The sequence below is a fragment of the Castanea sativa genome, chromosome 1 (assembly GCF_040712315.1).
Source record: "Castanea sativa cultivar Marrone di Chiusa Pesio chromosome 1, ASM4071231v1".
Taxonomy (NCBI): Eukaryota; Viridiplantae; Streptophyta; class Magnoliopsida; order Fagales; family Fagaceae; genus Castanea; species Castanea sativa.
The window spans coordinates 77,287,569-77,359,657 of record NC_134013.1 but is presented as its reverse complement, the minus strand read 5'-3'; the positions used below and the strand labels follow the sequence as shown (position 1 = coordinate 77,359,657).

The window sequence follows — 72,089 nt, the reverse complement described above, 5'->3', positions numbered from 1 at the left end:
AAATTATCAAACTTCACCTCTGTCCCATTTCATTCTCACCCTTCTAAACAGGAGGGATGCTAATTGGCCTTTTTGAATAGAATGGAGGCAAGACCCGCACTCCAGCCAAACATTATTGAAGGTTCCAGCTTTTTGGGAATGAGAGAAGCCAAACCAGGTTGTTGGTGAACAGGTATAATCTCCAGTTTAGCACTTGTTTCCGAATATCTGAGAATAAAACCAACAAGTATATTACTGGATATTCCATTGCTCCTCCAAGAAAAGATTCTTTAACTGGGATCTGCATTAAATGATAGTATAGGAGCTCATTGGACAAACCTATCCAACTGGGTGGGCAGCTTCATTCCAACAAGCAAAGTGGGAAAGGCTTTTATATTATCATGTGCTTGTGTCTATATGTACATGTTGAAGAGGGACGGGTAGAAAACTTTAGATTTGGACTTTCTCAAAACCAAAAACCATTGAGAATAATTTGGTAAAAAAAATGACAAAAAAAAGTGGATACTGTCTACAACAATAACCAAATGTAGATAGGATTGTTCTGGTCTATGGAAAACACAAACACGCATGCCTCACGAAAAAATCAAGAAAAAGCAGAAAATTATTGTATCATGCATCCAGATCACCTTACAGCTCTTCCCCCCCTCCCCCCCCTCCCCCCCCTCTCTCTCAAAACAGGTCATTAGCTATCAGCTTAGATTTAATAGCATCAACAATAGATGTAAGTATTTAACACTGTCATGTCCTCTACATTTTAAGTAGGCACTAATCAATTAAAATTGCTCAAGGTCTCTCAAGTCTCCAAAAAAATAAAAGGGCCTCAACAAGAGATGGCTACCACAAAAGGGCCAAAGAACTGTTCCCAACCCTGTAGAGATATGGACTTGAAGATGACTTTTATGAGGGACTTTTTCTTTTTTTCTCCCCTCTCCTCTTTTTCAAGTATGGGCTTGAAAATGAGTTATCAAATTGTCATCAATAAAACATTAAAAAATTAGCCTTACCCATCATTCTGGATAAGTTAAGATGGCTACCAGCAAAACTGATGGGGGAATCAATGTCGTCAAAGCCTTTGGGACACCATTTTTATAAAGGGAAGGGACAGTCTAGAATCTAACTTATATTTAGTGATGCACATAATTCAAGCAATATCAAAGTATGAACCCATTGGTTGACCCATAAGTCATAACACGTGTAAAAATACACAGAATATTTAAGAAAATAATGGGAAAAGAATACATGAAGAAGCACATACATAGGAGGAGTTGGGCCTTCATATGCAAATGTTGACATCCCCTGACGTTGCTTATGCTTGGGATTGGCTGAACATATGACGTAAACTCGACCACGACGTTTAATCGTCTTACAGAACTCACACATCTTCTTCACAGATGATCGCACCTTCATGGCTTCTGCAGATCAAAAACACACTGTCCAGTTTTAATGCATAAATAAAACACTGAAGATTATTAATTTAGAGTTACAAATTAGTTTCAATTTCTATTATATACTAGCAAGCAATCAAACTATATTTCAAAAACTATGCTACTAAAGACCATCAAAGCATAAAAGCTCTTAATAGTACACAAGAGTAAGAAAGGGAGCATGGAAACAAATTCAAAAAAGTGGCCTTATATATACAAAGACCAAATAATGGGATTTTGAAACTTTTTAAGGGTCCTAGCCCGGACATGGTAGCTTTGCTTTGCCCCTGGCAGGCAGAGTACATTCATATCAACCATCTACATTGAAAAAAGCCTAGTCCAACAGGATGTCTAACAATGTCATTCTTTTCTTAAAACTTGAGTCCCTTTACTTACAGTGAAGAGGGGATAGTTCGAAACAGTCATTACACACATATAACACATATATTTAATAATCCTAAAATCATCAACATCCAAGGGGAAACATGCACCATCTACACGCCTAGCAACAACCAAACACGAGTCTGGTAAGCGTGCTGACTATCGTTCACAGAATGTGGTGTGGGATTTTTTTTTATGGAGGAAATAAAAATCGAAAAAAGCTTAATACATACAGGTAAACCTAGGTGCAATTCCTTAGGTGTTATTCATTAGGTTCTCCAGTTAAAACACATGGTTACATCGATGAATGAAGCATAAATAGTGTTAAATTTTTCAAGGACAATTAAATTCAATACAATTATGTGTATGAATTTAATTGGGGAGCCTAATGTACTGCCTGCATCTAAAGAATTATTTGAACTTTGAACCTAACTTTTACCCACTACCAAAATTTATTTCTTGCAGATAAACAAGCCCACCTTCATTAAGTTCTAAATCAAAAGAAATCACCTCCAAAGCATTCTCTTAAAATTATAAACATTCATTTCCCGCGCACACAAAAAAATGCATTATACTATATACGTTATAATTCTTGCACCAAAGTGATTAATTAAACCATAACTAAAACTCTCATTCAAGATTGAACTTACATAATAAGATACAGTGATAATAACAACAAATTACATACATCAGATCAGACCAAGCCCTTCAAAAACCCTAGAGTCATTAAAAAAAAAAAAAAAATTCCAGGGAATTTATAGTTTTCAAGTAATCGCACCTCTTTCAAAGCTAATCCCAGAAAATGAATTTCGTGAATTTGATTCTAACTACTAGTTTTAGAAATGAGTAGTCAGTACTGTAGTGAGCAGAGTACCTGTTTGGTGAGCGCGGCGTTTGGCAGAGAACAAAAAATAAATAAATAAATGACCTTCACTCTCTTCCTTCTCAGTGGTTATTTTTGTGATTCGCGATTCAGCTAAAGTGTATATAGAGCATGGACCTTGAATATCTTAGGCCCATTTAGTGCGATTGAAATGGGCCCATTTAGTAGGCCCTTGATTGAGATTGTGTTTGCTAATCACTTTCATTGCACTTTTCGGAGTCTCAGGATTTTCTCTATTTGCTTCGAAATAGAAAATATTGATTTCAGAATCAGATTTAGATTTTATAATTCACCAAATAAGGATTGATAACTGATTTTAAATGATGTGTCATTATAATCACTTTTAAATTTGTTAATTGCCAGTTCTTTGTTACGAAATGGTCATTCTCTATTTCAAAAAAAAAAAACAAAAAATAGGAAATTTTTTTTTTCTTATTTAACTTGAAAACGGAAATGAAATAAGAAGGAAAAGGCCTGGAATAGGGATAGCAATTTTTCCCCGCCCCGCTTAACCCGCTCCTCCCCCGCTTCGTCCAGCGCGGGTTTTCCCCGCCCCACAAAGGTGATGGGACGGGAATATGACAAGATTTTATCCCCGCACCATAGGGCGAGGTGAGAATGGGTTTAGACTTTTTAGACTCACCCTGCCCCGCCCTCGTCTAAATTGCTAAGGGTTATAATTGTAAATTTTTCATACCCTAAAACCCTACTATTTAAGTAACATATCAATATTAGCTTATTTTATTCTACCCAAGGTGGTTCTCTGTCTTTATTTTGTTGTGTTATACTATGAGTTTGTTTTTTTTTTTTTTTTTTGTGATTGTCTTGTTAAACGCTTGGATATATTATTCAATTTTTGTCTAAAAATTGATTTGATGGGATAAATTTAGTTGTAATTTCAAGCATATTTTTATTAATGAAATAGGTTTCATTAAAAAAATTGTACTAATTGTAGGGCAAATTAACAAAAAGTAGAGTTTTACGCAGTGGGGCGGGGCTTCGCGGGGCCCCCAGCGACAAGGATGGAGTGAGAAAGTTTTCCCCATCATGCAGGGCGGAGCGGGGATGGGGTAAGACAAAACCATGCGGTGCGGGGATGAAGATCCCATCCTTCGGCCCCACCCCGCCCCATTGCCATCCCTAGCGTGGAAAGTGGACAATATGTCTTTAGTATGGCATCAAAAAATAAATAAACAAATACACACACACACATATATATATATTAGACTATTAGTCCTGTTGGCAACCAATCACAAAAAGATTGAGTCTTGTTGAGTTCTTAATGTAAATTAATAAGTTCAAGATGAAAACCCCAGATTTGCTAAAGAAAACTGAGTTTATGTAAGTTCGACTGTTATTCAATTCCAAGTTCGGCTCCTGTTCAATTCCAAGTTCAAATGATCGAGAATTGCAAATTCAATTTTTTCAGATAACATGATTTATTAAGTTTGCTGTACACATGGATTTTTGTAACCCTAATAGAAAGTCTATATAAAAGTCCATTAAGCATGACTTATTAAGAGACTAGAGAGGTAGACTCCAAAAAAAATCAAAACATAAATATTATTCAATTAATATTAAAAATAAGAAAAATTCCCACTAAAAATTGCCACCTTAGACTCCAAAATGTGTTGTGCTGGTCCTAGATGAAGCCCTATTGTTACAAATGGCAAATTGGAGGTTTGAAATGAATAAATTTCAAGTTGAAAATTAAGGTATTTGACTGAAACGGCACCATTTACAATTTTTAAAATATATATGTTATATTTAAAATACTTTACGCTTATGAAAAATCCTCATAATGGCCATATTTTTCATGAAATGCATTTAACATGGCAATAACAGGGTTAATATTTCATGATTTTGGCATGATCATCATGGTATCTTCTTGGTATTAGTATAAAGAAATCAATTCTTTTTTTTTTTTTCTTTTTTTTTTGAGAGAGAGTTTCAATTGAGACAAAAGTTGTTAAAAACACTCAAATATAAAATTGACAACTTTGCAAAGAAGTGTTCAACAAGAACCATTGTTGGGATATTGGAAGAAACTAGTAATTTGCTCAAAATTAGTAAGGAATATTCAACAATCTCAATTACCTACATGAAATAATCAAGATTCAGTAAAGGTGGTCACCTTGTTTTAGAAGTCGTATTCAACAAATTAACCTTTTTATGTTTGATTATGGCAAAAACGGACATTTCAATTGCTCCTAGAGTGGTCATCATGAGTCCAATGGCCCACGCCTGTCTCCACGAATACGACTTCAATCTCGTTAGTATGCCACAAGTGAAGAAACGGAAAGTTGTGACTCCAAGAATTACCAAACCACACAAAACATTTTTTTTTTTTCCTTTAAAGTTGATACAACAAATGTTTATAGGATGCTGACAATTGTTACTAAGAGAAAAAGGAAGAGTTTAACAAACTCTTCCATTTGATTAAGCAATTGTAATATGTTTAGGATGTGAGGTATAGCTAAATTAAGGATTAGAGTGGTAATAAACCTGTGATCAATCAGAAATCATAATGTTGCATAGCCCAACTACTATAACTATCAAGATTATAACAACTGGTTTTTGGGAAAAAGAAGAAGACTAAAAAAGAAAAACAACCAACGTTCTAAAAATTAATAAGACAACAAAAAAACCATATAAAGCATACAATAAGATTAATGGTTTTTGTCTAAGATACATGACTATGCCTTTTATAAATCAATTTCAATAACCCAGTAAATGCATCAATTACCACCTCACTTACCAAGAATGAAAGAAAGAATGAATTGATAGAGAATGTCTGAGGAATAAGAAAAGAAATTGTTGAAAATGAAGAGATAAACGAATTGTTAGGGTCATCTTTTCTATGTAATTGGCTAATTGTTTGATAAAACGCACTTTACTTATAATTTGGTAGATTTAAGTTGGGTTTAATGTATTAAGAAATATGTTATTCAAACATATCAAGTGATTTCATTAAAGACATGAAGGTTGATCCAAGAGACAAGTGAAGAAAAACTGTTTTATTAAGTCTTGATACTAACTTGATAGATGCTACTATAGATAATTAATGGAGAAATTCTACACAAGCTTGATCTATCGAGATTTATGATTCCAGAATTTCCAGATCCGAAATTTGGCCCATGATGACTTGTTTGATTAGGGTTTCTTTTCTCATAACTCTGGTATATAAAGCTTATTTTAAAAGTCATCAAGTACGGAAAACAAAGACCTAGAACATATATTCTCTATGTGAAGCAACTGTGCTTGTGCACGTTAGGGTTTTGTAACCAAGTACTTCCTGATCTTCATTGTTTATGAAGTGAAAAAATTTGCAGACAACAACAATCATTCAAGTTACTAAAGTTAGTCACGTACTAGATCTGTGCAAAGGATTTAATCATAGATTGGAGATTTGTGCAACAAAGAAAAAAATGCTACTACAAGATCAAGTCCAATTAGGTATTAGAGTAAAGGTTCAACTATAAGTTGGTATTTTGGGAAAGGTCGGGATAATAGTAAGATTCCTCATACTTGTAACCACTTAATTATTGATTAGTGGATCCTTAAGAGTGGTGATCTTAAATTTACTTTGTGGGGTTTTCGCCTTACGAGAAGTTTTCCCCATTTGTCAACAAATCACTGTGACAATTTGATTTCCGCTGCATTTAATTTATTTGGTGATTTGTTGGTACCTCCATTTGCATGTAATTTGACTTAATTAATCAATTTTGGTAATTATATTAATTGACCGGGTCAATCTATCTTAACCTAACACGAATGTTATTAGTGATTATAAGACTAGTTGGTTTTCTAAGGAAAATAGTGTTTGATATACTTTTAAATATTTTCCAACCATTTGTTTTCTTCCCAACTTGGATTTCTTGAGAAAAATGCCAATCTGTAAGTCCAAAGTTCAAATCTTCACGGTTAATTGTAATTATTGAATTATCAATTACAATTTACATATTTATTGCAAAGCCAATGAACTTACATATGGAATTTTGGAAAGTATATTGTTAAAAAAAAAAAAAAAAAAACACAGGGCAGATACAAAATCAAGAAGAAAGATTTTTCTACTAGTAAACATTTGAATAGAAAGAATGAAAAAGTGAAAAGGTAGATAGTAATTATCAATTTCTTTTGTTTAGTAAAGAAAATTGATGAAAGGATGAAAATCCATTTCTCAACCGAAAAAGAAAAAGAAAAAGAAAGTGATGTGTATATCTATTCCACGTATTCATTGGTTTTTTTTTTAATTTTATATATATGGAAACTCAAATTTTAAATATTTTATCTTAATTAAATCTATATTATGATTTCTTTTATAAAAAAAATTCGTATTAAAACATCTCAATTTATTTGCCCATTACAAAAAATATATTGAGGCTCTCCCAATCATGCTCTCAATTGATTGATTTATTTATTCTTTAAGTTTTCTTGTTAAAAATCTCAATTTGTGCATTCATTTACCCATCCCATTTTTTTATTTTAAATTTTATATATATGAAAACTCATATTTCAAATATTGCATCTTAATTTGTGTTTTTCGTCCATCCTTGGATCAAAGAATTTTTGTAGGCATAGGAAAATTTTCTATACAACCTATTTTTCTCTCCTCAAGAACTTTTTTTTATTTCAATAATTTGATAGTTAAGTAAAAGGAATTTGAATTATAAACATCTAAGTTGAAAAAAATTTAGAAATAACAATTATACTACAAGGTTCTTGGCCTTTCCTCAACATTTCTATTCCACCAAACAATGGAAAAACTTCGATCCTTACTTTTCCATTGTTTTTGTTTTCTTTTCTACCAAGCATAGCAATAAAGTTATCTACTAATAATTTTACTATTTTATCCTTATACATAAACTATTTGATGACATTTATTAACTACAAGGCCATAAAAGTCATTTTACATATGAAATGGAAAATCGCCCTTTCCTTCCTTTCAGCCACCCAAATTGGACCAAAAGCACAAAAGTGAAATAAAATAAAATAAAAATAAAAAAGTGAGCCCCCATTGAAACCTCTTCCCATTACTCATTTCCCTTTTTTTTATTTCCATCTAATTAAACTAGAGAAAACATTTTCTTTTCATTCATTCATTTTGCTTTCCTCCCAACCAAACACAACCTAAATAATGTCTCTATTAATAATATACGATAAAAAATATTTAAGAACAATGTTAGAACCAAAACTATTTACACAACTTTGTTACAACTTGCATTGTAGTGAATTGTAGCAAAAATTGTGAACTTTTAATTGTCTTAACATTTTTTCAAAACTTAATACTTGAAACACAACAATTTTATTAATATCTTTTACCATGGTTAACGTTGCAAATTATGATTAAAATAACATCACTTTAACATCTACTTAAATTAACAACACTTTTATTAATTAGTACACTCAAAAAAATTTATACAAAAAAAATTGTGAAAAAAATTGTGATATACTTATATAGTAAAAAAAACATTAAAAAAAAAAAGTAGAGGAAATTTGTTTACATATATTTTGAAAGGACCGTTTGACTTAAGGTAACAGGCTAGTGACGTAGGAACGGTTTAGGACGAATGTGATGTACAAAGTTGATAAATTTGTTGGCGAATTAGAAACAAATGCGTCTCACTTTTGCAATATATGGTTAATTTTTGTTGCAAATAGTTATGTTTTTAATGTTACTTAATTGAAGCAAAAGGCACATCAACCAACGTCATTACCACTAATTAATTTAAGTACAAAGAATATCTTAATCAAAGCTTTAACCTTATCTTCAAACCGCCCTTTTTTTTATGGCAACGATTGGATAGAGGTGCATGCTTACCATGTTTAGATAGCAAGACAAAGACCCCCCAACACTAAACTCTCCCATCTAAGCTTCAATGTGAAGTATCTTTTACTGTAATTTAATGAAAGGAAAAGTTTTGCTACATACTCGTATACAATAATTGCTACATACAAGAGTATGTAACAGCAAAAAGAAAAAAGGTTATATGCAATACATATAATCAGGTGAAATTTAGATATTTGTCCTTTTTTTTTTTTTTTTTTTTTTTTTTTTTTTTTTTTTTTTTTTTTTTGTCACATGTCCTTATATGCAGCATTTGTTACATACAAGTATATTACAAAACCTTTCACTTTAATGATTACCCATTTCTTAAATTGGGCCAAACATGATTAGCAAGAAAAAACTATAAAAAAAATTGTTGCAATTTGATCAATTGGGTTTGTTGTATTATTAAATGTATATAGGCATATAGGCATGATGCCTAACAAGACTGAGGTAAGATGGGGAAACATTATTGGGTGACTTTCATTATTATAACTTGAAATGGTATAGTGAAGCAAAAGCATTGGCTCTTTCGTTGAAAGAGGCTACAGGCTACATAGATACCAAATTCAAAAGCTACGTTTATGGAAGCCCCTAGTTTTCTAAAACCCACTCTTGAATATTTATTACCTTTAAGATATGTTTATCAAAAAAGTTGCTGAGGTAATAGAGAAAGTGGTCCTGGAAGCATCTATGAGATTTCCAAACGTCATGCTCCTTTTGTAGTTGTGGTAATTTTTGACTGGTTCATTGTGATTTGTGAATGAACATGTCATGCTCACCAATCAAATTTTCTTTTGAGAATATAGGGAGATTTTATCGAAGTCACAACTCAACATGGGATTTGGTCCCCACCGTGCATTCCCACGTTTAATTTGGGAGAGAGAAGTTAAAAAGGGTTAAAAACAAAAAAAATTATAAGGTTGAATACTTTTCTGATTTAAATGTTGAGATTAAAATTTAAAAGTAAACTTTTTACACTTTTAATTTTAGCTAATAAATGATAATTGTGCGGTACGCATTTAATAAGAGTTTGGTTTGTCTCCCATATTTTTATATGGTACTAGAGGCAATATATGTTCTAAAAATATTATGACTTGTTAGTTTTTTATCCGTTCCATTACAAGTACTGGACAAAAAACTTAGCCGTCTAACAAAAGGATTAATCAAATATACTTTCATATTGTATCTCATCTCTTTCAATTAATAGATTTTTTTTTAGGATAAGCGGTATAGAGATATATGTTGTAGAGTTTGAAACGTGTTTCTAATCTATACTCCTCATTTAAAGTTAAATATTTTAGATTGATGACAAAATTCATCCTATCATACCATGGCTATTATTAAGTTACCAACATGACTTTTCAAATGTTACCAAGTTACAATATCATGTAAATTCATGTTTTACATATGAATTGACAAAAAATACCAAAAATACTCATTTTTGGTGCTATAACTTATAGGTATTTGAAAGGAGGTTGCATTGTGTGTGTACGTTGCATAGTGCAAGACATTCACAGCATGTGAATCCCACTGGATATATAGAAGTAAAGTGTAGTATTTGAAAAGTCATGGGGTAAAATGATAAAGACTCTAATAATAAATAAATGGAGGTATTTTGTCATTTACCCAACATTTTACCTAAACCTTAATCATTAAGAGAGAATTCCAATTGAGTTTTAAAATATTAATAAATGATTAAATTGCAAAATTTTAAAAATAACCTTAATTTTTGAGAGTAACTATAAGAAGATTATTATTATAAATAAATATGCATAACCCTATTTTTATACTTGATATCGTGCCTATTAGAACATCCTAAGTAAGATCAAGAACAAATAAAAATCCTCTATCCTAATTTTTGTAATATATGGAGGTTTACATCTTGTAATTAATCTCTTTTTTTTTTTCCTAAATAATTATCCTCAATGTTCCTTAAAAAGAAAAAAAAAATCCTCATTGTTTTATGCAAACAAATTCAGTAGGAAGATTCCGAGAACCTTCAAAGCTTTTGATAAGAGAAGAAGCTTCTGGATTCCACTTTGGACGGCTCATTTGTATTCACACGAATGTCATAAACTTACATGTACTATTATTCCTAGAGCTACCAGCTACCTATAATAATGCAAATTTTTTACCCGTTGAAGGCAATAATACAAGAGCATCTTTAGCTTTTTCAATCTTGAGGTGTAAAGTTCGCAAAAGCTATTTTTGGCACTTATTTTGTTACTTTTATTTTCTACTTTCCACAATGAAACAAGCAAAATCAAGGAAACTTCTTATATTCAATGAGCCTTGCGAGTTTGGCCAAAAGAATATGAGAAATATTATGCTTATAATATTTTTACAATAAATTTTAAATGGTAATAAGTTATTAGTTGTTACGAATAGATAAAAAAATAATTTTAGTGACAAGCCTAAATTAGAATCAATAATAATTTGTTATCTCATATTTATTGTGAAATTTTTTGGATGTAGTTGTAGACGACTAAATTTCAGCTTGTGATAGGTTGGGAATTTTCCCTCTCTACGGTAGTTTATATACATAATTTGGATAAAATTATTATTAACCTATAAATTTGCCAAAAAAATAGAACAAAACAAATTGTCAAAACAAAGTACTCAACATAAAAATCTTGTATTCGGTGCTTAAAGCTCCCACTTTTTTGTGGGGTATAAGAGAGGTCATTGTAGATAATCTTACCTCGATATGTATGTATACATCTTTTTAGAAATTTATTTTCGGACTCAAACCCATGATCATAAAAAAAAACAATTAAAATATAATAATAATAATTGGCTGCAAATAATTTTTTTGGTTTCTTGGAATTTCAATAAAAATGTGATGGTCGGAAATTGGAAAAATACAAATATATATAAAGAAAGCTACCAAATTGTTGGCACTTTTATGACTCTCATTCAAGATTAGATCAAAACGAAAGAACAATGATATTTTCCCTGTCAAATTTTGTGGAAAGATCAGGTTTAAGAAGTGATAACTTGCATCATTGCATACGCACAAGCATTTGGTTGTTAGATTTAAAGTTTACCAATTTTTCTTCTTCAACTCGCATAAGAAGGCTAACAAAATTGTTGGCACTTTTATGACTTTAATTCAGATTAGAAGATGTTAGTTGATGAACTACAAGATTCTAGCCAGGCGATTTAAAGTAAACTTCAATTCATTATTCACGAGTCATGACTCTTTTTTTTTTTTTTTTTTGTTAGATAAAGACTTTAAAGAGATTTAACTTTGGATGTATCGTAAAATGATGAGATTGATACTTATAAGACGTGTCGTAACATTATGGATGAACGTGTCAGTTAATCCAAAGGTCATTAACTATTCACATCACATTACCTTTTTTTTTTTTGATAAACACACATCACACATCACATGACCTTTGTCTATTACTTTCTATTCAAACTCATATCTTTACAAAAGTGTTCCTATGCTCACCGTGCCCCATATATTATGGTATTTAACTCATTTTACACGAAACTTACTTCTTTGAGTTCTCTTTTGCTCGAATAATTTGATCCCAAATTTCATTGTCTTTGACTGGAGACTAGAGGTTCTCGCCATACAGTTTTCTCTTCCATATAGGCTTGGGACCATTGTATCATTTGCATGCCTAAAACCAAGATGTACATGTAGTACCGCAATTTATTAATGTTAGGTAGAGAATTTCCAAATTTCAACTAGTTGGATGAATATATATAATTTTATATATGTATTGTCGTTGTTACTTGTTGCCTCTCTTTCACCATAACCAATGCGTGTGGGTAAAAGCAACAATCAAATCTGCTGAATTTCAAGTTGAAGTTGAAGGAAATTTTCAATATAATTCCACGAATGAATAATGTACTTTATCATGCTCCATAATAAGTCTTAGAAAAATGTCATATTAATAATTCCAATCTTGGTAATTTTGGTCTCCCTTCTTTTCTTTTCTCAATTCATCATTGCTCTTTGTGTCTCTCTCAGTCTCTATCCCTGCAACCATGATTGGCATTTCTCATTATCCAATCTCAATTCAAACATATTGGGATGAGGGAGAGAATGATAAGATAAAGAATTTTATCAAGTCCCAAATTTTTTTTAAAATCTTTTTTTTTTATATTGTCAGCCTTCTATTTTCCATTGGTTGGGGATGATTGGTCAATATTCAATACGTGTTTGTTGTGCAACCAAGTGAATTTTAGAACATGGAGCTGTCAGGCACACTAGGGACACATTAAAGTAAAATATACACATACATATTATATACATATAACATAATAAGAAACAAAAATGAGCCCCACAGACAACATAGTGATGCCCATAATCTCAGAAAATGGACGAAAAAAATGATAAAGAAGGTGATATAAAGATTTCAGTTCCAAAAATCAATGAAACCCCAACAAAATTTTCAGTTGCCAATTTTTTGTCTAGAGGTTTTGCTTGTTTAAACTGTCTCCAACACCTGCTTGCCATGTGTGATGTGTCCCCTTCAAAAGTTTTTGAGTTTTAAACCCAACTTTATATGTTTTTTTTTTCTTGGTCCTTCTTTATTTCATTTAAATAAATAATTATATAGCATACTGCATATATACATAAATTTTGAATTATAAAATAATTTAGGTGGCAAATGGCTTCCCAAGTAGGCTTTTTCAATAATTACCAAGCAAGGAGAGAAATAGTAAAAGGAAAATGCAATTAATTTTTTTGGACAGTTTTTTATATTTATTATAAAAGTGGTGTTAAAAACTTTTCTAATATAATTTATTAACAATTGTGCTAAGAACACCGGTTAACATAACCCATAAAATTCAATAATTTTCCATTTTCAATAAATCGCCCTCATGTTTACCAATTTTGTTACTTCAATAATTATAAAGTTTTGTACGGGTCAATGCAGTGGTCTTTCATTTGATTAGCCGGATAGTTGAAAGTTAAAAATATAGCTTTGTGTTGAGAAAGTAATGTATAAGACAAATGGCTATGTTCACACTTCACAGCAGGCATGATGTTCATTACTTTTTTTTTTTAGTTGTTGAATGTGATGTGCATTTAAATATAAGCCTGTGATGAGGTCTCTTATGTGAAAGGAGCACATGCCCTAAATAAGTCTTGAACTTGACATTCAACATTACTTTAATAAAATATGAAATTTAAAATTGATTTATTGGTTGGCACTTGACCTTCTTCAATGTTGGCTTGCATTTCCCTGATATTTACAAAGAAGAAAAATTGTAGCCATCGAATTGGTCAATTTTTTTGGCCTCTCTTTTTAAGGTTTTCTAAGGACTTGTTTGTTATAGATTTTTCCCCTAATTTATTCAGCTTATTTGACTTATATACAAAATTTTAATTTTTTTTTAATTATAACTATATTTTTATTCTTTTTTATATAAAAGACTGGAGAAATTCCTTTTTTTACTCATTAAACCAATAAAAATAAGCTACTTGAAACGAGTGCTAAGTAGGCATGGTCAATAATTACCCAATAGAAGTAAGTAATTTTAATTTTTAATAGTTCTCATGTATAGCAATTTTACTTACTTTTTTTTGGGGGGGGGGGGGGGGGGTAATAATAGATGATATATAAGAAACTAACAGAAAATATTACTCAATTTTGCTTACTTCAATTATTAAGGTTGTGTTCTATCCTTTTATTCCTTTTACTAAAAATAAATAAATTGTAAAGTTTTGTTGGGTCAATGCAGAGGTCTTTTCATTTATTATAGTTGGGTTGTTGAAACTTCTTCTTCTTATCTTTTGTTTCTTTTTCTTTTCTTTTTTTTTCTTTTTTTTCAGAATCAAAGGTTGTTTAAGCATAGCTTTGGGTTGAGACCAAATGGCTGTATTTCATGCACCATGCACAATGTGCATTGACATGAGCATGTGATGAGTTATGCATGTCGGAAGGAACACACAACATAAATAGGTCCACATGACATGAAAATTCTTTTCCATTTGTCACTAATAAACATCCACATGTTTACACATATGGCACATGAGTCCTTTTATGTACACACACATAAGAGAATGAGAGGAGAGAATATTTTAATAAAAGAACGATGAGAAAAAGAAAAATTAGAAAAATGCAAAAATTCATGTGCGGTCAAGTAGAACACAATATAATGGAAAATTATTAGGTGTACTATAAATGAGTACTCTCTCCTTTCACATAAATAGTGGGTCTCACCATAAATTTAATTAGTGGGACTTACCATTCATGTGAGATGGAGTAGTACGCATTTATGGTACTTTGGGAATACACAATAATTTCCCTAATATAATACTAAACATATTCCATTTCCACCCAAGAATTCTTTGCCCAAACACAACTTTTTTTTTTTTTAATATTTAGCTTTAAAAAAAATGTTTTTGGTTTTTTTCCCCCCCTAATTGCGCAGTATTTAACACCTAATCCGTCTAATATTTTAACTATTTTCATCCACTCACAGCAAAAAAAATTAGCCCAAGGAGAATAATTGAATGTTACATGAAGTGTGATTAGAGAAAAAGATATATGGGTGCGTGAGAGAACCAATTCCTAGGATGACCATAAAAATTAAAATTTATTGGATATTTATCAAACTACATTAAATCAAACGGATTTAGGTAATTTCCCCTCACCCTCACCCAAAAAAGATAAAAGTACATTTTTGGCACTTAAAATCTAAGGTTATTTCTATTTGGATCCTTTATGTTTTAAAATGTTTATTTTAACTTTTCATGTTTGATTTTGTTTTTATAATGATCATGTCATTTATTTTTATTTGTAATTTGATTGTTAAGGGTCAAATAAGTAGTATTCATTAAGCCAAGTCACCTATATAATATTAGGTGTTATCATATTATCAACATAAATGAAAAAGGACAATATAAAAATGGATTCAAATATAAAATGTCAAAACGAAAATTTGGAAACATAAAGGGGTGTGAAAGCACTGCAAATTTTAATGGTCAAAAGTATACCTCTCTCTCTTTAATAAACATTTCTTTCACTAGTGGATTATATCTTTATGTTTTTTAATCAATTATTTAGACGTAGCGTATAACATTTTTGAACATAACCTCATTGACACTAAATTATTTATTATTAGCATTAGAAGAAAGAAATGTTAATTTTCTTCTTTTCATTCTTTAGTCACTTTAGCTATTTCGATAAACAATCTTTATAAATATACATACATACATACATATAGATATACACACACACTATCAAATTGAAATTTCTAACATTGAACTAAAACTTCTTTTTCTATGTTAAACAAACAACCAAAAGCACATCCAATTTTGATCTTGAACCGTTTTCAATGACAATCCTTGATATTCCTTGAAAAAGGTGGTGGTAAAAAAAGGCTAAAAATCCTAATAGATTCTTAGATTAGTCAGAAAATTGATTCTCAATGATAAATGGACGAAACCAATGGCCCAACCGCTTAACACAACTTTTTCTTGGCTGAATAATCAACATAACTTGAAAACACAAATGTCTTCACCTATCAACATTCAACAACATTCAATTTAATGCTTCAAAAAAAAAAAAAAAAAAAAAAAAAAAAAAAAAATTCAATAATACAATCCCCGCGTAATGACACAGATGCTGTAAATTGAAATTACAGCATGTAGGACCAAAGAAAATTAGAAAGAGTACCATCAATGTTTGCCTTTTAAGCAGTCCCTGTATTTACATACATGTCAGACCAACCAAAAAGAAAAGCACCCATAAAATAATTATATAAAAAAAAAAGGGGAGAAAAGACTATGATTACATGATACTCTTTGAGCACATTTGTGAACTAGAGAACAAGAAATTTTACAGAAGGAAGAGAATTTTCCAGAAAAAAAAATTAACGACTATGAACATAAGTTACAGAACCCCAAGAAATTAACTCTTCCAAGAGGTTCCACCCTGTTCCCAATCAGACTATGAGAACATGAACTTCAGGAACCATCAAAGCCTATGGTCTCCTTTCCAATTCCTAATTACAGATTCTAAAATTATAAGTTAAAAAGAAGAATGGTAAAAAAAAAAGCCTACATTAGAGACCATAAACACAGATTTTTGCACAGAAATTGGATCAATAAGAGTACCCCATTCGTTGAACCACACGATCCCTGAGAATTCCATTGTACAAAGCCACCCTATTGGCAGGCATTCCTCTTGTTTGACTTCCATACTTTTCTAACTTTGGTGTTGGTGATGAAGCTAATGAAGAAGAAGAAGAAGAAGAATTGCTGCTAATTATACCATGCTGCTTCCTATACTCTTCTCCATCCCCACTTGGATCCACCACATCTTTTGCAAAGTGAACTTTTTTCTTCTTCTTTTCCCTCTTCTTTTCCTCTACACGCCACCAAACAAAGAAGCAAAAAACACCCATTAGCAAAAAAAAAAAAGAAAAAGAAAAAAGATAAATAGTATGTATGTAGTACTGCATGTAAATAGGACCATTTTTTTTTTTTTTTTGCGTACCTGAAGAGATACAAGAACGTAAAATTGGCTGTGAGGACTGAGTAGTTTGATCAACGGAGAATTGGGTATTTGGGAGAGACTTTTGAAGTTTAAGAACGAGGAGGACAACAGTGCCGGACACAGCCATGGCTGTGGCAAAGACCACACCTTGAGGACTCATTATTGAAGACATGGTTACAAGAAAGAAGCAAGCCAGACTAGACAGAGCAGAGTATATATAATATATGAATGAGGTGATGATGTAAAAGGTGAGAGAAGGGACGGTTGCTATAAGAAGAAGACCAAATGTGACCATATATTATAAATTTTGAATCAAATGGGTATATTTTATTAATATAGTTATGTTATTTCAAGGGAAGGGTAGTTGGGTTTAATTATTTTGTTTTATACTTTTATTTACTTACCCAAATAAAGGGTTAGTTTTGTTTTTTTTATATTTATATTAAAATATTTAGATTTGGTTTTTTTATTGGTACAGTAAATGAAAGTGAATGTGTATGTAAGCACTAAGCAGGCATAGACTATTAATGGCTTTTGGGGTTGAGGGGACTGTCTGATTGCTTAGCTTTTGCTGGTGCACCGCACGGCAGTGCCAAAGATAAAGTGACGTCACAGTTTCTTGTTGAGGGAGGTCTAACTCTAAATCTAATTAAGGAATATGATAATGTTCTTTTCCAAGTTTTTTACCCATCCGTGTGATTGTTGCGCGTGCAGGGTAGTTTCCGGTGAAGGTAAGCATTTATACTTTTATAGTATCTAACTATTGAGGCTTTGGACTAAATCAAAAGAGAGGGAGGAAGAGAAATTGAAGGTTGAATTAGTCTTTTACCCCTGCAATTTGCACCAAAGTATTTTATCTCAAAAGTTTTAGCTGTGGTAGCATGAATAATGTGGTTAAAAAAGTGTTTCTAGTTTTTGTCAGATAGAGTCATGAGCATAGATTTATATGGGGGAGGTCATCCGACATTGGCTTATGCAGTGACATCTTCCGTAGAAAATAGGTACCAACTACCCACAAGCAAAAAAAAATTATTATTATTTTGAAAAAAAAAGTAATGAGTCAAAAATAAAATCACTGCAAAAGTTTAAAGAAAGTAACAAAATATTGTGTATTGGATGTTTTTAGACTGTCCCCACACCCCACCCTCCCCCCCCCCCCCCCCCCTTTTTTTTTTAAGGTGATAGAAGAACTCCAGCTCATCTCACACTTAAATTCAGGGGCAACTAGCTAAAATGTGATTGAGATTAAAGAAACCATACAAGGAAGAACCAAGAACGTGGGCATAAAATTTTTAGAGCCCAACTAACATTGCAAAAAAATTTCATACAACGTCTCTTCTTCTAGTTGGATAGAATTTATACTTGCTTCTCAGCAAAAAAATAAAAAATAAAAACAAAATAAAATAAAAAATCTCAGCAAAAGAATGTATACTTGCTTGAATTACTTAAATTGGGAAAAAAAAGTTATTTACAATTTAATGGCCTAAACAAGTCTAATTAACATCCACGACCTTCTCATTTTGGGCATAGGAACATGGTTTGATCATCCTCACTATTCCAATAATTTGAAGCCGATCGAATGAAGTGATAATCTAAAGATTAAGTGAACTTGCACATGGAGCTTGGGCATGAGCATAGAACTCCATAGTCCATAAACGAATGTGAACACCATCGATGAGATGCACCCTATGGGGCCCTTTCTGGACCGTCCCTTAAGCCTAAACCCAATATGATGTTGTAGGTTTGTTGAAGGGCCAAGGAAGAAATGAGATACTGAATGGGTGAACTGGATTCAATTCACCGTGATCTGTTTGGACCGTTTCACTGAACCGATTTGCGCACAAACCAAGGAACTCTAAGTAAACACAAGGTAAATACACACAAGTATATAACAACTTATTCTTTGCAAAAGCTAAAAGAGTAATAATCAAGCACAAATATTTCAAGGAATTTTCATCAGTTGGTCAAAGTATCCAAGCGCACAAATACTTAGGATGGCCAAACCCACAATGCCCATAAGCCTTAAGCTCCACAGACTTAAGTAGCCTCTTTGGGTCTACAAGGCTTGTGAAACTCAAACCCTTAGATCAGTGTGAAGCCCTAACCAAATTCTATCATAAATAGCTTTTCTTTATTCAATGCTCTTCTCTAGGAACTTGACCTAAGCTTTTCTTTTCTCTTAGATGAAATTTTCTCAAAGTTCTACATTTGCTAATCTTTCTTTGCCTATTATCTTACTTTTTCTCTCTCTTTCTTCTAACTTGCTTGTTGTTGTCTCCCATGGCTACCTTCCACTTTTATATTGGTTTGTGAAGGGCATAAAATTACCTTCTTCTCCTATTCTCCTTGATCTTGCGTTTTCTCTAGGATTAGGACTATGCACATATTTTTCCCTTTTTGGTTCATATTTCTCTTTTTTGGGAACTCATCCTTGGTTGTTTTTCTTCTTATGGATTTCTTTTCTTTTTTTAATCAATTCAAGCACTGGGCAAAGTCGATGAGTATGTGATGTTTTTAGAAGTTATCCACTTTAATGGGACTTTTCAATCTGAGCTCATTTTTCCTAAAATGGTATTGATGCTCTTTGATTTGGGAGAGCTTTTAGAGTGTGATGTCATGGAAACTACAAGAAAACAAACATGTTGTTTTTTGGATGGAAAAGAAACTAAACACGTTAGCTTCTTAATGAAAACCTCGAATCCAGGAGGGGCATTTTGAATCCACAAGGTGATAGGGTTCTGGAATCCACTAGAGAGAAATAGACAAAGTCTGTATTTTTATAAATCTGAAAAATGAATTGTCTTAGAGGCTGCAATATGTTTAAATAGTAAAAGAAACCTTAGGGTGGCTATGAAAATGCCCAGAAACCCTAACCCACTCTAATCATGTAATTAGGTGGCAAAATAGCCATTTTTCTAAAAATAGCAAAATTTGATAATTGCAGAAATTGAAAATGTTATCTCTAAGAGGTTCCTCAAGCCCATCCCCTATAGGATGGTTGACTCTCATTTGCTAATTTCAAGGCTTCTTTTTAGATATCATAAACCCCTTTTAGGTTTTTCCCACCAAAGGGGACCCAGTCCTTTGTGGCCATTTTCCTTGGTGAACCCATGGACTTGACCCCTTTCTTATAGGGCTTTCTTGGTTCCTTTTCAAGGAACCTTTTCTATTGTACCCTTTTTTGGGTCATTTTCCTCCTTATACAAGGTTATTTTCTTTCTTTTGGGCATTTTGCCTATTTTGTAGTTGTTTCTTATATTTTTACAAGAGTATTGGACCATGGTTCCTTTATGCTTCCATAGGGCCCATGACTTGGTTCCTTGAGTTGACATTTTCTTTGTAATTTTTTGGGTATCAACACACCCATAATGGAAATTGAAGGAATTGGAATACATCCATTCATGGAAAGTCAATGCCCATTTGTGCCATAATTAATATGATGACCATAATTAAGGAGTAATATAGGTCACCAACAAGTCTATAAATGCATGGCTTCTCAAATAGAGTGAGGTATGAGCAATCTATACACTCAAAAAATAGTGTTTCTCTAGTAAAGTCACTCACTTATGCGTGGGAGACTCTAAGTCGGTGCTACTATGGTCGATTTTATATCTTGGAAGTACTCCATTGGTAGGTACTTAACTGCCAGGTCAAAGACATAATCAATGATTCGTCATCACATTTACCTACTAGAATCACATTTGAGATTTTGAATACATTAATCTCATGAACTAAAAATAAATACAATCAGGTTGCACATGAGTAAAGTGCAAGTTTTTAACAATTTAAACTTAAGGGTTTTTTCCCCTCAAGATAGATAGAAAATTGAAGAAAATGAGGTGAGAATTGAATCACAGACACAGGGCACTGCAAATGATACCACTCTAACTGAATAAGTTTGGTGTCACAACTTGTGCCAGAACTCACTCATGTGGCAAGTTGTGGTTGGTGGAGAGGTGATAGTGGGTCCATGTGGGGACACCAGACACCCATCTACCAACCACAACTTGTCACATGAGTGGATTGTGGCACTAGAACTACTTACTCTAACTAGGCTATTTCTTGAACCTCAATTTAAACTTGATTTAGTTACACGTAATGTAATTGAGATTTAATAAGTGTAATCAAGACTTTTGTAACTCAATTTACAAATTTTGATGTTTTTAACTATGATATCTAAGATAAAAAATAAAAAATAAAAAAGAAGAAGAAGAAGATAGGTTTAATTATTTCTATAAAAATAAACATTTATAATTGGGCTAAAGTTATCTAACTTCTAACACGCACCCATTCATGCTAATTGCTTATTCATGTATTTAAAACATAACAAATGACTCACGGTGACCCTATAAATCCATTTTACACATGCTGACAATGATAAAAAGAACTGTGCATTGAATCTGATCACTGATCATTCAGGTACAATAAACTAATAAGTGACCGTAACTTGTTAATGGAAAACTCTGATGTGAATATAAATAAACAAAAGTAAATGGAAAGCGTGGAGAGATTAGTTATACGGGTGCAGTGAATAATGGAGAGTGGAAGGGTAGACGTGCGAAGAGCGCGTGCAATGTAGGTGTGGGTTTGCTTCTATTATTAAGGTTTTTCGTTGAATAAACATAGCCCTCTGTCAGCGATGACATCTTTAGATTGTCAGGCTTCTATGCCTGAAGATTGGGAGTTTCTTGATGATCGGTCAGATCTAGTTCAAGATTAGAAAATGACTTTAGACCAACGGTATTAGAGCATCACAGTCCAAAATGTCATTTTATCTTATTTTACCATTTTAAAAAATTACTTTATCAATTATACAATATTATTTTATAATACTCTAACATCCTAACTTTAATTTTATAATACAATACATTAAAATAATATTTTTACACAATAAAATAATATAACCCAAAATCCAAACAAAACCCAATACGAGATAATATAATAATAATTTTTAATTATACAATTTTGCTACAGATAGGATGGCACTGTAACAACATTATAAAATTTTTTACAATTAACACAATTTGCAGGTTAGGCTGGAGCATCATTTTAAAGGTTTAATGATAAAATATATCAACGTATAGAATATACAAGCCCGGCTGTGAACGATCTTAGAACTTTGGTACCCAATAAAGGCATACAAAATCTTTCTTTTTTATTAATTTTATTTAATAATGCTGCGCATGCCACTGTTCATGTTGTACAATGGACATCATCTCACATATGCGACCCTGTTTGGATTGGCCCTCCAAATGGCCTTGGTCCTAGATTGCGGTTAGATTAGATGAGGTTTAATATATACTATTTTTTTTAATACAATTCGATAATGGATGGATAATAGAGAAAATGTTTTTTTTTTTTAACGTAAAAAGGTACTTGCTAAACTATAAAATTCTTAACAAATTAGATTATACCTTTCCATTTGACTAAATCTAATAATACAATTTTTTATAATTTCCAAGTTGTAATTAAGATTATGCCAATTCAATAATTTCTTTATCGTTTAATTTTTTATTTCTTAATTATTTCTATTTTTTAAACAAAGAGAACACAATGTCAACTTAGACTATTACATAATCCAAGTTTTGGATAATCACCATCCCAATCAATTGTAAAGATTAAGCACTTTTGAACTCCTTATTATAAGTCTTTAGTCATAGTTTTGATGAGGCCATATAATAATTATCATTAATAAGTTTTCCTTGGCTTTTTGTTACGGGGTGCATTTGTGTATATCCGTTAAGGAGGAATTTAGGATGCATTTGTTTCCCTTGAAATTGATTTTTGAAAAATATTTTTTGCATTTGCAGATGTTTGGGATGACTAAAATTGTTGGTCAACCTGAAAATGATTTCTCGTTAATTGAAAAAAAAATGGTGTTTTAGTGTAAAATATTTTACACCCTGATTTGAGGTCCTAATATTTTACCTCTCACCTAAAACTCATTAACCCAACTTTCATCCCCACCCCACTGTTAGTAGCCCAAACACCCAAACACCACCTCTCATTGTTGTCATCACCACCTCTCTCTCTCTCTCTCTCTCTCTCTCTCTCTCTCTCTCTCTCTCTCTCTCTAACATTTGGCATCTTTTGCTAGAACACAAGATCACTGTCTGCTAGAATGCAAGGTTGTTGGTCTCACCATCACCTTCTTTAGTCTATTTCTCTCTCACACATTCTCTGTCTCTCGATTGGTCAATTGTCATTATTTTGGGTTTTTTGGATTATAATTTGTTTATTACTAAACTATATGGGAGCTAAGACAATGTGTTTTTTGGAGCATTTTTAGGACCAAATGCTTAAAAATGTTTTATAAAGCATTTTAAAAAATGTAACCAAAAACTTGAAAATATTTTCTTTTTGGGAAAAGGTTTTCACTTGAAGATATTTCAAGATAAAAAATGTTTACAGTTGAAACAAACATATCCTTAATGGATCAATGTAGTGTGAAAAAATTAATGAAAGAAAATAAACAAATACTTATTCAATTGAATGTTATGTGAGTCCCAAAAAAACTAATCGACTGCAATAAATAAATAAATAACTCTCTCTCTCTCTCTCTCTCACACACACACACACACACACAATAAGTTGATAAAGCAAATGTTAAACATTATAATCATTGGAACATGTTTTGGAGTTAGTGCACTCATACACTAGACCTAATACAATGTGAATATGTGTCTAATCATAGAAGATAAGTTGATCAAGCAAGTTCAAGGAAATGATTGAACATTATAATCATTGGAACACATTTTGTATTTAGTGCACTTATACATTGGACTTGATACGATGTGGATACGTATTCAAAATTTTATCATGTGTATACATTGTATCAAGTCTAATTGAAAGAAGGGAGACTTCGGAAACGGGGCAGCCGAGCATAGCGCCACCCGTGGTAGGAAATCCAAAAACCTACCATACAAATAAATTGTGAGCCCAAATACCCCTTAGGCCCAGTGGTCTTATTTTGGCACGCACATCACACTTTTTCATTTTCACATAAAGCTTGCGCGTCTACCTCTACCCTTTCAGCTTTTCTCCACCTCTGCCCTCTACTCTTTTCTCTCTATGCGACTGTGCCTCTACTCTTTTTTTTTTTTTATTTTTATAAATTTTATCTTCTCTTCTTAGTTCTTTCAGTTCTTAAATATTCAGACCAATATTTCTCTTTCTCGGCATATATTCTCTTTTTGAAGTTGTAAACTTGTAATTATATGTATATTGACAGTGAACTATTAATATTGAAGACTTTGTCCATCATGAATTTATGATTATAAATAATTTTTTGGCGAAAATGCACTTTGGGTCCCTACATTTTGGGTCAATTCCCATTTTGGTCCCAAAATTGATTTCTTTGCTAATCTCATCCCTAAAAAAAGAAAATCGTTTTTAAAATGGTCCTTTCCGTCAGGCTAGAAACGGAGAAATCCTACGTAGTTAACGGAATGTTCTGTTTGCTGACGTGGTGCTGACGTGGCTATTAAAATATTATTAAAAAAGATTATTTGACATATTTAAATGCCATGTCAGCATTTTAATTTTTTTAAAAATAAAGCCACGTAAGAAAATTTATATAAAAAATAAATTAAATTAAAAAAAAAAACCTTAAATCTAATTTAATTAAAAAAAAACTTGTTTCTCAAAAAAAAAAATTTTAAAAAAAATTTGGTGTTCAATGTTCTTCGTGTTCTTCCCCATCAAACCCAGGAAGAACTCAAACCCACATTCCCAGAAAACAAACCCAGCAACTAAACAACAAACACATACCCAAATCGGCAGAACCACAACAACACACCACAACAGAAACAAAAACCCAAACCAACAGCACACCACATGGCCAAACCCACAAATCTGACCACCACTTCCACCGTCGCCCACCAACCACAACCCCAAACCATAGCAGCGGAAAAAAAAAAAAATTTAATCACAACAAGAAATCACCACTTCCTCCTCCACCACTTCTCAAGAAATCACCACCATCCACAGCAAGAAAAAAAGAAAAAAAAAAACCCACAAACCAAATCAACCAAATCGGACCACGACTCCTACGATCCACGCTCCGACCCATGAACAATCAGACCCACGCTTTGATCCACCATTCGATCCACGCTCACGACTCCTTCGATCCACGCAGACCCACGAAGAGAGAACAAAGAACAAAGAAAGAGGGAGAGAAGAACAAGCCTCCGCGACGTTGGGTGCAGGGTTGGTGGGTTTGGGTCTCGGCGAGAACAGAGAAAAGAGGGAGAGAAGAAGAAGCCTCCGTGACGTTGGGTGCTGGGTTGGTGGGTTTGGGTCTCGACGAGAACAGAGAACAGAGGGAGAGAAGAGAGAGCAAAGAAAAGAAGTGAGAGAGGAGAGATAAGAATAAGCCTGAAATGAAATAGCTCCTTTGCTGTGGGATGATAGGTGTTGGTTTGTGTTTGTTGTTTGGTTGCTGGGTTTGAGTTCTTCCTGGGTTTGATGGGGAAGAACACGAAGAACACCTAGTTTTTTTTTTTTTTGTTGAGAAACAAGTTTTTTTTTTAATTAAATTAGATTTAAGTTTTTTTTTAAATTAAAATTTTTTTTATATAAATTTTCTGACGTGGCTTTATTTAAAAAAATTAAAATGCTGACATGGCATTTAAATATGCCAAATAATCTTTTTTAATAATATTTTAATAGCCACGTCAGCGCCCCATCAGCAAACAGGGCATTCTGTTAGCCACGTAGGATTTCTCCGTTTCTAGCCTGACGGAAAGGACCATTTTAAAAACGATTTTCTTGTTTTAGGGATGACATTAGCAAAGAAATCAATTTTGGGACCAAAATGGGAATTGACTCAAAATGTAGGGACCAAAAGTGCATTTTTAAATAATTTTTTTCATGCTCAAAATTGTCATAATTGAAAGGATATTAACAAGTGGCATTAAGTGCAATTCATTTCCTTAATTGATTTTATTCATTCTCTCTAAACAGGTTGTCAATGTCATTGATTTATTTTTTTAATTGAAAAAAAAAAGCTTGTTTGAAAAATACGAGTCAACTCGACCCGACCCGCGACCTGATTGACCCGTTTTAAAATGACCCGTTTTGACCAGTGACTCGATTGACCCGCAAACTCGATTGACCCAACCCAACCCGCCCGACTTGGCACGTCTAAATACATAGGAGCATTGGACCTAAATCTTGCCCTGATATTTGGGGAAAGGTTTTCACTTGAAGATATTTCACAATAAAAAATGTTTACAGTCGAAACAAACACATCCTTAATGGATCACTGTAGTGTGAAAAAAATTAATGAAAGAAAATAAACAAATACTTATTCAATTGAATGTTATGTGAGTCCCAAAAAAAACTAATTGACTACAATAATTAAATAAATAAAAATCTCTCTCTCTCTCTCTCTCTCTCTCTCTCTCACACACACACACACACACACACACACACACACACACACACACACACACACACACACACACACACACACACACACAGAATAAGTTGATAAAGCAAATTCAAGGAAATGGTTAAACATTATAATCATTGGAACAAGTTTTGGATTTTAGTGCACTTACACATTAGACCTAATACAATGCGAATATGTGTCTATTCATAGAAGAGAAGTTGATCAAGCAAGTTCATGGAAAAGATTGAACATTATAATCATTGGAACACAATTTGTATTTAGTGTACTTATACATTAAACTTAACACGATGTGAATATGCGTTCAAAATTTTATCACATGTATACATTGTATCAAGTCTAATACATAAGAGCGTCGGACTTAAACTTTGCCCTGATATTTGATTATGTGTTTTCCTGATATTTTCTTAGAAGTGAGGGATAAGGAAAAAAATAATTATTTTTTTTTATTTTTGATTAAAAAGAAAAAAAGGAAATATGGTTGAGAAAAAGAGGGGACAAAAGTTGGTCCTTTCAAACAAAATTATTCTAAAATTCCAGACAAAGATTCCATTTCTATCATTTCTTTCTTCTCTTTTGGTTTTTATTTCTTTTAATAATTCAAATGACCGTGCAAGCAATAATTAAACGAGCTTGCAGTTTACTTTTTTTGTTATATTATAAAATAAGTGCACTAAATACAAAATGTGTATACAAAACCTATTATCAAGCAAGTTTTAACTTTTATCATATATTTATCCTATTATCAAAAACTTTTTGCTTATCCACGTTATTGTGTTAGACCTATATATATATATATATAAAGTGTCCACCATTCTACTTCAAAGACCACTCAACCCTTTGGATGTCACTTACCATATCAAAGGAAATGCTTCTCACGGCTTCCAGTCAAACTATGTTTCATTTCATCTAGGGCTCAGTTACTTCCCTAAACTTTAGAATTTTCCTCCAAACGCTTATGTTTTGTGAATCTTAAGAAACCGAAGGCTTCAACCTACAATGACCAAGCTTATGTGAATTGTAAAAAGTTTCCAAAGTATGGACACAAGTCGTACACAACTATTTTTAAACCAAATTCATACCTTGTTAACTTGTGCAATTATGAGTAGGTAATATAAAAGGATGGGTCGCACAAAATAAAAAATGTCATTCTACTTATAATCGCACAAATTAACAAGTTGTGAAATTAAGTCTATAATAATAAAATTATGTGTTCCGTTGATTATGTCTCTAAAATTATTCTTCTAGATAACGTGTATGTCTGTATACTATAATAAAATATTCTTAATGTAATGATTATTTATATTTAATAATTATGTACTTTAGCGAGGCCACGAGAGATTAAATTGGCCATCTACAAAGGCAGTCATGAAACGAATCCAACCTTTTCTCAAATTTCCAATTCCCCCACTGTAAAGACAACTCTACTTTAGAAAAAGAAAATAAAGATTCTACTTCAAAAAAAAGTGACGACGTTGATTTCCTCCAATGTTAAAGAAAGCTTAAAAATCTGGTAACTGCTCTGGTTTTTTAGCGTAAACAATTCTCAAGTTTCGAGAATATGAAAGTGCTTGTAAAAGCGAAACAGTTGTTTAATTATGATGCTCAAATGGGACTCTTAGATTTTGAAAGGTGCACGAACCTACCAAACAAAGAAAAGAAAAAAAATTAAAATGTGAACAAGGAGTTTCCAGTTTTGTTTGGTTTTTTTTTTTTTTTTTGGATTGTTCATTTGTTTGGACTGGATTTTGGACTACGGTTTTGTGGAATTTTTTTTCCCTGGAATGTTCGAACCAAAGAAGCTTCCAGTTGATAACATTGGACCATTGGTTTTTGTTGAGAAACAATTAAGGACCATTGGAATTTGGTACTAGTTACTGTATATTTTTGGATAAGTTTAAAATCTTATACCATGTAATAAAAGTTTAAGTCTAAGTATTTGAAATTGATTTTGTGCTAAGTTGCTACAATTTCTTTGAGTTTAGTGACTACGCTTTATGAATTTTTTTATTATTATAAATTATATAGATTTTTTTATTTAAAAGTTTGGGGTGTTTTCAAATTAAACCCAAAATTTTAAAGAGTTTTAATTAAAATCATAAACTTTTTGTATTGTTCCAATTCATATCCTCAACAATAACAACCACCAAATCTTTGTTTCATTTTTTTTTTGATTGATTATGGATCTTCAACAAATTAGGTTGATCACATGTATTCTTTTTCATTATTCTATTCTATCTAACTCATATATATATATATATATATTTAAATACATTCTATCTAACTTATATCAGCTTGCTCTTTCTCAAGTATCACTCTCCTCTCAATATGACCAAACTACCTCAAACAACTCTTACTCTTCTTTTCATCAATATGAATCACCTTATTTTTAAAGTAAATTTCCTTATTTTAAATGTAGTCCTCAATGAGTTATTATTTATTAAGAGTAATAGAAATTCATACATGTTGTGAATAAAACCAATCTAAATGCAACAACAAAAAAAAGAAAAAAAAAACTTACAGATATTATTATTATTATTATTATTATTATTATTATTATTATTATTTTCTGAGATTGCAGATGATATTATTATACTTTTAGTACACTATACAAAAATTGTGAATTTATATGATAATCAATCATTTAATTATTGTCACCAAACATTCACCATAAAATTAATATTATATAAAATCATGTTTAAGTCATACTATATCATATATTATTTAACAGAAGTTGTTATCACCTTTGATTGTGCCAAGTGGATGTGCTCTAGCTTTTTATTATTATTTTTCAATATTTCCTCCTAATGTGATGTATCACATTATAAACACATTAAAAATGAACATCTATTGCCAAAATTTTGAAAAACTTTAAAAATACTACTTCAATTAGAGTTATATTACCAAGAGTTTCTAGAAATTGAAAACATTATATATATTTTATATTATTTCAATAATTTATTATTGTTAAAAACTAGGTTGTTTATGTCGTGCTTGAACCACATGAGACAATGTTAGTATTACAAGTTGCATGACCAGAGACAGAGCCAGGACTTAAAGTTAGAGAGGCGACTCTGCTACCAGCTGTGTGCAGCGACTTTGGCCTTTAACTCTATTGCTTTACTACTAAGGATTTTTTTATATTTTTTAAATGACCAAGTTGTTTGTTTTGAATAAATAAATTGATTGGGCTTAATTTTTTTAGTTTTATTATTGATAATTTATATTGCTGGGTTAATCTTTCTGGGCTTGTATATTTTGATTTAGATTTAATCTATTAATTTTTTATGGCCTTTAAAAGGTGAAAAATGCTAACACTAAATTTTTTTTACAAATTGCTAATGTGGTAAGTGGTTATTGATAAGTAAAAAGTGATGCAAGTATACGAATCAATAAGAATTTGCTATCTCAATAGTTTGTAAAAACGTTTGTGACTATAACATTACTCTCAAAAGAATTGATGACATTATTAAGGGAGGTAAAATGTAATTTTATTGAACAAAATGCTAAAATTAGTACTTATTAATGAAGTAATTTAAAAAAAAAAGAAAAAAAAAAAAGGAGGGGCCGTTGCCCCCCAGTCCATGTACAGCTCCGTACATGTGTATGACATAAGTTTTTCACGTAACTCAATATAAATACAATGATATATTTTACTTTAAGTGAAACTCTATTATCAAAGTTTTTTTAAAAAAAACTATTTCAATTAAAACTTAATTATAAAAAATTCAAAGAAACTTAATACCAATTTTGATATTTAATGTAAGTTTTTTAATAATCTATTAAATTTTTTATTTTTAATAATTTTTTTCACAATTTGCATTAATTTGTCATGTGACTTGAAATAATTTTTATTCTTTTTATTTTTACTATCTATTTTATTAATTAATTTTAATTATTTCATGAAAATATTTTACTTTTAGTTTACCTATGATTCTTAATTATGTAGTACATTGTACAGGTATAATACTAGGTTTGTTAATTTTTACCACTAACTATTCTACAACTTTTTGAAGGACAATGATTGACTATAAACTTAGTTATAGACTAAACTTATAATCAACAATAGAAAGATGGCACGTGTTTATGTCATTTTCCTATTATTGATTGTAATTCTCGACTACAACTAAGTTCGTAGGCAAACTTTGTCATTTTCTAAAATCCTACAAAATTTTTTTTTTTCAAATTACAACTATATTTTTTTAACATAATAAACCAATAGAAACAAGTCATCCTAACTGGCCAAACAAAATAAAATGAGAGAGGGAGAGGGAGTTAGAGAGAAGACTCTAATTGAGTAAGCATCCAAGTAATTAATCTCATCCTCTATGGATAAGGCCGATGATTATTCTTGAAGACAAATTTCCAAAACCAAGTTTGGCGGTCAAGGATTAGGAATGCAAGTTACAATATGATTTTCACAAAATGCAAGCTACTACCAACTACCAAGGACTTGATAATCTTTACAATAACCAATTAAGACAAAGACGTTGGCGTCCTCCACTCATAAATGCTCTAGAACCATAATTTGGGTTTCACGTTCACAAGCAGCTGATGAGGGCCACCCTGTCTACAATTTTTTTTTTTTTAAATTTTTTTTATAGAGAATTTCAACATATGACGATTCCATAATTGCGCCTTTTGTTATTAGACTAAAACACCTATCAGTTTTTAGTTCAAACGGAGATTGAACTTCAAATCTCTTATTCATCTATAAGAGACTTTACTAGTTAAGCTAATTGAAACTCACACCTTAACTACAATAATGGCCGATAGAAATCCTTTGTCGCACGTTTTGTGTTTCATTTTTTTCTCTACTAATCACAACTTTTTATGTATGCTTTTGACTTTTCTTATAAATAATCAAAATTTAAAATAGGAAAAAAAATCAAACAGATGAATATGATGATTGGTGAAACATAAAGTGTGATAGGAAATTTGTACTCAAAATTATGCCTATTAAAATTCATAACATCTTGTTTTTTATCTCTGGTTTTCAATTAGGCCACCAACTTATAGTTGGTTTGCTCAAATTCTTTGAAACCTTCGGACTTAGCTTGACTTTGAACTTCATAATTCTAATTTATCTATCATTTTCTATCTGTGTAATTAACCACTACAAGATCTACATGATCACTTCTTTGGAAAGTTGCATGAACTAGACTACAGTAAAAATGTTATTTACATATCCACAACATACATTGCAATCAGTGATTGCCAATCACTCATAGTAATGGGAAATACAATGAACAAAAAAGAAAAAAAAAGCTCAGTTTTTGAAATCAGTGCAAGGCAATTAAGTGGTGAGAATTGGAGGTAGTAATTCAGACTTGGATCCAATAACTTTAGCCTTTGTGTCTGGGAAGAATTCTATTCCAGGTAGCTCTTTGACCTCTCCATTTTCAGTAATATGAATGGGATAACTGAGCAAATGGCCTGGCAAGTCATGGTCCAGTGTCTCACTAGAGTAGACGTCCCAATACTTTCTGGCAATTTGGTTCACTCTTTGGACACATTCCACACTTTCTGGATGGAGAAAGGAGTTATCTAGCATGCCTAAGTGCTCGTACCACAATGCCATCCGGAAGCCGTGGATTTGTCCCCTGGCTGGCTGCCTAGTGGATAGGTGGAATGGTTGATAGGCTCCCATGGCAATCTCTGTATCCCGGGCACCATCCATTGACCTCTGATTGATGTTGGCAGATCCAATGATAATGTATTCATCGTCAACTGCAAAATGCAGTCATTGTCGAATCTTAGTTATTGGCTGTCATATACTCATTTAATCAACTAAATGCCTTAAAAAACTGCATGAGCTCACACAAAACAGAAGCACGTTCAATTTTCATAAGAAGAAATTCCAGTTTATTATGTACAGTCAGTATGTGGATGTCTTGCTAAAGTTTTCAGTTGAAATTTATATGGTTTTGGGATGCCCTCTCACTCTCTTTTTCAGTTGACATTTATATGGTCTTGGGATGTGCTCTCACTCTCTTTATTCTGGATAAAGCTACTACAATGCTGCAAATCATATTTTATTAAGGAATAATGTTATTCAAAATTCTATCCATCAAATAAGAATGACATTTTTTTTGGGGTGGAGGGGGGGTATCTTGAATCAGTATAATGATGATTGATGTAAAATGTGTCATTTAATAGCACAACACTAACTACTAGAATGCATATTAATATGCATTGAAATTTTCACTGACATACTTCAATATGAAATCAAATGCCTTAGGTTAGAGAATTCAAGATTTTCAAACAGCAAACACAAAAGGTGGTACTTAAACTTATCAAGAAAATTTGATGAACCAATTTACCTATCATCATCTTAGCATGAATATAGATCATGAACCGCCTGGCTTCCTGAGCTCTACTATAATCTGTGTCATGTTCGGGCTTCTCTGAAGGTTCATATTCTCCACTTTTCCTCATCTCTCGATTGCCAAGGCAAAAGAATGTCAAATAGTCCTTTGGGTTTGCCTCAAGCCCCTTAGTTTGGAGGGCCTGCACTATGTCTTTGTACATCATCTCCATTGTCCTGTTTTGCCAGTTCAATATTGCTTGCACAGATGCACTTTCTGGGATACCCTCTGGCCACAGTGGAATGACAACATAGACTCTAAATCTTTCTCCTGCCTCAATCTTACTAACAATCTTCAGTGACAGTTCTTTTGGAATAAGATTTACAGCACCAACCTCCTCAACTTTAAGGCCATGTGAATTCCAGCAGAAAGAGCTTCCAAGAAAATACTGATTTTCAATATATATGAAATTCTTTGCGCGTCTAATGGCATTGATATAAGCATCCTGAATGCTTCTGTCAACTACATTATCCTTCCAAGTGTGAAGACCTGCCCTGGCTGCATCCTCAGGAGCATTGGGGAAGCCAAAGGCGGCTCCTCCATCAATTGATCGGAACAATTGTACATTCCATGTTTCATGGTCTTCGGGGTACATAACCGGAGATGGGGTTATGAAAATGCCATCTAGTTCACTTAATTGAAGTAGTAATTCCTTCTTGCCTTGCTTCCTCCATCTCTGCTCAAAATTGAATAAAACATCCCAGGCAATAGGTCCTTCTAACCGGCAGTGAATGTCATGCCAAGGCTCCCTAGGTCCACCTTTCTCAATTGAGGCACCAGCAAAGTTAGGCTGATGAAAATCATCATGATGAGCTGTTTTGAGAGTCCTGAAAATGGAATGAAAGGGAGTATCATATCTTCCATCACAAAGATCAATACCACCAATGAAGCTCACAATCCTCCTCTTTTCAGATTTTCTATTGGGCATCTCACTGTCCACCACCACAATCTTCTGGTGATGAGTGAACATGGTGGAAACCTCAATGTCTTGAACGATGCTTTCGCCATTGTCAGGATTACGTGGGCATAAAACACAATGGACTCCAGTGTTATGGAAATAACTTCCTGTATCTTCATCATGAGTAGCCATTACTCCATCCTTCTTTAGTAATTTTACAGAAGTTCTGTCATTCCAAACAAGCATCAGGACTTTGACCCCTTCACTAGCCTTCTTTATAAGAAGCTCTCCGAGGGTCAGCTCTCCTCCAGGCTTTTGTCTCCTCAAGTCCCTTACCAAGGTGATCTTAGTATATACAGACCATCCAGTAATATATATCAAATGCTTTGCTTTAGAAATGGCATCAAAAACATCTTCCCAGCATCGCTGGGGCTGATAATATTTTCCCCCAGCAAGAGGGATTTTCGGGATAAAATTGTCTGGGATATGAGCATCTTGGTAAAGAGTAACTGTGCAACCATGTCTCTGTGTAAAGAATGTGTAAGGGACTCCTGGAAATTTAGGACTTCTAATTCCTCGAGACCAATTACTTTCTCCAGTGACATCGAAAAATTGCAATTTCACATGGATTTTAGGAACTCCGCGGAGAGGTTTATGGTTCTTATTCAAGATCTTAAGCCATCTGTCTACTTCTGCTCCATTTACTATTTCCTCAACGGGCATATAAGCTCTACCAATTACTCTTGCCCCAATATGATTACCTTCTTTGATAGAAAAAACAATATAAGAAGCCTTATGAGCACAGTAAATGTGGAAAGACTCAGACCATTGGGGATTAGAGCGTCCATTTTCTACCAGTCTAGTACGGGCAACTCTAGCATTCTCTATATCAAGTGTTGCATAGAGTTTGGAACCATTTCCAGGCCCAAGAGTTTTTATGCTTTCCATTGGCTGCAGGAAAAATCATTGACATTTGAATTTAGAAAAATGTATCTGGAATTGATTCTGGAAATAAAAATTTCAAACTTCTCATTTTGCCATGGAAGAGGGAATGTAAGTTCAAAATCTTCTCATGGTTGAGGGTTTTGCAGTTCTAAATTCCACATCTGCTTTTTTTTTTCCTACTATTCTTGATTATCAAACAGATCAGAGTGAAAGAACAATTAGAATAGCATTCTCCACTAGCATAAAGTTTGGTTCAATTCCAAAGAGATATTAATTATTATGATGAGTGTCAGCAAAAAGTACTAATTAAAAATATTTCCAGCTTTATGCCTAACAAGTTAGAGAGAGAAGTCAAATATGAAATAGACTAACCAATTGGTTTAGTGTTTGAAATTTCATGCATATTGATGGTTTCCTGGACCATAGAGAAATGAGTAAATTATGTAACATGGGAACATCACATTGCTTACTGACTTCAGCACCCTATTGCATGTAAAGTAGGAATGAGAAAAATAGCATAGTAAAATAAGACAAGATTATGGACCAGGTACATCTGTGCTATTGAGAAAGCATAATACAGGTATATAGCCACTAACGGATTTTAAAAATCATTGATATGAACAGCCAGAAAGCATAGTTTCTTTTTTCTCCTTAGAAGAATTAGTTATATACAGCTACTTTTTCTTTCTTTTCAGATGAAAATTTTTTGTTCCTTCTTATTTAAACATTTATCAGATGGAAAAACAAGGGAAAAGGAACTCTACACAATTAGGAAATAAGATGGTGGATATATTTTTCGGAACATGTAAACATACCCTGCAGAAGAACATGCAGCAACCTTTGCCAGAAAACTTATCAACCTCATAAATTGTTGCGCAAAGTGTACCATGCAAAAGAATTTGTGTCATCTCTCTGCTTATTTCCACACTGCACAGACCTCCTTGGCTTTAAAGTTTTGAAAACAATTCAAAAGGACCACAAAATCAAAATACAAAGAAGGAAATGAAACATATGACCTGAACATATATAGCATTGACTTGAAGAGAAGAAATTAGTTGGCTTACGTTAGAAGGTTCTTGAAGAAGAAGCAATGTGAATCGGAAAGTTCCCTTGAAAGGACTTTTGAGTAAAATAAAAATTATTTAGAAGCAGTGGTGGATCAGGTAAACTTGCTGGAAAGGAGGCTAATTAATTGGTTTAGTTCTGATGTCATGGCGCAATATAAGGTAGTAGAAGAAGTTGCTTCCTAGAAAGATTAGAAAACGAGTCCTCCAAGCCTTCCAATCCACATAAGGACCAGTTGGTGGCGGGAAAGATGGTCTTTTGCTTTAAAAAAACTTTAGGTGCAGGTGCAGCACAAGGAGAGATATAATAAATTAACAGTAATCCAAAAAAGACCTGGCTGTACCATTAACTTGTTCAACTTATTGTCAGAGAAAATCAAAAATTCATTCAACTGTTTTTGTCTCCTAGTTTTGAAGGAAGAACAATTAATATTGTCTTGGTCAAGGGGATATTGCTCGACTCTTGTGAATCTGTGATGCCCAGGAATGTTTGAATTGAATGAATACGTATTGCACGGATGTGTGTAAAATCCCATATTGCGCGTGTATTTGGTTGAACTGGATTATATAAACGATTATGAAAAGTCTTAATTATAACTTAGCTATTATTTTTGGGGTATAATGCAAATGTGGCTAGTGTTTTCCTCGACCTTTTCCCTAACAAAGTTCTTTTTGATGAGGTAATGATTCTAATTTAAAGAAACTTGGTTTTGTGGAGTTTTTCCCTTCAACAGATACTTCAACCCAAGGGGGAAATTTTTATTTTATTATTATTATTTTCCTTAGGCACAACAGGTAAAATCAAGGGTCCAAAGTCAATTTTATGCATAAGTTAGTATAATATTATTTTCTTTTCCCGTCAAATGAACTTCTCATAATCAGAAAATGAAGGTAAGGGGTGGAAGAACCTGAGCATGGTGTCACACATCAATTCTTAAAAAAGCTCACTTGAAAAAAAGAACAGAAACTCCAATTGATGTCACTCCCAAACCTAATCCACTTATTTACTCAAAGCCACCACTGCTTGATAACAGCAAGCCAATGCACTCGAGCTTGTGACACATCTTTAGGAAAAAATATATATATATATATACAAAGATCTTAGGAGTCACATGTTGATGTGACTTTGAATTGATCTGCAAAATAAAGCTGTACTTTAAATGTATCATGAAAAAATATTTTGGGTTAGAGTAGCTCAAGCAATAATGCAAGTCTGATACATCATTACAAAACATGTAAACAGAGACATTTGTACAGAGGCATGTAATTAAGGGGACAAGCGATAGGAAGATGTGTCCGGACTGAGATCCTGAGCTACCCGGAGAAGATGTTCTATGTTGATATCAGGGTAGTGCTGTAGAAGCTTTAAGTTAGCCACAAAATCACCACTCAGTAGCCTGCTCTTAACACATAGCAGCATTGCACAACAAACTCGTAGAAGCATATCCTGTGGTCCATAAATTTTGCTTCCATTAAATGAGTATTCAGACAGATTGGTGAAGCATCATATTAAAAATGAAGAGTAAATGGCCAAACAAAACTAGATATATCTGGAAGAAGATTGGGCTAGAGGAATTAATGTCGGTTACAATTAGCTAAGTAAATAAGAATAGAGAGAGAGAGAGAGAGAGAGAGAGAGAGAGGGACCTGAACACCAAAAGAATTACCCAGAAGACAATCCCAAATTCTCAAGATTGGTTGAAAATCGAATTCTTGTGTAAGTAGCAATGTAATCCACCTGAATGCATAGAACTGTGGCCTCACCTGCTCAAAAAAAATACATAATATAAGCTTGCACATTTTACTGTAACATGAGTGATCACCTTTAAGAAATGGATTCTAATTGACTGAGATGGTTCGCAGAAGAAGTCAAAAAAACATAAGATGCATTTAGTTAATATAAGTTTAAGACATATTAGAATTTGAATCCTAAGCAAATTTTGATTTTATTTACCTTGCTTGTGAACTCAAGATGCCGCCACAATTCCTCATCATTGGCTTTTAATAAATCTGATAAGCGGGAAAGGGTGGAAAGGATGCCCACTGAACTATTATCCAATTGTTGGCAAAAGTGATCCACTGAGTCACTCAAGAGTCTAACAAAACAAGAAAAACTATCTGCTTCTGCATTTGCCTACATTGAAGAACAAGGATAATGTCTCTATTCATGATTAGCCTTATATCTTAAATTCGAAAACATGAAAAGGAACAAGAAAATGTAGACAAAAACAAAGTCTCAAACAAAACCAGAGAAAAAAAAAAAAAAAAAAACTAACTTATCATAGAAATTGTTGTTCAGGTTCAAATCTAAAACAAGGGAAAGCCATCTCTGAAACATCGGGATTTTTTTTTTTTTTTAAAATTTTATAAGATAAGAAGAATAATAAGATTTGTTGAAGTTTACAGGAAAAATATACACATATCAGCTGGTAATAACAACCCATACATTAATATAGAGTTAACAGTGAGTATCAAAAATCATTCTGCCAGTCAATTTGGTTTTTCAGAATCTGCAAGACTGGCAATTCACAGAACTGTGACCTTTGGTCCCCAAACACTCTTGAACCAAAGACAACTAGATTCAAACAAATTAGCAGATAGATATATCAAGATAAGAAATCTACAGGAAGTCTTACAGCATTTTTCTCATCGGTGTCAGTACTGAATACATAGTATATTGGTGCCAGGACCTCATTCATGCCTTGCACATAACGGATTGCAGGATTCAATTTTGCAAACAGGAGAAGAATATTTTTCATTGCTTGCTGCAGATGAAAATTCAGCATATCATCCAGTTAGCTTGAGAAAATCTCACAAACAAGTAAAAAGAAAATAAAAAATTGGGTTAAGGCAATGAAGTACTCTGTTTTTCCTACTGAATGATGTTTCCCCTGAGAAGAATTTCTTATCTGGGTGCGTGCGTTGCAGATCACGATCAATCTGTTCTACCATCTCTGTATACTAGAAACAAATGAAGTTTTACTAACAAACATCAATTCAATTATATACTCCCAAAAAGAGAGAAGAAAAATTAATCAACTTGATTATAACATAAGGATTCAAGAGACACCTTTAATTGGAGAAGACATTCACCTGAAAGTATTGATGCCATGCACTTGCTTTACCAAGGCTCAAAGGATGATCTTCTTGAGAAATTTCATGTCGCCTCAGTGGCCCATCCACATCAACATCAACATGCTGCTCCTTATAACTAAAAGCTTCATCTTTTCTCCTTGTGAGTTCTGACTGTCTAGATTCAAGATTTCCATTAGTCCATGGTAACTGCTAACAAGAAATAATGAACTTGATATAAATCTGTGCAAGATATTCATCTGCATCTAAACAAGTTTGTTAGCAATGTAAACAAGTGCTTGGTAAGAAGCATCTTACAGGACTCAGGAGAAGCTCCTCTTTTAGCTTTGCATACTTTTGTCGATTCTCAGTCAGTTCCTTTTCCCATTGGTCACGAGAAGGAGGTAAATAACCTAAAAGCAGCTGGTTGAAAACATACAAGGGCAATCAATACTCAAATAATTACAAGCATAAAACAATAAAACTTTACTAATTTGGTCCATTAAACATCTTAGTGATCAAGTGTCATCTTAACATGTAGACTAGAATCTAAACTTCCAATTCTCAGATTTGGAAACATTCATTTATAATTTGTTACATTCAACTATGTTTTTTTTCTATTTTTTTATGAATACCTTCAACTGTGTTAATACTTGCTTCTATTTAAAGATCCAGTTAAGCCAAGGGATAACTCTGTTGGTTATCTGAGTGTTGTATCAAAGCATTATGCAGTAGCCCCTTCTGAATATACTACCCATACAGATACCCTTTGATGAACACACACACATAGACCTTAAATTCACATGGGAGGTCCTTAGTCCATTTTTTATGAGATGAAAACCTCCATCCCACCCATCAATTTCAAAGGTGTCCACTGATCATATAGGTAAATGAATTTTCAGGATGAAAATTAACTGAATGAGATATCAAGTTTTAAGACCAAAACTACCCTAATTATCCTATCAGTCTATCACTGCAGTTATTGTACAATCTTCAGTCAGTACTTGAATTATCTCAAGATGATATCCTCAAAATTTATCAGACCAAAATGACATTTATGAATTATGACAGTTACATGATTGTGATGATGAGGAATCAGAAATAGCGGTACCAATGAGCCTTGGCTCAAATGGCACTTCCTCCTCTTACAAGTCTGAGTGGAGGGTGAAGTTGTCGATTCAAAACTCACTGAGTGCATGTATAACTTACCAATGAAAAAAAATATATAAAAAAGAGAAATCAGAAATAACAGTTCCAATTTTTGGTGCTTCTATTTGCAATAAGTAAATTTTCTTTGTTTGTTAATAGAAATAATAATGTCATTATGCCATATTATAACTGTGTTCATCGAATTCAAAAACTAGCTGGGCTAAATATTAGCTGGGTTCACTTCAAATGCTCTCTATAATTGTCTAAATTGCTAGGTAGAGTTAATTTCTTTGTACACTAGACTTTTGATAACCAGAACTTCGGAAACCAAAATTACCAAGTCCATAAGTCCATTTGATATTTGTGAATGTTAGAATAATGGCTAAATGATGAAATTAAGCCTTTCCTAATAACTAAAACTTTTGGGAACGAAGTGGTATTTTATCATGGTATCAGAACAGTGGTCTTGGATTCAAGTATTGTCTCCACTCTACCTCATTGTATTTGTCAATTCACTCTAAAAGATCAAATCTTATTGAAAATGTAAACATGGCTAACCAAAGAATAGAACCCTTACCTTCCAAGCCGTAGCACGCAAACCCCCTCCATCCGGAAGCCCAGCACTAGCAATTCTTTGTAACTTCTCCAAATTTATCTCCGGCCGAGAAAGCTAATGAAAAAATAAAAAACAGAGAAAAAAAAATATATATCATAGGTGCAGTTTACAGAAAGCAAAAAGAAGAAACAAAAACTCCAATACTCTATTTGACTGCTTTTAGATGAAAACAAATTGGAAAATTTTAACAAGGTTATCAAATAGAAAACCTTGTACACATGATTGGTCTTTCAATCGTTTTATTTTTCCTTTTTAGTAAATCCATGACTTCATGAAAACATAATTACACACTCCATTTCATTTTCATTCCTTATCCAACATTATCCTAGTAACCAAACTGAATGTAAGACCAAATGTACAAAATTAACTGACTGCCTAAATTAAGAAACTTCGCAAAAAACCCAGCAATCCTTACCCATTTGCAATTACATTATAAATAAAAATAAACACACACACATACAGAAACTCAAACTACAATCAGAATACAAAGTTTAGGATTATTGTAAAAATAAAAAAAGCCCAGTATGGCTCAAATTCAAAACCTCAAATTCAAGATCGGATCTTTTCTCGTCCACCGCAATGACTTGCACTGTCGAAACTGGACCCGCACCGTCTTTATCGGGTCTGGGTCGGACTTTAATATCCGATTCCTCAACAGAATTTGCAACGCCAGCGCTCTGATCTTTATCGGACACGAACCCATTAGGCTGAAAGGTCTCGAGCTCTTCACCGGGTTCAAATACTACCAAATCGGAGCCTCCACCGTAGTCTTCTTCTTTGAAGTCAAATCCAGCGACCAAGCTGCCAAGGCGGTCGGGGAAGGCTCGGCGGGCTTTGTCGGGGACAGGAAGCGGAAGCTTGAGCTTGCCTTTGAGCATGGTGGGTGAGTTGGGAGTGAGTCAAGGGAGGTGAATCGGGCGAGTTGAGTTGGTGGGTGTGTGATAATATTCCATTGAATTGATGAAGAGAGAGGTTGAAAAGAAAAAGAAGGGTAAGGGTAAGGGTAAGAGTAAGGGTGTATTGGTTTTGGGTTTCACGATGACTCGGGAAATGAACTCATTCGGTGACTCTCTCCCTCACGTTCGAGAGCGCGGGAAGAATGGTAGTTAAAATTAAATGCTTGTTGAATGGTAGGTTCGCCCACTATTTCCCTTTAATTGGGTTTTTTTTTTTTCAATTTGGGCCAACTTTTGGAATTCTGTTTTGGCCCAATTCTAACCCTCTTTTTTCCTTCAATGGCTTATTTGGGCCAATGGTTTTGAATTTTTTTGGGCCTAATTCTAGCATTCATGTCATTTGCAACCAAACCAAAATAATTTAAAATTAGATAAAACTTAGGTAAAATTATTTAGATGCAATACGTTGAATTTAATTCAAACATATAACTATATTGAAAATTTTCTTTTAGATAACAAATAGCTGCATTGAATTTAGTTGTTTTGTAAAAAAAAATAACATTGTTTGTATTTTATTAGTTAATGCAACCGCGTGTTAGAATAAAATTAGGGAACTTAATGTATTTAGGAATTGTGTTAGAATAAAATTAAGCTAACTTTGACATATTTCTAATTTATACATTTTTCCAATCTTTTAGCTTCTAGTTGCTTCTAATGTAATCATTTCATTCAATTAGCACTATTAAGTCTTGACCTAGAAAAATTGGACCTAAGCCCATTAACCTAGCCCATAGAAAAAGATGGTTCAACCTAAACTCAACCCATTGAAATATTGGGTTAAATCAAGTCAACCCATACCCAACCCATTTGTTAAAGAAATGAATTTTTAAAAACAAAAACTTTTTGTTTATCTTTTTCATTTGAAAGCAAAATGCAAATTTGGATTTTTATTTTTTTTTTGGGTAGAAAGAGATTACAATTACCTTTTGAACTCTCTCTAATGAGAGACAATCTCTTAAGCATTCTTATCACAATTGCTTATGAATCAACTTTTAGCATTGGTTAATGACATTTAATATATATTTTCATCTTTTTTTTAATGGTGATGATATCATTAGTAAACGATAGATTACGTAAAATTATGAATTTATGTATTTTATTATTTGCTTTCTTATTTGTCTTTGGAAGGAAGACAAAGAGAATTTGATAATATTATTACTATTTTCTCATACATGAAAAAATATGAGTCAACCCATAAACTGATTAATTCGACTTGCAACCCGATTGACTCAACTCGATCACAAGCTATTTTGAATGACCGTTTCTAACTTGATCTGAATTTGACCTATAACCAACTTAACACAACTTGAGCTATTTGAAAGGTCTTTATTTAAGTCCACCAAATTGTTGCAATTTGATAGGTTTTTTATATATATTTTTCCTTGCTGTTCACTTGATTTGGAATGTATTTTGCTGTTTTTTTTTTGGGTATCTTGAAGTACCTGTATCTTGATTTGGAATGTATCTTGCAGTATTTTGCTGATTTGGAATGTATGTCAAAATTAAAAAATATAATTTATTTTTTTTGCTAATGATATAATTTATAATTTAGAAAAAGAAAGAAAGAAAGAACGTGTGGTAAATGCTAATGACAAGGTTGTTAAAATCGGGATTCTACGTAGGATCGTGGAAGGTAGGTGGGATCATGGATTATAGGATCAAATTGTGAATCATAAGATCCTACATTATTTGAGAAAAAAACAAAAAATACACGTTGGTATGTTAAATAATCACATAAATTATACATTCATTGATGTAATTACCATACATCACTATATCCATTTGTAAGCATCATTTAAAGAGGCCAAAAACCTTAAAACGTGACACTCTATTGGAATATTTTTTATTTCGGTTAAACTGAAACTCTCTTTACATTAGAGTGGAAAAACTTGGTCTATTAAGAATTTATTTTTCATTTAGGTCCAATTGAGTTTTCTGTCAAGTTAAAGAAGATTATAAGAAACAAAAGTTATTTGGGATCGTCAAAATCGTACGATCTTACCAATTTCGAACGATCGTAAAGATCCTTAAAAAATTCGAATCGTTTTGGGCAGGTGGGATCGTAAAATCGTAAAATCCAGATCGGAATTTTGACAATCATGACTAATGATGCCGTAGGTAGTTTGTCAATTTGGACTTGGGACCTTCAATTATTTAAATAAAATTGAATAGTTCATTAATGATTTTAGGAATCCTTGACCCTATATTTGGAAATTAAAGATCATATACTTGTACTGTGCCTATTGCCCTACTGCATTTCAATAGGAGTTATGAAAAGATGTGGACGCACTCTCCACCTATAGTCTATGGCTTTTCTGCCTAATTCTTGGGTGTGTAGTACTTGTATCTAATCTGGTCCAGACATGATTTTATATATTCATCAAAGTAATTATTGAGAAGAAACTTTTGAATGGTCCTATATATATGAGCGATGGTTAAGAAATTTGAACCAAAACCTCTTATAGATAGATCACTAGAGTTCACCTTTAGTCTTAATATAATATGACGCTAATTCACGTAATTAAGCAAACAATAGACAGGTTTTTATTTTATTTATGTAAATATATAAATATTTTGTCACATTTGTATGCTTTTGGTATATGACAATAAGGTAAAAAATGCACAACTTAATGTATTCTTTTAAACGCATTAAAGAGTCATCGTGTTGTTCTGATCTTCAATCATGCATGTTCCTTTTAATGGAGTTTTCAACTGCCTATCATAGTAATTTTAAAGTTTTTAATTCACATGATTATTCTTTTGCACTCGCAAGCTAAACTCTGAAATTTTTGCTTTTATTTTCACCTCCCGATTTTGTTGAGGATAAAGAAATTAGAAATTGTCAAAAGGCATTACCAATTTATTACATAAAATATACAAATGTCTCAATGATATGATTAATACTATGTCAATAAAATAATAAAATAATTTTTAATTTTTAATTTTATATTTAAAATTTGACTAGTCAGTTTATAAAACTTATTTAAGAAAATTAGTAATAACCCTTGTATGACTTGAATCACTCTTTTGCCAAATGACCACTGTTTTGTCTGTTTTGTTTCTACCCTTCCATCTCAGCTTTCGTATTGGAATTTCCTGTGTCCTATTAAACCAATTAACAACAATACCAATTCCAGTCAGCCATAAACCGCTTATTAAAGCAATGAAATGTGCAACAGATATATATTATTTTCCTCTAGAATACTGATATCTCTTGATCGTTTTGATATTTAAAGATTTTTTATTTTTTTTTTTTAATCTTGTGTTCAATTATTAGAACAAAAATTCGAACCCTAGCTAGTAGATGAGAGTTAAAATTAACTCACCTAATCAGAAACTTGGTAACTATCCACCCCTTGTAATAATTCTTTATTATTCATCTCCTTATAAGTGGAATGAGAATCTCAGTTAGGCTTGGCAATAGTACTATATATATACAATAATACACTCATGGATATCATTGTTGATTCATTCTTAATCATCACCAAGTGTTCTCTCTTTGCTATGAGAAAGGGGCAAACAAAAACGTTAAGGGAAACTTTTCATTAAGAAAAGTACCAAACCAAATTTAAAGCCTCCCTTCCCTACTTCTTATCCTTTCCTTTTGGGGCCACAAACAATACTCACTTATCAAAAAAAAAAATTTAAGCTTTTATTTTACTCTATATATGGACCACAGTACTGAGAGTCTACCACAAGTTTGTTGTATCTCCACTGTGGGCCAAGTACTAGTCTTTCATATTTATACGAACTATAACTACCTTAGTGATCTTCGCAAGTGACTACACTATGCATGTGACCATGCTCCTCACGGTTGCGGTGTATTAAATTTGAGACCTTGACCCAAAGGTGTACTGTAATGTGTAATTTTTGGCTGATTGGAAAAACTCATTCTATTATTTAGGTGTGTTCGTTATACGGCTTTGGTCATAAACTTATTAAATATATGAATTTATTGAGAATTGGCTGTTTGGAAAAACTTATTATATTATCTACTAGTTGAAGGTGTGTACGTTATACAATTTTGGTCATCATAAACTTATTAAATAAATGATTTTATTGAAAAACAATAATTAATAAATAAATGATTATTGCATGTTGCATAATCTCTAATATAATTATTTTTTTCTTAGAAATCTCATTAAGGTTAAACAACATCTTTAATAGCTCCAACGACTTAATACTTTTGTTGACATAATAAAATAATTTGTAAACTATCTTTTCTTTTCTTTCACAAAATAAGTAATTAAAAAAATTAACTATCATAAAGAAATCTTTTTTTCAATTGTAGTAATCTTTTTCTTTGATCTACTACACGTGGAATATCTAAATTTACTTACAACTTTGAAGAATTTGAAGATAAAATGATCGTTTTCCTAGTCTCGGTAGAACACAAATAGTCTAACTAATTCTTTCTTCTTCTTTTTTTTCTCAAAAAAAAAAATGTATAACTTATGCTAATTCATATGTCTTAAAGTTGATGTAATGATTATAATGGCCACACCAATTCATAAACATACAATTCCAATTTTGTCTCTGGCATAAAATTTTTTGTTAGACCATATAAAATATTAGCACTTTATACAATTTACTAAATCTAAGTAATATATTCTTCCACATTTACCTAAGTTGCTATCCTCAAGTTCAATTGACCTTGCGTTCGGTTTTTTTTCCCCACAATTCTATCTCTTCCATAGAAGATATTGTTGTGATTTATCCCATTACATCTAGATAAAGTTAAGTATTAAACTTAAGCATACAATCAATCAAATGGCTAGTCAAGTTACATTGAGACAGCTCATAATCACTTATATACTCAATAGTATTTGTTTATTTAACTCTGCAGTATAAAGGGGGCATCTTTCTCATAATTAAGTTTAGTATTCCATCTTCCTGGAGTGTCATAGAGCATAACAAAGAGCCTTGCATCATCATTTAGGTGTGTTCGCATAAAAGGAATTTGCTTCTATTTAGATATTGTATGCAACTATTAGTCCTTTCAGATTAAAATTCTGCTGTAAGAGAGAAGTCTTATGAAATTGTCTCATAAGATAATTTTCCCTCCATGACATAACTTAAGGAAAGTGTTATATATGTGTTTATATCCAAAATGATTAGTGAAGTTACTAAGAAGCTCCTCATACTCTCTTATATAGCCTAGTTTGACCTAGTAAACATTCGAAATAGGACTTATACAACAAAATTAAGGGCTAAAAAATTACAATTGAGACTACTCTTAATTACTTATGTACGGGGTGTTACTCTCCCTCAAGCCCATTGTTCATAAAAACCCATCATAATGGTGGCACGTGTAAGACCTTGCACTTGTTGGGCTCTCAAACTCAGCCCAAGCAAGCTTTGACGCCCATCAAAAGCCCGAGACCAAGAGATAAAAACATTTATAACATGAGTGGCGAAGGTGAGATCCTACCTGGTCGAAGAATGCATTTTTCCGAGTAGATGAGTCTCGGAATGAATGGCATCACCTAGGGAGTATCACTGTCGGGCAGTCCCTGAAACGGTGAAACCAGTTCCAATGCAACTATCACCACCTCTCACTCCCAACTAAACACCCACTTAAGAGTAACAGCATTGGACCTCTCTTCCCACTCATCACGAAAATAATCATAACTCTTCCACTAGCCTTGGGCTATAAATAAGAAATGAGAATTTGAGAGAATGGTTGGCAATTTGAGAGAAAATACTAAGAAAAGAGGGTGATCATTCTGAGAGGAAAGGGGGGGAGCATTTCTAAGTGTAGAGAAAATAAGGACACCTGGGTTGCCGGGCATAGAACCACCCATAGTAGGAAATCCAAAGCCCACAATACAAATAAATTGTGAGCCTAGACAGAGATTGGGCCCAACAACCACTTTTTGGGTACGCACAACTTACATAACATAATTAGACCTAATAAACTTCTTATATAGGTATTATGACAAATCCACATAACACACTCATCGAACTTAATCCATATTCACTAGGGGTATATATTGTCACCCTTCATTTGGTGTCCTCTCCAAGAACGTCTTGTGCTACCAAAATACTCTTCCAAATCATAGATAGGTTTGTGGTCCACTTGAGCACTTAGGAAGCAGCATCTTGAAAAGTGTTTGGCTTTGAATAGTAATGAGTTGGGTCCTGTTTCTCTAGTTGAGCTATAGGTTAAAAATGATCAAGTAACCACCTCCTTGCATCATGCCTTTCAGATCTTATATTTTAACCAATATATTTTATGTTCTGATTGTTTATTTATTGACCCCATCGGTACTGGTTTCCAGTAATGTGATTATTCTTCTTGAATTGCCTGTTCATCTTAAATGTATGAGAAAGACTTTTTGGGTAGCTGAAGGTACGTATGCTATAATGTGGACACTTAATAATGTTGCTAAGGGCACAACTATTAAAATGAGTCTGAACACCAAGCACTCTTGGCGCAATGGTCACTCCACAAGTATGAATGCTTATGGAGTGTAGGAGGTAAGGGCCGGGGTTTAAGTCTTCAGAAAGAAGTTTCATACACATATACACTTAAATTAAGGTAGAGTAGATTTTTTACCTTATATAAAAAAACAAAAAATCGTCTGCATCTTGCATGTTTTCAATGAGTAAGGAACTCAGTACTGTTGTTCCTTTTATCATTGTCACGATTGTTTTTCCCCTAAGAAAATCATCATCACGATTTAACACTGACACACGTTGGACATCAAATCAAATTGAACGAGAAAAAGGATGATCATGGTGATGCTTTTGGATTCTCTTTATTTGGCACCTAGTTAGGTTTTACAAAAATTACTTATACATCAAAATGTTACACTATCTATTCTTGTAGGAGAAAGAAATTAGAAATGTCCTTTGAGTTAGAGCATTTTTTTTTTTTTTTTGGTTGATGAAACAGAACCCCTTAATTTCTTTGGTACGAAAACAGATACTAAGATATAGTACGCAAAAGTCTTTTGGGCTTTATAGGTGTATAATCCTTGGATATTTTTCCCAACGAAGAAAAAACATGTAGAATTAAGATCTTGAACCGTCAAGGCATAAGTAAGTAGGGGCCATATTTTGAAAGCAAAGATAGATATATGTATCTTCCCAGTTAGTAGGGAATATTTAAAAAAGAAAAAGAAAAAAAAAGAAGGGTCTAAACGTATCAAGTACTAGAAGGAGCAGGTATATATTGGTGACAAAATGGTTTGTGACCACATTGCACATGGGATATGCTGATATGCTGTCATTAAGTTCCATAACCTTTGGAACCCGTAGCTCCACGCATTCCTATCTCTTTGTCTTCATTTTCTTGAGGCCCATACATGATAACCCCATCATTATATTTAGGTAACGCAGACTTAAATACTAGGGTCACCTTATATTCATATAGCTTGGACTTTGTAGCTAGGCAAGTCAACAATTCACGGTTAGCTAAGTTATAAATTGCACTATATGAAAAGTCTACAATAATTTGCTTACAGCCTTCAATAATTCGAACGTACAAGTTTTGTAAATCTCTTTGAAAGTTTATATTATGGTAATCGTGCTTGTGAGTGATTCTCAACAACTCTTGTATTATTATGTATGCAACGTGGACTTGTGTTTGTACACTTGTTTCGATTTTGCTTTTTTTCCTTATTTTTCTTTTTGGTGAAGTCACTTTTCAAAACTATGTGGACTAGAGAGATGAGAGCATTCAATTCATGTAAAGTGGTTGAGAAAAAATGTTAGAAATATCAAGACTCAAGTCCACTATCTTCCTGTTTTCTCAAAAAAAAAAAAAAGTCAACTATATTCCTTCTCAAAGAAAAGCCCACTCTATTACTGAATAAAAAAAAGTCCATTATATTTTTAGTTAAGGTTTATTATATTACCTATTATTCAAGTAATAATCCGGTAGTAATTGTATTATTAAATGGGTGTCCTTAAGTCATTAGTTAGTCAATCATTTTAGGAAATTTTTTATACTACTTTCATGAAAAAAAAAAAAATAAATTACATTTTTTATTTTTCCTAAAAAGTTTCTAAAAATATTTTCTAAATGAATGTTAACAAAATCTTTAAAATATTATGTCACCTTTTCTAAACTAGCAGATATAAAAACAGAGCTGAAATGTTTAGAATAAAATAGAATGCCCGTACGTAGGCCTTATAATGTATTTTTGTTTGCCAAACTCTGTATTGGCTATAATTTGCACTTATTAGTCAATCCCTAGTATTATGATTAAGCGTATATATCTTATTTTCTCTTCACAAATAATAATTCAATCCATCATTTATATAAGAGGAATGAATATCATACCACAGTTTTTCAAAAATACCTAATAATTTATCTATAAATAAGCCCGCCTAAAATGGCCGGACTTGAGAGGGAAACAGAGTTTAATCGCAATCGGTAGTTGGTACGCCTAGCAAAAAGTGATGAGTGGCGGCTTCTTTAAGTTGTGTTTTGTGATTCGCTGGTTTTCTTTTTGTGTGTTTTGTAAAAAATTTAAATAGAAAACCCAACCTAATGGTTGAAGACTCTTAATTGGTCATTTAATGGCATAAAAACGACGTCTAGAATTGGAATCACCACATATTTGAGCATAAGCGTAACCCTGGCCCGTACCTCATCATTAATTTGCGTCAGCTAATTAAGGGACCCCTTGGGGGCACTACATTAACTGGTGGAAAAAAAAATTATGTGTGTGTATATATTGTCCCAAATACCCGTGTACTTCATATATTGTTTGTTTTTTTTCCTGAAATAGATAGATTTTTGGAGAAAATGGAAGATAGGATTTGAATTACAGTTATAAGACACTTAGAAATTTATTAATTTTAAAAAAAAATTGATAGTTATAACAATGGTAGAGGGGGACTCAAAACTATGATTTTACTTATGATTAAAGATAAGCAGACAATACAATAAGTTACAAACTGTTGGTGCTAGTGTTAATAATTTGATCGGCTTCAACCAAATAGGAGATTTAGGCTAAATTGATTTTCCTATGTGGAGAGTTATGTGATTACTAGTTAGAACATTTAATTTGGGATCCGTTTGACAGCCCAACTGTTTAGTTCCTCTTTTTTTTTTTTTTGGCTGAATTGTTGAGTTCTTTTTTTGCTTAAACTCACTCCCTGTCTTCATATTTTACAAAATAAAATACTTTTAAAATAATAATAAAAAAAATTAACTTTTTTTTTTGTCTCACATTTCCGCAAAATAAGTTATTGGAAATAAAGGGATGCCAAACTCAACCTTTGAAGGATGTGAAATGAGTTTCAAGTTGGGGTGAAATATATTTGGGTTTGTCAATTGGCTGTAATTTTTAGGTTTGCTTTTGTTAATCCATTTTTATCCACGTTGTCCGTGACTCTTATATAATATGTAAAAGTAGAAGCAGAGAAAAAAGTTTAATCAAGAATCTAAATTAGATTCTAATTGCACTCTTAACTTTTTGTCAAATGTCATTCTAATTGTCCAATTATTTGATATTAAGTAGTGTCTATAGATTATAAATAAACTTCAAACTCATCCAAGTGTCATTTCAATTATACTCTAATACTATGTGAATTATATTTACATACAAATTCATGTAGTTTAATTTCCAATTGTTTGAGTTGAGAAATATTTTCTAAAAATTGCCTTACATGATAGTCAATTCAATAAAAAAGTAGAGAGGAAAGTAGTGGCAATGCCACCTTATGGCCAGGGTGGTCCTACTTGGAAAAAAAAAATTATATATAATAATTTAAAATTTTATATTTATTTACCTTTAAAATTTTTTTTGGGACATCCTGAATTTTTTTTATGTCAATAAAATTAAATTTTAGTCCATAATTTGAGCAACTTAACAATATATTGGGGTCTTTCAAGCAAAAAGAAAAAACAAATTGAACTAAAATTTGAAAAAAAAAATTATAATAAAATTACTACTGGCTGGGTAGTGGTTTGATTCCTTCGACTAAGTACACTGCCCAATACAACACAATTTTCAACCTTTTTTTTTTTATTACAGTATTATTTTTCCTCACCAGATATATATTACTTACTTCTCATTTTTAATTATTTTTTCTTGTTTATTCTTAACCACACGTCTTCTGTCTTCTCCATTTTTACACTTCGTACTTTTAAATTTTATCACATCTTTATCTACACTTTTACATTTACGTTTTGCCTTCTTTTTTGTTCGTAATTTTTATATCTTCTACCAGTACCAGTACGGCAGTGTCTCTTCTCAAGTTTTGAGTCTCAAATTTCTCAATACGATTTTTTTTAGTTGTACAGGTACCTTTGTTCATTTCTTTTTTTTTTTCCTTTTGAGGTTTTTTGGTTTACAGAATGCAAATTTGTTTTGGTTTTAAGAACAATTTTTTTTAAGCATAAACTTCATGCTGGTCAAATCTTGAATTTCAGCCAGTATTTTCTGAAACAGCCCAAAACACCTAAAATAGACCGGAATGACCCAAAATTTTTCCTGAAGTGGAATAGGGTGGGTTATCGTTTCGGTTTGTTTACCGGCATGGTATTGTCTGACCGTTACGGCTGGAATGGAATGGAATTAATCACATTGAATCAAACCTAATTACCTAAAGGCTAAAAAGAAATAAAGATCGTATAATTTATGCTTCCTAAAGAACACCCTGAACAAAATTCTGGAGCCACCGAAAGTATAGCTATAATCCTATATTAACAAGTAAAGAGTGATAAGCTATAATTGGAGTCTTATTTTATGCATAGATAATTATTATTAAGGCTAAGGTAGCTTGCATGGAAAATTATTATTTGATTAGAAGAATGTCCTTAAAATAATGTAAAATGCATTGATACTTGATAGTTAGTGTAGAATTTAATCACATTTCATGAATGAACCCTATACAGTATCACAGAGAAAAATACATCCTATATATAATGAATTTGGATGCATATACGTCCTCATCTAACTGAAATGTTGGAACAATTTCGTTCCCAATTATTATAAAAAGTTTGTTTTATCAAAAGTCATATAACTCAACTAGTTGATACGTTTTAGCCTTTCTAAGAAAGGCATCCAAGATTTAAATCATTTTTCCCTCATTATAACTATCGAAGAATAAGGTCATTTGAGGGAAAAATATGCCCCCGTTTTGAAAATTCCTTAAGATATTTTAAGCTTCCACACATATATATAGTTATATACACACAGACTAGCCTCATCACACTTTTTTTTTTATTTTTTTGGTCTAATGTCATAATTTTCCTTTTTTTTTTTTATAAAAAAATTTGGATAAGTTTGTTTTGAGACATGGATTAATAGGAGAGTGTCCTATTTTGTAGGCATTTTAAGTGGAGTTGGAAATATATCTTTACCGCGTTGTCCTCAAGTTTTTTCCCTATTAAACATAAGGTCTAGGGGTATTTTTTTAACCAAATAAAAATCTAGTCAAAAGAGGAAATCCTCTTATAGATAGTATAGATAAATCAAAGATTTAAAGTCGTCTCTCATTTAATAGAAAAAAAGTTGAAGGTATTGATGTAAGCATCCTTTATGAATGTGAAATTTAACATACTTGTTAAGGACATAAAGAGTATGTAATCTGACGGTTAAATTTTCAAAATATACAGTCATATTAATTTTTTTTAGTGAGAACTGTAACCAAACTTTGTCCATCTTCCAACACTTTAAATGGGTGTTTACCTAATACATTATGGTCATTGGGTCATAATAATAATAATAATAATAATAATAATAATAATATGCCAAAAATGTATTGACCCCTTGTGATGAATGAACCAATTAATTAGCCAAGTGAATTAATTAAATTCAATTACATGCAATGAGAGTGACAGCACAAAAAAATCACCAAATAACTAAATATGCAGTAGAAATTAAATGACACGGTGATTTGTTTAGGAATGGGAAAACCTACACGACAAAAACTCCACCGGGTGATTTTAAGGTCACTACTCCCGAAAATCCACTATTATCAAAACAAGTGGTTACAAGTAAAGAAATCCCGGTACCTTATACCAACCTACAGTTGAACCATTACCCTAATATCCAATTGGACTTGTTCTATAGTGACAATCTCTCCTTATATTGCACGGCTCCTAGTACATGACTAACCAAAAGATGCGCGGATCCTAGTACGCGACTTTATCACCAATTTGAGAAGGATGTTGGCTACAAAGTTCTTCTGTTCTTCAAAATTTGAAGAGCACGAAGTTACTTGGTCACAAAACCTTACGATGTACAAACACAACAGCTTCTTCAAGAACTAGGGCAAACTGGTTTCCGGTTACACTTGTGGAATTATGCTCTTGTACAATTGTGCTCCTGCTTGTGTAACCTGATACGACCTTTAAAATAATTCTTATATATGTTTAGGGTTGTGAGAAAAGAAAGTCTAAACACATACTCACGGATTTGATGAAAAACAGCTCTGAAAAACTGAGTTTCATAAACCTCGATATATAGCCATCTATCGAGCTAGCTGTCGAGCCACGAGCTTCAGCAGTTTTTAAACCTCAATAGATACTAGCTGTCGAGCTTTAAAATCCAACACTTTCTCACTTGATTCTTGGACAAACTTGCATGGCTTTAACACTTGAACTTGAAACCTTATTTCTAGAAGTATTAAACATATCCTAGATCTACCCAATTACAAGTAAAGTGCGTTTTTTCAAAGAATTAGCCAATACATAAAATGTTGACATATGTTCCTAACATCCAATCACATATGTCCTAACAATCTCCCCTTTTGGCAATCCGTGACAAAACCACAACAAACAAATGAACATATGAGAGAAGTCATAAATCACTTCACTCATACTCACTTGTTAAGTACAATAAAATCTATCCTAACATAAACTCTTGAAAAACTTTGCAAGAAAAGAGTTCATGGCAAGAAAGACTTTGACAACTTGTATTTCTGATACACTTAAACAAAACTCATCAAGGCATCTTTGTGTGAAATTGCATACAATAAATAAGAAATATGTGTATAAAGAAAGAAAAGAAACGACACATGTAGAGATAGGTGAAAGAATATACATCAAAATATATATATAAACTAAGGATAACAATTTAGATCTGACCCGCGGATACCCAGCCCGGCCCGACCCTAATGGGCCAGATTTTACCCGGCCCGATAAAGAATAAGATCGAATCCAGGTTTTACAAAAAAAAAAAATCCGAAACTCGACCTGGATATTACCCGGTTATGTGAGATTACTAAAACCCCCCGTTATATATATATCATTGTAATTTGTAAACCCTAAGTCACTACCCAGCCCAGCCGCCTCTCATTCCCATCAGTCCTTAGCCCCTCACGCCTCGGTGCCCTCAGCCCCTCACGCCTCAGTGCCTCATCACGCCCTTAGCTCCTCACGGCTCATCACGCCCTCAGCCCTTCACGCCTCATCACGCCCTCAGCCCCTCAGCAGTCAGCACGCAGCCACGCCTCGGCCAAGCTCACAGGATCAACCACACCTTGGCCAAGCTCACAAGTACTTCCCTTTTTATTCATTTAATCAAAGGATCACTTAGATCACAAACAAGTAAACATATGTAGTTTCTTTATTCCTTTTCTGTGCTACTAATTCTTTTCCTTTTTTTTTTTGGGTAAGCTAAAGTCTAAAGAGATACTAGATCCCTCTGTTTAGGGCTTTGCTATGTTCATACTTCATATACCTTATTGAAGCTAAGTTGTGTGAGCAAAATTCTACTAAGATGCCCCACTCAGATCCAATATATATATATATATATATTCAACAAATTTTCTAAAGGGTATCATTACTTTCTAAATATAGTTGCACATGCTACTGAGTTCTTCCAAATTTAGAGTGAGAGACTTAAAAGAAAGGCAATTGGAAACCAAAATTAAGGAACCAAGTAGAAGGCCCGAGAAATATGGTTGTGTTTGGAGTGTTAATTATAGTTAAAATTCTTTAAAATTGAAAGAGAAAAAGGAAGAAAGATTTTATCAGAGTGATTAGGAAGAGAGAGATAATTTACTGATCCAAGCAGGTGTGCATGTTACAATTTGATGAAGTTTATTCCATTTTTTAATTCATTGTTGTTGTAGGTTCTTCAACTATGTCTGGAGATTGTGATCTTCAAACAATTCTTGATGATGGCGAGCCTAATGAAGAGGATGGGAGTTGTGTCACAGTTGTGGAGGATTAGACATTTTGTAATAATTTAATAGCCTTTTTAATTTCTTAGTCTTGTTGGATTAATTTGTTGATTTGTAATTATTCTAAGCCTTTTTAGCCTTTTGTAATTTCTTAGCCTTTTTAATTTCTTAGACTTGTGGGATTTATTTTGTAGCTTTTTAATTTCTTGAACTTGTTGGACTTGTGATATTTATTTCTTGGACTTGTTGGATTTATTTTATTTTTATGTTTAGTGGGTGATTTTAGCTATGATTTTGTTGATTAATGATTAAATGGTTATCTTGGTTAAGTGATTTAATGATTTAAAATCTTAGTTATGATTTATTGATGTATAGATGTATAATTAACAGGTGATTTATTGATTTATGATTAACCTATGATTTGGATTGATTTGGCTGCCATATAAGGTGGTCTAAATGCCAAATTTTTGCATTTGGGCCACGTTATATGGCTTGAATGGGCTTGAATCTAGGCAAAAAATTTTAATGGGCTTCAAAAAAAAAAAATTTTGGTTGGGCCAGATTTGGGCCTAAGAAGATAAACAAGGCCCGCGGGGCCCAATAGGGCGGGTCTGGGCCTCGGAAAAAAAATCCAATTAATAATCGAGTTAGGTTCAGGTTGCGGGTCTTAGCCTGCGGGTTGGGTTCGGGTATGCAAAAACCTGGCCCGAACCCGACCCGTTGCCATTCCTAATATAAACCAAATATAACTACAATGTATGTCAAATGGTCACAAGACCCATGTACAAGAACAATGTATCTAAAATAGAAAGAAAAGAAAAAGATACATCAAAATCCTCACTACATCCCTCAAAATATGAACACTCAAGAACACACACCCCCTATCTCCTAACTAACCCTCCTCCTATGAGTATGACTACTCTTATCTCAAAACTACTCTCCTTTTTTGTCACGGGTGACAAAGGGGTAAGTACATTAAGTAGACATCTCATCATCACTAGGTGAGCCAGCATCATCATCATCCTCATCAACATCATCACTGCCGGGGCCATCGTCCCTTTCATCATCAGACGCCTGTGGAGATGGAGAAGAAGCAACCGTGAAATCACCCATGACAGCCTGTTGTTGTACGATACGACCAGCACGAGTGTTCACCTAACACAACTCATCACTAAGTGTGTCAAGGCGAGCATCCATGCGCACAAGCTGTGCCATGTTGGCCTCAAGAGTCACTCCACCCGCTAAAGACGAAGGAGTGGAGGTAGATGGAGCGGTAGAAGCTGGAGGATCAGCCGTCTTGGTCTGAGTCTACCTTGAGCAAAGTTGTGCAAAACTCCGCTTAACGATAGCGGTATCAATGGCACACATAAAAGTGAAGTGGGGAGACTCAGGATAGGAGACAGAAAAATGGCAAAGGAGCCGCGCGATAGCCGAAGGAAAGATGAGCTTATCACGGATTGCCGTATCCCTGTAGACATTTATAAAGGAGAGAATGAAGTGAGAGGAGAAATCTATGGTAAGATCCTAAATGAGGGAAAGCAAAAAGCAAGCATGAGGCTCTGTGATAGTGTTATAGTGAGATAAAAGGTGTAGAACAAAAGTCATAACCATGTTAAGGAACCTCGGACCTTTAGCAAAGGCCGAGCAACGGGTGAACTGACAATCACCCCAAAAATATGGTGTCTCACAGAAATGAGATGAGAGTTCGTCTTTGGACACTGTCCTCAGATGCTCACAACTAGGATAGTCAGGATGTCCTACCCTAGGAATGTGTAGTACTTCGGATATAATACCTGGAGTAACTACCATGCGTATACCCCGAATGCGAGTGACAAATTGGGGTATAGAAGTGTTAAATCCATGCATGTTAGAGTAGAACTCCTGAATGATCACAGAAGGACATGTGACCGGAATGCCACAAAGTGACTTCCAACCCCTACTGTGAATGACAATGGGTAGATCAGTGTCAAAAAAATCAGATAGAATGACTTGGCGTTCCGAATGAATGCCTCGTGGTGAAAGTTCTCAAAGAAGTCCGATTTGGCCTTCTCATTACGGAATCATACGTGAAACGGAGTGGGTTCAGAAGGAGAAGAAGATGAAGATGCCTCGGAACGAAGAGGGTTCCGAGACAGAACAGATTTACGGTTAGGTGCCATGATGCAACTAACGTAAGAGGGAGAGAAAGAGAGAGAGACAATAAAAAAAGTAAAAAGCAACACATATATCAAAATATATAGAATTGAAGGTACGTATGCATGAGAATGTATGAACATATGATATGCTAACATAGGGACGGACCTAGGTGGGGGCCTAAGGAGGCCGGGGCCCCCCCTGGCCCAAAAAAAATTAGCAAGCAAATTTTCTAAAAAAAAAAAACCAAGAAGAAGACTTGGGCCCCCCCTTTCTTTTTAGCCTAGGCCTCCCTCCAAAAATCCTAACCATCTCACTGAGTCGGCTAGCCCAGAGCCCATGTAAATGTAATAATAATAAAAAAACAAATAGAGTAAACCCACTAACCTAGTAATCCAAAACCAAATGGAAAAATGAAATAAAAAAAAAGAAAAGAAAAGAAAGCTAGAGGTGAGAAAGGGTGAGAGGCGAGACAGATAAAGTAGAGAGTAGTATAAAGAAACTGAGAGAGTGAGAGGCGAGAGAGACCCATCTTGCCGCCGCCCACACTGTGACACCGCCACCACATGAGAGAGACCCATCTCACTGCCCACGCCGCCATCACGCGAGACCCATCTCGCAAACCTGTCCCAATCCCTGTCGGCTGTCGCCTGTCGCAGACCCAAACGGCCACTCACCAAAGCCACCACGCCGACGCGAGACCCATCTTCCAGCCGGTTGCTCGATTTGCCCAGCCCAGTAGTTCACAAGTATTTATTCTATCCTTCAAAACCTAATATAATTTTTTATTGTCTGTGAATCTCAAAATATAACAATCTATGCTTGTGGACTTGTGGTATTTGTGTTTTTATTGATATTGATGAATTGATGTTGGTGATTGTGAATTGAATCTATGCCTGTGGTGTTTTTTTTTTTTTTGGCTTTGTTTCTCTCTGTCACTCTGTGTTTGTGACTCTCTCTCTTATATTATATAGATAAGAGAGATAGAGAGAGAATATGTTTGATTGTTTGTTGACTAGTAGTTGTGCAATAATAAGGACAAGTGATAGAAAAAAAAAGGGTAAAGTTAGGAAACGTTTTTGGTGGTAGTGCATAATAAATCATATAATATAGTAAATTGTCACATTAATTTAAGAAAACAACAGTGATTCACTTGCGCCTATTGTTAACTCATAATGCTAAATTAGATATATTTATAAATTGAAAAGAAGTGACAAATACTAAATTTATACATTGAAAAGGATATAGCTTTGACATTTAGTTTGGATTCAATCATAGATGATTTTGAATATTTAAAAGAGCGTCGAGTTCCCTTTTCATAGATGATTTTATTAAGAAGCAATAGTGTTTCGTATCTTTTGTTTTTGTTTGTACTTGATTGTACTTAATATGTTGAGTAACAATGATTTTTGTGTATTTGTCTTAGTTGATAGTTTTTTAATATTATATGGACACGTATTTGAAAAAAAAAATTTCACTTAACTCCGCCTCCCCCCCCAGCCTGAAATCCTGGGTCTATCCCTATGCTAACAGCTAACATAAATTCATCATGGGCTCAGCCCAATCCAAACCTACCAGCACACAACATAGCAACAAAGTAAACACACATCTAAAATGCATGAAACATTGTTATAATGCTCATGTGATGCAATGCATGAAGTTTAAAGATCACTTTGACAAAACCCATCCCAAAAATTGAGCAAAAACTTCATTGATTTTGAAAAATCTCAAAACTTTCCAAAAATCCCAAAAGTTAGGTTAAACATATGAAATGCATGATGAAGAAAGGGATTAAAGACCTTACTTGTGAAGAAAAGCAAGATTAAGGTTGAAGAAATGAAGTTTGGAGGGAGTGAGAGGTGTTTGGGAGGTGAAAAGACTCATAGTAGTCGAGAGAGATCGAGGAGAATGGATCTAAAATCGCGAGGCACGTATATATAGGAACAACATAAACCTCGATTGATCGAGAGCTATCGAGGTTTAAAACACGCCTTTTAGATATCGAACCAGCTATCGAGGATCAAACGAAAGGTTTTCAACGCAGAGAAGCTCGATGGATCGAGGTAGCTATTGAGAAGCTATCGAGGAGACAGAAAGTTTCTCAATTGATCGAACTAGTTATCGAGAGCTATCGAGATTGCAATAAAGAAAAGCTGAAGAGTCTCAATAGACAGCCTAGCTGTCGAGAGCTATCGAGGAGCTATTGAGATTGCTTAAAAACAGTTTTTCAAAGATGAGAAAACACAGATATGAATGCAATCAAGCATGCTACTCAATTAAAGATCCAAACAATATTTTAAGCTCTCAAAATCATCTCTCAATGAAGAAAAATGTCATGCATTTAGATCCAAAACACACACACACACACACACACACACACACAACATGTCTAACCAATTTTATATTTCAAAAACAAGTAAAGACAGTTTAGTGAGCATGCATTAGCACATGTAGAGCTTGTAATGGCCAAATCATATTGTACCTACACATTTATCAAAAGTAGCAAATAATATTGCGTGTTGTGTGTGAAAAACGTCGCAAGATTGCATAAGTGTCTCTACGTTATGACAATTTAAGATATGAGTAAATCAATTTAACTTACATACGATCATAAATATTTAATGAGGACTATCACCTTGGTGGTACATCCTATAACTCCCACATCTCTTAGAATACACGCTTGCAATAATGTTTTGAAGCATTTTGATCTTTTTGCTTTTATTTTTCTTTGCATATTTTTTTTATTGAGCATATCATGCATGAGTATACAAGAGAGAGAAAAGAAATACCCAATTATGTTAAGTTTTTTGACATTGCACTTTTGCTATGCCGAAGCATACATATGTCATTTCGTGATTGGTGGGCAATAGTGGTGAGATGGTTATTTATGCCTTTCTCTTAGGAATTTTTAGTCATTCTTGTCAAAAAGAGTGATACGAGTGTTAAGTACAAGAGATTACTTAACCTTACTCATCACGAACACGAGCCACAAAGCTCACTTGCTTAGTTGTACATAGAGATGCTCATCTAAGTTACAAAAGATACAAAATTTAGAAAATTTTGTTTCATTAGCTATTCAAGGTACATAAGTACCAATGTACACATACACACTGTTTTTGTATTTTTTTTATTTTTCAATTTTTATTTTATTTTTATGAATGAAAGAAAAAATAAAAACAAAATTGAAAAACAACCAAAGAAAAACATGTCAAATATAGCAATGCATAAAAACAAAACTATCTCAGATTAAAAAAGCAAAACACACAAGTAATGCAAACATAACAACAAGAGGGAAAGAGAGAGAGAAAAAGCGACTAAATCACTTGGAGCCCTTTTCCTTTCACACTTAGAAGAACCTTCTCTTTGAGCAAAACCTTGAACCGGCGATGAGGGGGAAGAATTGAAATCGTTCAAGTTTGAAAGGAACACGAGGGCCTTAAAGAGATCTCCAATAGGAGTAAGAAAGGATGAAAGTTGATTTTGGTTTTCCGACAAAATCATGTTGTTGCTATGTTGAGTGGCCAACCACTTATAGCAATTTGGTCGAGTATGTCCAGTTACGCCACAGTGATGACAGAGATGCTGCTTCTTCTCTTTAGACTTTTGAGCATTACTTTTCTTAGCACTAGGGTTTTTGGTTTCTTTTTTAGCAAGCTTAGGGGGTGCTCCTAAGATAGATTTACCTGTCTATATTCTCACTAGCTATCACAGTTTTAGCATCATTATTCTCAGAATCAATATTGTTAGCAGGTGAAACAAAAACAGTAGTACTAGAAGAAGCAATATTAGGAGAAGAAAAATCATACCCTAAACTAGTTCAAATGGAGGCAGATTTTTATATGCTGAGCATTTCATCAAGTTTTGCGCTTGAGTTCCTCTTCAACTGAGCTCTCACTTGGAATAGGTCCGCCTCAAGCATCTTGGTATTCTCAGCTAAGAAATTATTCTCAAACCTTAGTGCTCCAATAGTCTAATTTGCTAGATTAGAATTTGTGGAAAGTTGTTCTTGTTCAAGCTCCACATCACTGAGCTTCTTGGTGGCCAACCTTTACAGCTTATCATGTTTCTCCGAGACCTTGTACAACTTTGCATAGGCTGTGTGGATGTCATCTTGCTCATCCATCTTCTCAAATTTTGACTCCACCAAGTTTTCTTCTTCATCCATATCTTCTATAATCCCTTCAGTAGGATTGACAGTGGCGTTGAAGGCATTCAAGATTCCGTCATCCTCATTTTCGGAACCATCCTCAGGTTTGGTGTCACTCAAGGTAGCAGCAAATGCCATACTTTTCCCAATAGACTTAAGATAAGTGGGCATTCTTGTTTCATATGACCGAATCTCGGACACCCGAAACACTTAGGCCCTGAAGGAACATTGTACTGTCCACCATCCCTAGCATCCTTCTTCCTTTTTTGTCTTGGCTCTTAGACTGTGAGATTGCCAACGGTCCTTGTTGAAGCTCTTTGCATTGGCATTCTTCATGAACTTCTTGAACTATCGGGTGATGTAGGACTTCATTTTAGAATCTTTATCATCGAAAGACTCATCAGTGTCACTACTCTTGGCCTTCAGTGCCATGCTCTTACTCTTGCTTGACTTCCCGAGTCTAAACAAAGCCAACTCATAGGTATGTAGATTTCCAACTAGCTCTGTCGAAGGAATTTTATCAATATCCTTTGACTCCTCAATCGTAGTGATCTTGGCATGGAATCTCTCAGGCAGAGATCTGAGCACTTTTCTCACAATCTTGAGTTTGGGAATGGTTTCCCCAAGATTAAATGCTGAGTTCACTATGTCCTTGAGCCTGGCATATAACTCATCAAATGACTCATCCTCCTCTATCTTGATTTCTTCGAAGCTAGTAGTGAGCCTCTGAAACTTCGAATCCTTGACAGCCTTGGTTCCTTCATACGTTGTCTAGAGAATGGTCCACGCCTCCTTTGCAGTTTCAGTTGAGGAGATCTTCTTGAACTCCTCATTTGTGACCGCACAGAATAAAGCATTCAATGTTTTGCTGCTAAAGTTAGCCGCCTTGATCTTTGCATCATCCCAGTTGGCCAGCGCTTCGTTCAGCTTGGTTCAGCCTATCTCCATAGCTTGCCACACCTTTTCATCTAAGGACTGCAAGAAAGCTCTCATGTGTACTTTCCAGTATGCATAGTTAGTTCTATCAAATAAAGAAGATATAATAAGTGACTGTCCTCTATCTATGACAAACAGGAGTTAATGGCTCTCACAATAAAGATTAAACTCTAATCAAAGTGTGTCTGCTCTGATACCACTTGATAGGCCAAAACTGTGTTGACCCCTTGTGATAAATTAACCAATTAATTAGCCAAATGAATTAATTAAGTTCAATTACATGCAATGAGTGTGGCAGCACAAACAAATTATCAAATAACTAAATATGCAACGAAAATTAAATGACACGGTGATTTGTTTACGAATGGGGAAAACCTACACGGCGAAAACCCCACTTGATGATTTTAAGGTCACGACTCCCAAGAATCCACTATTATCAAACAAGCGGTTACAAGTAAAAGAATCCTAATACCTTATACCAACCTACAGTTGAACTCTTACCTTAATACCCAATTGGACTTATTCTGTAGTGACAATCTCTCCTTGTATTGCACGACTCCCAGTACGTGACTAACCAAAAGATGCGCGGATCCCAATACGCGACTTTATCACCAACTTGAGAAAGATGTTGGCTGCAAAGTTCTTCTATTCTTCAACCGATGAAGATCACGAAGTTGCTTGGTCATAAAACCCTATAATGTACAAACACAACAACTTCTTCAAGAACTAGGGCAAACTGATTTCCAGTTACACTTGTGGAATTCTGCTCTTGTGCAATTGTGCTCTTGCCTGTGCAACCTGATATGGCTCTGAAAATAATTCTTATATATGTTTAGGGTTGTGAGAAAAGAGAGCTCAAACACATACTCACGGATTTGATGAAAAACAGCTCTAAAAAAATGAGTTTTATAAACCTCGATAGATAGCCATTTATCGAGCTAGCTGTCGAGCCATGAGCTTCAGCAGCTTTTAAACCTCGATAGATACTAATTGTCGAGCTTTAAAATCCAGAACTTTCTCACTTGATTCTTGGACAGACTTGCATGACTTTAACACTTGAACTTGAAACTTTGTTTCTTGAAGTATTAAACACATTCTAGATCTACCCAATTACAAGTAAAGTGCGTTTTGTCAAAGGATTAGCTAATACATAAAATGTTGACATATGTTCTTAACATCCAATCACATATGTCCTAACAAATAATAATAATAATAATATACACTCACACTTATTTGCAAATAAATCCCTATGTGAATATAAATTATATCATAATAAGCTGACATTAGTTTAGCCACAAGTAACTACTAAATTGCATGACAACTTACAAAGTTCATGGCACTTGTCAAGAGACATGATTTCAAACTAAATTCATCTAATTAAAAGCTCCACACTTCACCAATAATCACTATTCTTTAAAACTGTTTTATTTAAATGAAAAGTTTTATATTGAATAAAAAATTTATTGGGCTATAAATTCAACCTATGATATATTTTTTGATAAATTTAAACTATTATATCTTACTTGCATTCATCGACAACACTAGAATGTAAAGAATCCTATAAATCATAGTTTTACATCCACTTCCAATTAGTAGGAGCTCTTTTTGGAATGTTAGCTATAGGCCAGTGTAGGCATTGGAAGTCTAGTCTAATAGGAAGGGTGATGGTTTCTTATTGTACTTGTGTTAATTATAATGGAAATAAAGCACTTAATCTAGATTCTAGCCTTCCATATTCACCTGTCTTTCACCCTTATGAAAAACAAGGACGACAAGTCGAGTTAAAAATGGAAAAATCAAAAACCCAATGTACAAATAAATATGAACAACACTTAAGCTTGAAACAAAAGCATTCCAACTTTGCAATATGGTCTGCATGATCTCGAGGATCGACCATACTTAGATTTTATCCATGATTGAACTAAGTGCATGAGTAACACATTTGGCTATGGTATAATATTCGTACGGCCTCCTCATCTTTTATGTGCATGTCTATATTTATTACCATTGATGATACTGAAATCGTCAGTCAGAATGATCGTCCAAAGAGAGAGTTGTTCTAGACTACCAGAAATCCTACAAGAGTGAACAAAGAATGAAAGGTATATGGGTCACCAATGTGGTCTTGCCATAAAGCCTCCGATGATAAAGTCAAATAGCAGAGAGAGAAAAGAAGGCCTGATAGCAAGATGTGAGAGTATATTATGTAGAAAATATGTACCTCCTCAAGTCCTGGGGTGTTGGTATATACACGCTTCTTCTTACTAGCCGTTGGAGGTGCTTTAATGGTGGTTTCAATGTGGTATCCGTAACACTTCTGTGAGGTGTTAATGACAAGATCTTTGTCTTAATGGGAAGGAGATTTATTACTGTTATATTACGTTTCTCCATTGATTGGTAGTGAATGGCCTTGTCTTTGTCTGACGTACATTATATTGGACGAAACTGATGTTACCTTCGTCCACTAACTCTTCCTATGGACGAGGAGATCGCTGGGTCTATCAGTTGCCCCCCTATTTTGAGGCCGTCCATTTTTTGAGACAACCATGGGAATATGAAGAGTTTTTTTTTTTTTAATGGCAGTTATGGCACTTGGGGTTCCACCCTTCTACATTAATTTCTCAGTAGCGGCATGTTATGTGACGTGGCCACGTGTCATGTCGACACTGGCTGAAGGGTCCCGTTTCTGATGAGACCTTTCAACTTTCCCGCGTTTTTCGAGACAAACTTTTTAACCCTTGTCTTTCCCTTATTATTTCTCCATTTTCCTTCTGCGTTTCGCTCTTTGTCTTCTCAGTTTCTCCCTTCTCTTAGGTACGCCTTTTTTTCCTTTTAGAGTTTTATTTCTCCCTTTAATGGTTGATTATTCTGAAATTAGGCGCACTTCTCCCTCTATTGCCTTCTTTTTTGCTCGTTTAAGTGCGCTTTTAGACTCCTCTAGTGACCATTGCCCACAAGTTGGGGATTTTGTTCTAGGTGATAGTAGCCTAGGTCTAGTGTTGGATAATTTGTACCCACTGTTGCACCAATCTTTAGCTTGGTTTAGGTTTGTGTGTGAGGCTTTAAGGAGGGAGAGTATGGGTTCTGAGGTTGGATAGAGTGATTTGGAGACAGGCTTGTCATCTAGTGCTGGCACGGTTGGGGCTGAGACGGACATAGCTACCTCCGTGCCTTCTTGTGTACCCTCGTCTTCTTGTCCCTCCATTCCTGCTACGCCCCAAACATTTCACGCCCTTAAAGAAGAGTGCTTTCTTAAAGTAGATACACTTAGTAGGTTCAGGGATAGGTTCCAGTTCCCTGAAAAGACCAGGGTTCGTCTTCCTAGGAAGGGAGAGAAGTCTTGTGCTTTTGCTCATGGTGAGGTTTGTTTTTATGAGGCTGCGTTCTTGTGTGGCCTCAGATTTCCTGTCCACCCATTTATAATGGAACTCCTCCACTACCTGAACATAGCTCCGGGGCAGCTTATGCCGAATTCATGGAGAATCGTCATTAGCTACACGGTGATTTAGACGACCATAGCTGACAGGGATATGATCACGCTCAATGAGTTTGTCCACCTTTATCGCTTAAAAGAGTCCAAAGAGTTTGGGTATTATGAGCTCGTGCCCTAGGATAGAAAGTCTCGTCTTATTGTTAACCTCCCTTCGTCCTTCTGTTATTAGAAGTCTAGATATTTCTTCGTGTCGAGTAATGGTTGGGAGACCCTTTCTAACTACTTTTGGGGGGATGTCCCTAGGCTGCTGCGTCGGTAGGAGACCCCTCAGCTTGGTGCCTTTGCCTCCTATGAGATGTTTTCCTTTCAATTTATTACTTGTATTGATCGTCCATTCTAACCTTGTGTATTCTTCTGTTTTGTAGTGAAAGAGCGTCTTGAGCTTGAGAGCAGGTTCGAGAAGCGTGTTCAAGAGGTTGTTAAGTTCACTAGTACTATCGAAGATTTCGATGAGCTAGTTGATCCACGAACTTTGGCTTGTCACTGTTTGGGACCAGAGCCTTCCCACTACATCCTCCGTGCCATTCATTAGGAAAAGAAGAAGAGTAATTTACCTTGAGGCGAAAAATGGATCGTCTTTTCTTCCTTTCGTCTTTTTTTTTTTTTTTACTTTGTTTTTCCTTTTCACAGAGATGACGAATAAGTTTAACCAGGAGTTGTACGCCAAGATTAAGATGAAGAAGAACGAGCCCCTCTTTAGTATTGGTACGCGGAGGTTAAGGGTTGTAGAGAAGGAAAAAGAGAAAGAAGTGACAGAGAAAGGTTCGTCCACCCCTGCCCTAGACGAAGGACGCGCTACTTCCTCTGGCGTTTCCATTGAGGAGGTCATTCCTCGTGCCAAGAAGCGCAAGACTGGAGATAAAGGGAATGAGAAAGTAGGGGCCAGCGTCTGGGCGGATGCTAAGACAGCTTTGGCTCGAGCAAATGAGGTCGTGACGCCCGAGGAGCTAAAGGAGATCTTTGGCGTGCCCTCCCATGAGATGGTGAACCGCCGTGTTCATAAGTTCATCCAGGTAGCCTTTTTTTTTCGTTTGTCCTCAAGCGTAGATTCTCTCAGTCGATCTTGATTTTTTTTTTTGTGCGATTCTGATTGCTAGGTGTTGGGGGAGACGATGCACATTACTTCCTAATACTTGATAAACGAGGAGATAGTTGTGGTGGCCACTTCCAAGGCAGAAGCGCCAGAGGCTAATACTTCTGGCCTGAGGAAGGACTTGATTGCGGCCATGGATGCCAATAACAAGTCAAAGGAAAAGATCCAGGCTTTATCTGAGCAACTGAACGCAGAGAGGCTGCTGGTGAAGCAGAAGGATGAACATCTTGCTGCGGCTAACCAGAAGATGAAGAGTGTTGTTGCCAAAGCCATCCATACCTTTTTGTTAGGTTCTAAGACCTTAGGGATTAATGTATTAGAATTTCAATGTGTATTGTGTTGGCAAACCATGATCAAAACATTTAGTCTAGGTTTAGACTTGCTCAAAGTTTGGTTTAATGTAAGTTTGGAATTGAGTAGTTGCAGGAAATTACTATTCTATTTCTGCACGGCTCGATCGATAGAAGAATAGACTTAATCGATCGAGAATCGTGCATTAGGAATTTTCTGTAGAATTTTAAGTCGGCCCAAACACAGTTCAAGCCCATTAAGGATTAGGGTTTCAGATCTACTTCTTCCACTATATAAAGGAAACCCTAAGCACGTTTTTAAAGGCTTCTAAGAGAGAGAAGAGTGTGTCTCTTTTTGTTTTAAGGGTTTACTCCTAAAAGCTCTCTAGAGTATTTGTTGCTCATATTGCTGTTTGTGTGAATCTCTTGTGAGATCAGAGAGGTTCTTGCCTTCACACAAGCTTGAGATTATCAAGAAGGAGATTTCTTCGAGAGCTTGATGATCGTTCAGTTCCTGCCATAAAAGCCTAAAGATACACAAGCGGGGGTGCTTGTACTTGCTGGAGAATCCAAGAAAGAAGGAGTCCGTGGTCTCGGAGCTTACACGTGGTCGTGTCAGTAAGTTATACTGGTGGGTAGCAATAGGATGTTAGTGGTCTAAATCGCTATTGTACACTTCGATTCTTTCATAGTGGATTTAGGTTTACCTTGAGGATAGCTAGGTTAAATCCACCCCAGGTTTTTTATCGGTTTAGTTTTCCTGGGTCATCATATCATTGTGTTATTTATTATTTCCACTATTTTGCATGATATGATTGTTATTGTTTTAACCTAAATCTGAATAAAAACCTAAGTATTCACTTGGCTAATTAATTAGGTTAAACAATCTAGTTTTACAGGGGTCTAAATTCTAACAAGTGATATCAGAGCGGGTAGCTCTTCTGTTGTAGATCTTTTGATCTAAGAGCTGATCCGTGATCCCTATTATCACGGATAATCTTAAGTGTCTTACTGTTTTTGACTGTGATGATTTGAATAAAAAGGACACTGTTGTTTCTGTTGATTTTTTTGATGCTTTTGAAACTCTTCGTAAGGAATTATCTAAATCTTTGAAAATTGCTAAGAAATTCAAGGAAGAGTTAAAATTGGCTAATCTTGAAAAAGAGGAATTGATTGTTAGATTAGATGAATCTAATAAAAATAATGGATTTTTGAGAAATCAAATTTCCTCTCAATATGAGAAGATGAAAAGCTTGGAACAAGAGTTAGTTGAGTCTAAAACTAAACTTGAAAATTTGACTAATGCCAAGCCTGCTGTTGGTAACAGAAGTGTTTATGTTTCTCTTAAGCCTAAAACTGAGAAAGTTTATATCCCACCTTTCAAGAGGAATAATAAAGAAAAAGCTTATTTTGCTAGGTTAGACAAAGGTAAAAGTTCTGATGTAGACGCTGAAATTTCGACACCTAAGTCTAAACCTACTGTTAGAGAGCATAATAAATCTGTTTTTGTGCCTACTTGTCACCTTTGTGGTGTTGTTGGTCATATTAGACCAAATTGTTCTTTGTTGAGGTAAAAACCAAAATCTGAGACTAGATTTGCTATTAGGAATACTTATGTTTCTAAATTTGTTCATGTTTGTCACTTTTGTGGTGTCTACGGTCACATTCGTCCTAATTGTCATAAATTGAAATTTAAAAATTCTGTGTTTCAATCTAGGATATGTGATGATATTTCTCCTGTCATAAGTTCAAATAAATTGTTTCATATTATTTTGAAAAATTTGAGCTTGTTGGCTTGTGAAAGGAATTTGCAGGATTTCAGTCATTCTCAGAAGATTAGTGTAATCCCTCAAATACACTCTGCTTCTCATGGATTTTCACCTACAAAGCCAAAGACTCGTGCTATATGGGTGAGAAAAGATTCTCTAAGGTGAGTGTTGATGACTTGTCCCTGATTTAATTCTTTCAATTATTTGTGGACATGTTTACTTTTAGTTTTTGATTATTTAAAAAATCCAAAAACATTGAAAAATTTCAAAAAGACAAAAATATTTTATTTTGAGTCTTGTTTTATTTTTCTTGAGGATTACATGAGTTATAATATCTCTCTTTTGATTTAAAACATGCTTGACATTGTGGAGAAACTTGAATAGTATGTGTTATATATGTGCTAAGCTATTTCTAGTTTTTTGTGAGTATGTACTAGTTTGTACATGTATTCATGGGTTAATTAAGAAATTAATATTTCTTGTTTGTGTACCCTCTATAGCTTAGTTTTGCATTGTCATGCATTGCATTTGCATTTTATACATTAAGCATTATGTGTGCTTTTAGTTTTTGGTCATAAAATTTTTTTTAAACCAAAAAGATTTTTATTTCTTTTGTATTACACATCATGGGTATGTAATTGAGATTGGCCAATTTATGTTTACATAACATATTTATGTACCTTGTTTAGCTTGGATGAGCTTATTTTCTTGCACTTTACTAGTTTGAGCTTTGTAGTGTATGTTGTGTGGGAAGATGTTTATAGTGTTTGATCGCATGATCTTGATCTTGAAATCACATGCCTTTGATTGTCGGACTTGATCTTAATGAGAAAGGCATAAATAACCATCTCACCACCGTTTATTAGCCAATCATGAACACCTCAGTGCATATCGTAAGATTTTGTGCTCAAGAAAGTGTAGCACATGCACAAAAAGAACATAAGGTGTAGCCTCGTTTTAAATGCTAAAATTGGTGTATAGATTATTGGACTTAATGCTAAATCAAATAAATAAAATTGGTGTGTACATTATCCCGGCTATTTTTAATAAGTTTCTGAACAATTTAAATTTGTGTGTACATTATGAGGCAAATCAAGAAACTTACATGATTGCAAGCTTTTATTCTAGGAGATGTGAGAGTTATATGGTGTAACTCTTTAAGGGATAATCTCTTTTAATTGTATGTGATGGATTTTGTCGAAATTGTGCTTGATTTCTATTCACATATCACCTCACATGTATCTCAAGCTTTTGCTAGTTGCACACACTTCACAAGTTACTCTTTGTTAAACTTGGTACATGATATTGTGTGTGAATTTGGTTTGGCCATCCAAGATTATGTGTTTTATGGTGTTTGATGCAAAATATGGAATATCTGGATTGAATTTAAGTGTTTTTGAAAAACTTTTAAGCTCATACTCATGCATTTCACTTGTGAAACACTATGTTTTGAGGAGTTTCTGCATTAAACTGCTCTGTTTTTCAAAAATTTGTCTTTTCCAGATTTTCGATCAATGGAAACTCTCTCCACCGATCGAAATTGCAATAAAATTTTTGGTAAGCTTCTGTCTGACTCGATTGGTATTCGATCGATGCTCGATCGATCGAAATTGAAAAATTTTCAGTTTTTAAGTATTTGACCAATCTATTTTTTTTCATGCATCAATTGTGTTTAGGATTCACATGCATTGCATTGATTTTTGTATCCATCTTGCAGTTTTGCAGTCATATCTCTCATTGTTTTCACACATAACATGCACACTTTGTTAAATTGGGTACTCAACTTGATTTAAAAATTGATTGATTAATTTTTGAATCCTTTGTACATTCTAGTATATGCTATTTTTTATGTGTGAACTGCAGAAAATATTTTTCTTAAGAGATATGATGGATAATCAATGTGCAAATATTTTCTCTACTCATGCAACTGTTTATGGGTCACATAGTGTCAAGTTTGCATTTATTGAAAGAGAATATTTTTCTTCATGTGTATCCTCAACTTTTTTAAAGTTAGGTTTGTGTGTTTTTATTTATCCCCACCTCCTCAATTTTCTCCAAAACTGTTTTTCCCTAAACTTGTTTTGTTTTACCAATTTTTATAGGGGGAGAAATGTTTTTTTTAAACCTTTGTTGTTCATAGGGGGAGTTGTTGCTCTTCATAGGGGGAGTTGTCTCTATTTTCTATAGAATTATCTTGTTTTGTGTTCCCTTAATTCTCTATTTCCTCTTGTTCTCTTTTGAGTTGTTACTCTTTGTTTGAGTTATCTTTGTCAATACGTGACAAAAAGGGGGAAATTTAAATGAAATGTGGGAATATGTGTGAAAAATACAAGAATGTTCTGTTTAGGGGGAGTTGAAAGTGTTTTTGATGTATCTAACTTAGGGGGAGAGTTAGTTTGCATATTTGTTGTTCTATTGTTTTTCTGTCACACATGCGTTTATGTCTTTGTTGAGTGTTTCAGGAATATACAGGTTAATTCAGTCGTGTTGATGTCTACACTTGCAACTGATAGATAGTAGTTAGGTTGAATTGAGTTTAGTACTTTTTAAATCTGATTATTGGGCTTTTTGTAACTTTGAGCATTTCATGTTTATGATGTGTTTTGTCACGGATTGCCAAGGGGGGAGATTGTTAGGTTCTAAGACCTTAGGGATTAATGTATTAGAATTT

General features: G+C 33.7%; 4 protein-coding genes across 7 annotated transcripts in view; all 4 read right to left on the bottom strand.

Annotated features, from left to right (window-relative positions):
* LOC142639548 (uncharacterized) overlaps positions 1–2,777 on the bottom strand; it is a 2,868-nt gene extending 91 nt beyond the window's left edge. The window contains exons 1-3 of one of the 2 annotated variants that reach the window (XM_075813710.1): positions 2,680–2,777; positions 1,256–1,412; positions 1–207 (exon numbers count right to left, since the gene is read on the bottom strand). The exon at positions 1–207 is cut by the window's left edge and continues 91 nt beyond it. In XM_075813710.1, coding sequence (XP_075669825.1) covers positions 60–207; positions 1,256–1,407 — 300 coding nt within the window. In that variant the 5' untranslated portion in view covers positions 1,408–1,412; positions 2,680–2,777 and the 3' untranslated portion in view covers positions 1–59. Of the gene's footprint in view, positions 208–1,255; positions 1,413–2,583 lie in introns of both variants that reach the window. The other variant, XM_075813714.1, reaches the window with a different exon arrangement.
* A 13,443-nt stretch (positions 2,778–16,220) lies between these two features.
* LOC142628090 (uncharacterized) lies at positions 16,221–17,282 on the bottom strand. The gene is made up of 2 exons (XM_075802065.1): positions 16,987–17,282; positions 16,221–16,857 (listed from the first exon to the last, which is right to left on the bottom strand). The coding sequence occupies exons 1-2, from the start codon at positions 17,279–17,281 to the stop codon at positions 16,592–16,594; spliced, it is 561 nt and encodes a 186-aa protein (XP_075658180.1). The 5' UTR covers position 17,282; the 3' UTR covers positions 16,221–16,591.
* A 14,227-nt stretch (positions 17,283–31,509) lies between these two features.
* On the bottom strand, positions 31,510–36,714 carry LOC142621464 (phospholipase D alpha 1-like). Its single transcript, XM_075794710.1, has 4 exons — positions 36,582–36,714; positions 35,425–35,536; positions 32,722–34,615; positions 31,510–32,128 (listed from the first exon to the last, which is right to left on the bottom strand). The coding sequence occupies exons 1-4, from the start codon at positions 36,599–36,601 to the stop codon at positions 31,695–31,697; spliced, it is 2,460 nt and encodes an 819-aa protein (XP_075650825.1). The 5' UTR covers positions 36,602–36,714; the 3' UTR covers positions 31,510–31,694.
* Positions 36,647–41,585, bottom strand: LOC142621465 (uncharacterized). Of its 3 annotated transcripts, none has more exons than XM_075794712.1 (9): positions 41,053–41,584; positions 40,472–40,564; positions 39,064–39,168; positions 38,767–38,955; positions 38,536–38,634; positions 38,310–38,438; positions 37,628–37,807; positions 37,321–37,437; positions 36,647–37,120 (listed from the first exon to the last, which is right to left on the bottom strand). In XM_075794712.1, the coding sequence occupies exons 1-9, from the start codon at positions 41,386–41,388 to the stop codon at positions 36,941–36,943; spliced, it is 1,428 nt and encodes a 475-aa protein (XP_075650827.1). In that variant the 5' UTR covers positions 41,389–41,584; the 3' UTR covers positions 36,647–36,940. The 3 variants fall into 3 exon arrangements, with proteins under 3 accessions (XP_075650827.1, XP_075650826.1, XP_075650828.1); XM_075794711.1 differs by having other exon boundaries at positions 36,805–37,120; positions 38,767–38,958; positions 41,053–41,585; XM_075794713.1 differs by having other exon boundaries at positions 36,805–37,120; positions 38,767–38,919.
* Between the last annotated feature and the right edge of the window lie 30,504 nt (positions 41,586–72,089).

What these genes read in the sequence shown, in the direction of transcription:
- LOC142621465 (XM_075794711.1), bottom strand. Translation starts at nt 41,388, where the DNA reads ATGCTCAAAGGCAAGCTCAAGCTTCCGCTTCCTGTCCCCGACAAAGCC. An exon ending in GATCCGATCTTGAATTTGAG is followed by an intron (nt 40,565 to 41,052) that starts GTTTTGAATTTG and finishes TTTTTTCATTAG; the next exon opens with CTTTCTCGGCCGGAGATAAA. An exon ending in ACACCGATGAGAAAAATGCT is followed by an intron (nt 37,808 to 38,309) that starts GTAAGACTTCCT and finishes TCTTCAATGTAG; the next exon opens with GCAAATGCAGAAGCAGATAG.
- LOC142628090 (XM_075802065.1), bottom strand. Translation starts at nt 17,281, where the DNA reads ATGGTCACATTTGGTCTTCTTCTTATAGCAACCGTCCCTTCTCTCACC. An exon ending in ACGTTCTTGTATCTCTTCAG is followed by an intron (nt 16,858 to 16,986) that starts GTACGCAAAAAA and finishes GGTGGCGTGTAG; the next exon opens with AGGAAAAGAAGAGGGAAAAG.
- LOC142621464 (XM_075794710.1), bottom strand. Translation starts at nt 36,601, where the DNA reads ATGTGTGACACCATGCTCAG. An exon ending in ATGTGTGACACCATGCTCAG is followed by an intron (nt 35,537 to 36,581) that starts GTTCTTCCACCC and finishes AGGTCTGTGCAG; the next exon opens with TGTGGAAATAAGCAGAGAGA. An exon ending in TCATGCTAAGATGATGATAG is followed by an intron (nt 32,129 to 32,721) that starts GTAAATTGGTTC and finishes TGCATTTTGCAG; the next exon opens with TTGACGATGAATACATTATC.